General features: G+C 45.3%; 1 long non-coding RNA gene across 1 annotated transcript; it reads left to right on the top strand.

Moving 5' to 3' along the window:
• Nucleotides 1–1,726: 1,726 nt before the first annotated feature.
• Nucleotides 1,727–36,771, top strand: LOC120372421. The gene is made up of 3 exons (XR_005584958.1): nt 1,727–1,778; nt 28,140–28,221; nt 36,646–36,771. It is a non-coding gene; the product is annotated as an uncharacterized LOC120372421 (long non-coding RNA).
• The last annotated feature ends 35,318 nt before the right edge of the window (nt 36,772–72,089 follow it).

A 72,089-nucleotide genomic window follows, 5' to 3' on the forward strand; every position in this document is an offset into this window, starting at 1 on the left:
ATGTTCTCAGCATGCTGAAGAAAAAGATGTTTTCTACAAATCTTAACATTAAATGTGTCCTTAGAGAGAAAACTTAGTCCAGCCATAGACTGTGACCTTGGAACCTCCTTCTGTTTCGTACAGCACTACCAAGACCAAACCCCTGTAGGAGATATCACTTCACTTCCCATTCATTAAACCAGACCTTCCAATGGCTACTAGCTCCATTCTGATGAGTTTTTGAAATTGGGGGCTTTCTCTGATAGCATCCAATATTGTATGTTAATTCATGCAGGTAGTCCTCACAACAGTCCTAGAATTCATTCTCACAGTAAATTTGAGAACTGTGCTTCTTTCTGTTAAGCATCAAAGTCCAGTCCTTAGGAGCACTGACAACCTCAGGGCTGAGAAGTCCTTAGCCCATGTATTGAGGTCTTTTAGGTGGACACAGGTCCATCAATAGAGAAGTTCACCAAATCATACACATTGGTCATCTGGTCTTTAGCAAATACAATTTTTGTCAGAAGTCTTCTGTATGATTTAGTGTCCTGGGGAAGATGGAGGAGAGAGATAAAATATACTTTGCTTTGGATCTGCATATTTAAAGGATAATCTTGCTTCCAATGCTGGAGGCACACTACTGTGAAAATCCCTTTTCAATGGATTTGTGGGCTTTAGCACAATGGGAGAAGATGAACCTTTATTTATTTATTTATGTATTTAAGAACGAGATCTTGGAGTCATTGTGGATAGGTCTCTGAAAACATCCACTCAGTGTGCAGCAGCAGTCAAAAAAGCAAACAGAATGTTGGGAATCATTAGGAAAAGGATAGATAATAAGACAGAAAATATCATTTTGCCTCTATATAAATCCACGGTACACCCGCATTTTGAACATTGTGTGCAGATGTGGTTGCCCCATCTCAAAAATGATATATTGGAATTGAAAAAGGGCAACAAAATTATATAGGGGTATGGAATGGCTGTCCTATTAGGAGAGGTTAATAAGACTGGGACTTTTCAACTTGGAAAAGAGACGACTAAGGTGGGATATGGTAGAGGTCTATAAAATCATGACTGGTCTGGAGACAGAAACAAGTTAGTGTTTTTATTTCTTCTCATATCACAAGAGCTAATGGTTGCCAAATGAAATTTAGAGGCGGCTGGTTTAAAACAAAGAAAATGAAATACTTCTTCATACAATGCACAGTCAACCTGTGGAAGTCTTTGCCAGAGGATGTTTCTAGATAAGTTCCTGGAGGATAGGTCCATCAATGGCTATTAGCCTGTAGGAGCAGGGATGCAGAACCATGCTCCGAAGTGTCCCTAGCTTGCTTGCCAGCAGCTGGGAGTGGGAAACAGGGATGTATCAACTGATGATTACCTGTTCTCTTTATATTATTTGTTAAAATGCTTACCTGAAAATGCTTTTTCTCTGAGAAATGTAGTTCCGAGTGCTGCCCACCTTGGAGGCAAACAGATCATCTTAAAGGGAGAAGGAAATTGCCATCCAAACATTTGGGTTTGTTTCATTAGAGGTAATTCCCATGTTTTGCAATAAGGAGAAATTGTTGTGCTTTTTCCTCAAAGTATATTTAACACAATGTGGTGAAGCAGAATTGAATTATCCTGGGCGTGAAAGTTGTCACAAGTAGCGGGAACTTAGAGGATTAGGGAGAAAGGCATTCCCTGCTGCCAGTGACTGACAGGTCTGTTTCTGCCCCAAAGCTGCAAGCAGGCTGACCTACTCGTTTTGGGGGATCTATGGACCTTATTACTCCAAGAAAGGAAGTTTTCAGGTAAGCAGAGATACCTTTTCCTGTTAAGTGGGGATGGGGTCTATATAGTTTAAAAACTGTACCAGGTGTATCTGTGAATCTTCTAAATACCTGGAACCAGCTGTTTGGTGGAAATATCGTCTACTTCAGGGGAGATGGTGCAATGCAGTGCATAGACCACTGGCCTGGGACTAGGAAGACTTTTGTGCTTTATTCTCAGCTCTTTCATTGACCTCTTGTGTGACCTTGAACAAATAACTTCATCTCTCTGTGTCTGCGTCTCTCCTCCCATCTTTGCCTGTCTTGTCCATTTGGATTGCAGATTCTTTAAGGCAGGGGCTGCCTCTCACTCGGTCTATATACAGTGCCTAGCACAAGGCGGCCCTGATCTCAGTTACAACAGAGACTCTTGCAGAGATTGTGGTTTCTTTGAATGAAAGTCTGTTAGGTCCTTACTTATGCAAATGCCTGCTAATATCAGTGTTTCCTTTTGTTTAATAACCTGAATATCTTTCCCCTCTTGTGCTTTGGGACTTAGCACAAAACTACAGTTCAGCTCTCAGACAGTGCTTGTTTCAAGGCTGCGCAATGATGCACTCTCTTGATTCCAGCCCGCATGTTTAACTGGAGGCTCTGTTGACTAATGTGAGTCCATTGCAATCAATGGAACAGAGGTGAAAACAATTGATTTGAATCAAAGCACAACTGCAATCAATTTTGAGGGGATTGAACTGATGGATCATAAGGTGGCTTCTGAATGGATTTGATTGACTTGAACTGAAAGGTCTTGCATCTTCATTAGAGTTAACTGGAACTAGTATAAATGATGAATTTTCTAACAGCGTTTATTGTCTCTTTTTCTGTACTGATAACTGGTTTGTAATGTTTAAAATGAAGATGCCTGGGAATTAACCGATATGTATTGTGCGGGGAGAGGTATTGAAGAGGATTTGCTTTCCTTTGGTAGCTAATGCACCAGGTTCTCTGTTTGTTCTATGTGGGTCCAAATGACTTAATCCTGTGCCCATAGCTGCTACATATAATACCTATTATTTTGCCCTGCTTTATATTCATAAGTTTATCTTATCATATCTTGATGTAGTAAAATTTTAAGCTTAAGACAAGGATCCAGCCTGAATTCCTCATGAAGCAAAACTCTTGCTGAAGTACACCTCTTACCATTAACTAAACATTTCTTCCAGTTTTGATTGACAGAATTTCAAGCACCAGGGCTTTCTCCACAAAAAGTTTGAAGTCTCATTGCTGATTACATCAAACCTCCTATAACGTTTTGTGTACTACTGTGTGATGGGGGTTTATACCCCCTCCCATTTTAGAAAGGGTTAATGTGGGCCCGAAAGGCCAAGTAACCCCTCTGGCTGCACGTGGAGGATGAGCCACGTCTAATTAAGGAGGAAGCCTGGCTGGAGAAGGAATTCTGGAGCAGAAGCAGGCTGCAGGGAGGAAATCTGCAGTCACTTTCTGGGACTAGAGAGACCAGGGGGGTCAGGGATGAAACCCAGGGGGAGAGCTGGCCCTGGGATCCTCTCCTGATTAGAGAGGTCTGGCAGGAGGCCAGGAGAGAGACAGAGCTGCCATTGGGTGAGCAGCAAGCTCTGGTGGTGAGCTCTGATGCAGGGGCAGGATTTGGCCTTCCAGGGAGGTGTTCAATGGAGAAACAGAACAGGGAAACCTAAAAGGGATGACAGGTCAAACCGAAGGAGGGCAGGAGTTGGGTTAAACTGCATATTTTAGTGTGGAAATTCGTTGTGGGAATTCCTTAGGTGAGCCTTGTGTGTCCTGGCCCTGAAAGAAGGGTGGACTTAGAAAGGCTCTGGGAGAGGCCTGCTGACAGACTCAAGTCAGAAGACATCCAGGAGGCAGCAGCCAGGTGACCTTGGCTGCTGGTTACACGGTCCCTGGACTGGATTCTAGTTTAGTCGGAGGGCCTGCATTCCGGGGATAAGGACTACTGAGAGACCTGAGAGAAGGGTATGAGGACCTCAGAATGAAACCCCTTTGGAAGGACATTGGACTTCTATTTGTTGGACTCTCTATTGCCCCAGAAGGGGTGTGTCTGAATATGAACTGGCCGGAGGGCCGAGTCATGGGAAGAGGCAGACCAACGCAGGGCCAGAGCAGCTGTCACAGTGGGCATTAGTGGCAGAGAACCTGCTGTGCCACTACCAGCCACAAGGGACTCATCTCTTCATACTGAAACAAAATGTAATGAGAGCGTTTCATTAGGGTGTGCACTCAGGGAATATTATTTATTATTTATTATTTATTTATTTATTTATTATTTATTTATTTATTTTTATTTTTTTAATGGTGAACATCATAAAGGTTGGGGTGTGGGAGGGAGTGCGGGGTGTGGGAGGAGGTGCGGAGTGAAGGAGGGGGCTCAGGGCAGGTTGGGGTGCAGGAGGGGTGCAGGGTGCAGGCAGGGGGCTTAGGGCAGGGAGTTGCGGTACAGGAGGGGTGTGGCAGGGGGCTCAGGGCAGGGACTTGGGGTGCAGGAGGGGTGTGGCAGGGGGCTCAGGGCAGGAGGTTGGGGTGCAGGAGGGGTTTGGGGTGCGGCAGGGGGCTCAGGGCAAGGAGTTGGGGTGCAAGGTGTAGGCAGGGCTCAGGGCAGGGGGTTGGGATGCAGGAGGGGTGTGGGGTGCAGGCAGGGGGCTCAGGACAGGGAGTTGGGGGGCAGGATGCAGGAGGGGTTTGGGCTCCAGCCTGGCACCACTTACCTGCAGCAGCGTGCTCCCTGGCTGCCTGCTCTGGCCCCACGTCGCACCGCTCACCACGTCCCTGCACGGCCCCCGTTGCCATGCCTCCAGGTACCTCCCCCGAAGCTCCCATTGGCCGCAGTTCCCTGTTCCCGTCCAATGGGATCTGAAGGGGGCGGTGTCTGGAGCATCACACAGAGCCCTCTGCCCCACCCCCTCCGGGGCTGCAGGGACGTGGTGCCGTGCCGGCTGCTTCTGAGAGCATGCGGCACCATTGGAGGGCAAATCCTGCAGGCTGGAATCCAAAGCCCTGAGGGGCCAGATCTGGCCTGCAGGCATTAGGGTGTGCCTGGGCGCACCCAGAACACCCCGTGAGCATGCTGATGATCTGTTGGTATTAGGGGCTATTGGGCCATTTTGGTCATGCTGGACCTCTCAGAAGCTTTCCAGCTGACCAGCCATGACTTGTTACTTCAGCGATTAAGGGGCATTTTTGGTATTTCTGGAATTGCTCTTTCAGGGTTGGAGACCCCCTTGGAAGTTGAGAGTCAATAAACAGTTACAAATAATCCTAGCTCCCATGTTATTCAAGCTTCTTGAGAGATCAACCCTCATGTTTCACCAGTATGCTGATGATACACTTTTGTACACTCTTGCCCTGTTTACCCTGTAAATTTAGTTTTGGCACTAGAGGATTGGTTAGATGATATCACTGGTGAGATGCATGACAGCTATGTCTTTCCCAACTCTGGGAAGACAATAAGTTTTATAGGTGTCTAGAGGTCAACATGAAGAAGAAGCTCTGATCTGCATCACGTCTTCATGCATGGAGACAGTAAGTAAAACACTTGGGCGTTACTATGAACCATGCTGATTCCATGGAAAGTCATGTGTCAGGGTGCTCTCTCACTTGTACAACTTGCTGAGGCTGTACCTTTTTTTATCCCATGGCAGCCTCACAGCAGCAGCATCTGCTCTTGTGATGACAGGGTTGACTACTGTAATCACCTTCCAGCTGGGCTCCTAGCAGTGTATGGCTCTCAGAATTCAGGAATACATAAGCTCGCCAGTTTGCCCACCCATGATCATTTCACCCCCATCCTGTGTTTTGCACATTGTCAGTTTATTGTGTAGCAGATTGACTTTAAAATGGCACTGCTGGTTTTTCAGCTCCTCAACAATGCGGACCTTCTTCATAGCTGAGACCTGCTTTCTTTGCTCCAATGGATATTTGTACTCTGGTACCACTGACCTTTAGGGACTCCATTTGAGGTCAGCAGATGGACAGGTCTTTGCTGTTGTGACTTCTATGGCGTGGAACTCACTCTTTCTTTGATCTATCTCAGTTAATCCCTTCTCATATTTTAAAAGTACCTTACATTGGTTTCCTGAGGTGTTTTTAGTATCCAGGGTTGGCCCCTCAGATAGATCCTGCAGGCATCCCTTATTTTTTTGATGTTTTAGTGGTGGTGGTCGTGATTGTTAATTTGTATTACAGTGGCACCTAGAGGCTCCAACTGATGTCAGGGCCCCATTGTGCTAGGCACTGCACATATACATAGTTAGAAACTGTTCTTACCCCAAAGAGTTCACAGTCATATGCAGATGAAACTCTTTGGTTATGCCTGTCAGGAAGAAGTGGGTTGTGTTGGGTTTTTGTAGCTTGTTTATCAGACTTAATGGAAAATGAAGTCTCTTTGAGTTGATGAGCAATGAGAATCTCGCTCTCTGCCTACCAGCCTGCAAGATACACTTAATAACCATTGATTGTCTAGGAGGAGAAAGAGTGTGGCAGTAAATGTACCTTTCTGCCCTTACAAGGTGTCTGATTAAAGAGCAGAGGTAGCAGCAGATCGATGGGGATCATAGGCAAGGTAGTGATACAAAGGGCCCTGGTGGGTCTCATTAAGGGCTTGTGCTCTGCTCATGTACCTCAAATGCAAAGGTCTGCCTATGGAATCCAGTTAAAATGCTGCCAGCAGTGCAAAGCACAGAGGATTTTACAGAGTTTGCTGAGAAACTGGACTGCTGGGATTTGGGGCTCTCAGGAAAAGAGCAATTATAAAATGGCATAATCGAAATAAAAGATCTGATTGATGGGTCACTGAACACATGAGCCAAGGGAAATATCAGACTGACCCTTCAGGACTGTGGCTTTTAACACCAACAGAGAGCATTTGCTGCAATTAATTATTTCAGTGCAACACAGTGATAAGTATATGTCACTCCCTGTGCTTTTTAAAAGGTGCAGGGTTTTTTGGACAACACAACACTATCCTCTCTGGCTGAGGATTTTCCAAGATGCCAAAGTAACTTAGCACGAGTCCCCCTGACCACTGATGTGTATCTCCAATCTGTTGGCATGCTGGGACTGATCCAAAAACCATGCAAGTCAAAGGAAAGACTCCCACTGGCTTCATTGGGCTTCAGCTCAAGCCCTCTTGCCGACATATTGTACTTGAACTTTCAAAAAAGCCTTTGACAAAGCCTCTTTCTAGAGGCTATTAAGGAAAATAAATAGTCATGGGGTGAGAGGTCACAGATTAGAAATTGTCGGGGCCAGAAAACAAAGCATAGGAATAAATGGTCAGTTGTCAATATGACAGAAGGGTAAGAGTGGGGTGCCACAAGGTTTTGTATTAAGACCTGTATTTAATACATTTATTACTGAGCTTGAAAATAGGGTGAACCGAGAAGTGGCAAAATTTGCAGATAACACCATTATTTAGGGTAGTCAAGACCAGAGAAGATTGAAGGGGACGTTAGAGGACCTAAAAAGCAGGTGAATGGGTGTCAGAATAGTAGTAGATTGATCTTTCCAAGGTGCTATGTGTACGACACAGAGACCAAATTGCGTACTACATCGACTCTGACCACTGAGGAGCAAGACATGGCCATCACTGTGAATAGCCCCAAACCTCATTTCAGTGTCCAGTAACGAACATAAAAAGCAAACAATGTAAGCAAAGGGATAGAAAGAAACACTACAATTATTATAATGCTATTATAGAATTCAGTAGTACACTCTCCTCTTGGATAGGGTGACAAGAACCGAGTACACTATCTCAAAAAGAACAAGGCAGAAGTAAAGAAGGTCCATACAATTGACAGTAGAGAAAGCTTTCTGATGAAAAATTGAAAAAAATTGGGATTTTTAATTTAGAGAGGAAATGAATAACTGAGGACATGACAGAGGAACACAGAATAATGAATACTCAGCAGAGAGATCAGCCTCTCCTATTTAGCCTGGGTCACAACATTAGATTAATTGGATACACAATGAAATTAAAGGGTGTTCTGGTTCCAATTCTGTTCAATATCTTAATCGATGATTTAAATAATGACATACAGAGTACACTTATACATTTTGTGGATGATACCAAGCTGGGAGGGGTTGCAAGTGCTTTGGAGGTTAGGATTAAAATTCAAAATGATCTGAACAAACTGGAGAAATGGTCTGAAGTAAATAGGATGACATTCAATAAGGACAAATGCAAAGTACTCCACTTAGGAAGGAACAATCAGTTGCACACATGCAAAATGGGAAAAAACTGCCTAGGAAGGAGTACTGCAGAAAGGGATCTGGGAGTCATAGTGGACCACAAGCTAAATATGAGTCAACAGTGTAACGCTGTTACAAAAAAATGCAAACATCATTCTGGGAGGTATTAGCAGGAGTGTTGTAAGCAAGATACGAGAAGTAATTCTTCCGCTCTACTCTGCTCTGATCAGGCCTCAACTGGAATATTGTGTCCAGTTCTGGGCACCACATTTCAGAAAGGATGGAAAGAGTCCAAGGAAGAGTGACAAAAATGATTAAAGGTCTAGAAAACATGACCTATGAGGGAAAATTGAAAAAATTGGGCTTGGTTAGTCTGGAAAAGAGAAGACTGAGAAGGGACATAACTGTTTTCCAGTATGTAAAAGACTGTTACAAGGAGGAGGAAGAAAAATTGTTTTTCTTAACCTCTGATAATCGGACAAGAAACAATGGGCTTTAATTGCAGCAAGGGAGGTTTAGGTTGGACATAGGAAAAAAATCCTAATTGTCAGGGTGGCTAAGCACTGGAATAAATTGCCTAGGCAGGTTGTGGAATCTCCATCATTGGAGACTTTTAAGAGCAGGTTGGACAAACACCTGTCAGGGATGGTCTAGATAATTAGTCCTGACACAAGTGCAGGGGACTGGACTAGATGACCTCTGGAGGTCCCTTTGAGTTCTATTATTCTATGAACAAATATAAAACTAATAAAAGGAAATAACTCATTGCCGCAAGCTACCACTGAGGTCAAGAGTGTAGCAGGATTGGACATTTATGTGGAGAATGAGAATGTCAACAGCTACTGTCAGTAGCATTCAAGCATGTTCTGGAAGGCCTTTGGCTGATGGTTAGGAAGAAACTTATTCGTGCAAGATATTCTGTAATGTCCACTCTGGGGTTTCTTGCACCTTCCTCTACGGTATCTGGTACTGGTCACTTTCAGAGACAGGATACTGAAATAGCTGGACGAGAGCTCTGCACCACCTCTTACTATGGAGATAAGAAGGCTAAGTCATACACAAGCCCTGCACTCCCATTAGTTTTGAGAACATATACAGTCATTGCAGGCCACTCATTAAACTAGAGAGGTGAAATTATTCTCTGCTTCTGCATTTCTTCTGATTGCTTTTCTCCAAGCTCTGGCACAGGATGAAACTTTAGAAATTAATGTCTAGCACCTTGAGCTACATGTCATTTTGGTGTTACACCTTTCCCTTGGACCATGTCTATGAAAAACAGTTTTCACTTTGGAACTTGGGACTTAGGCTTTTAAATCACTTAGGTGCTTTTCAAAATGTTGCCCCTCCACAGATCGTGACCATCACAGGCAAAGCTATGCATGTGGCATGAAAGGGAAAAGTGACCTGGCCATCTCTGCCATCCAACACTATTCTCTGTGTACATCCCATCAGCTGTGTTGTTTGAGAACATCACCAGCCAGTCAAATGGCTCATCCCCCTCAAAAAAGAACTCCAGTTGTTTAAAAAACAAAAAAACAAAACACCCCCCCCCCCAAAACATGGCAAAACAACTTCAAAACCTGGCAAGTTGCCATTATTACAGGTTGAGAGTACATGCAGCAAAGACAGCAAGCTGCAATGTTTTTGTGTACCAAAGTACATCAGTAGCTACCGCCACCTGCCGTGGGTTATTGGCTGTTGGTAAATATGCCCATATTGTGACAGCTGATGCCATCTCTGAGTGAGAGCTGTATTAGCAATGACAGTTTGTCAATATGATCTCCGAGAGACTGCATCCATTAGAGAGTATCAGAAGAGTGGGAGCCTACATTTTCTGAGTCTCATTGCAAAACGGGGAGCTCTTTTTAGCTGCTAGTGATGCCGCTGGTGATACTGATGTGCTTGCTGTTTCTGAGCTCTTGTACCTCAGTGCTTGGTCATCTAACTTTTTGTCCTGTTATTTCCCCTCTTCCTTGCACACTTATATTTATGGTTTCTGAGAAGCCAATTACCCTTCTTTACAGAGCCTTGGGAGAAGTGCTTGAAGCTGGAAATCCAACAGCAAACCATGGGTGGGTTTGGTTTGGGTCTTGCCACACCACAATGAAGACCCAAAGTGATCCAGCTCAGCCCTTCTCTTGTAAATAGTGTGGCATGTAAGCTGATGTAATTGTTACTGGCATGACCACCTTGTTCCCAGGAGTCCTGCAGTGCACTGCAGCACACCTTTCCCAGTGGTTACAAGATCTCAGGTATAGGGCTCATGGCTGTTGCAAACATTACTGGGGTCACAGAGATCACAGGCTTATAAACCAGCAGGGCCTGTATATTCAGTGGCATTTGTAACCGTGGTAGACATGATTCTGGGCCCATAGCACCAATACTCATTTATTTCAGGGTTAATGGCGGTGTCAGGCTAGTGGACACTGGCAAGAGAGCTACCAGCAGAGTGAGCAAGCAGGCTGGAGAAGGGAACTCCTGCCAGCAAGCTGCTGAAAAGCCACTCAGGGATGGCACCCTAAAAGGGGATGACCAGACCAGCAGGCTGAAGAAACTACAGAAACCCCGGGGTAATAAATTGGAACCCAGGGTATAGCCGGAGTAATTTTACCCGAATTCAGCTTGTCTAGTTTGAGGGCCCTGAGCCCTGAAGCCCTGAAGCCAGTGGTGTGTGTCCCCCTACCAGCCTCCTGAGGGGCTTAAGAATAGAGGGAGTTTTCAGACACCTGGGCATCAGGAATTGAGTGACAACCCCATCAGGGTGAGTGAGTGCAGGTGCCACACCATGCCTGGCCAGAGGGGGTGCCGATGCACCAACTCACAATCATAAATTGCTCTAGTTTTGGAGCTTCCACTAGCTGATGGACCCAAAGGAAATGTGGGGAACCCTGACGCAGTGCTTCCCCCAGCTCCTGGGAGACGGAGGTCTTAGAACTCTGCTCAGCATCATTTTCCTCCTGCTAATGGCAACTGGAGAGAGCTCTGTTCTGCTGCTTTGATGAGAGTGGAGGAATAAAAGCAACCGCAGCTCAGGCTGCTGCTCTTCTGCTTCCTGAAGCAGATCAGCCGGTGAGGCGCTTCAAAGAGAGAGGTGAAATTAGGCTGCCACTTTACTTCCTCCAGCTGAGCAGAGTATGGTAGAGCTTAAAATGAAAGCACCTTCAATCCCCTTCTGTCACTCAGAGCTGGCCTTGGCAGAGTTTGACGGGCCTGCAAAACAATGTTGGATCCCTCTGTTTCATGAAACTGACTGCCTCCACTGTGATCACGCCCTTCTACACAGGGCTGGGTTTGGGGGCGGGGATTGCAAAACTATTTTTGATTGGCTGAATACGGAAGATGTTTATTCTGGGATAATTTACAGGGAAATTGCCAAAAATATGCTGTGAATTAATTACCAAATGTTATGCAACTGCCTGAGGAGCTGGTGGAAAAAATAATAAAATGTGCTCAGATCACAAATATTCTACTAAGCAGTGTCTGGAAGGTAGCAGGGAGTGGAGCAAGTGAAGATCAAGCTTGTAATGGGAACTATCTTGGTACCAAATGCAGGAAGATGCTTAAGCATGTGAGTAGTCCCAGACTACACATGTGTTTAATATTATGCATGTGTCTTGAATGGGGGCTTAGCTACAGAGATGCTTCAACTTTATGTAATATATTGTTGTCTTTTGTGTGTCTGAGTAAGTCCATGTTACGCCAAAAGCAAACCAGTACTATATTGCTTCATCTGGAGTTACTTCATCTGGAATTTTATTGCAAAATTACTAAATGGCTTGTTAGAAAGTCCACATCTGATTCACTTTAAGAGATGGTCAAAGATGTGGGTCAACTTTTTAATTTTTTTCATCTGCTTAGATTGGTTCACATTTCCCTAATACTGAGTACAATAAGTTACATTCTTGCTACACTGATAGCAGAATAGGGGTTGTGGCTAGATGTTGATAGATGTTTGCCAGTGTGTGTATGTGTTCCCTCTGTGTGCCACCTCAGCCCTCTTAAACGGCTGACATGGTAGATTTTGAGCGAGCCACCCAATGACCACAAGATCCATTAAGGGACGAAGGCACCCAGCCAGGTTTATTGTCAATGAAGCATGGTAATAGTATTCTGCAGACTCTACTGGACCACTAATACATGTATGCCTGTAATAATGGAATAGCTCAGTGAATGGCGAGACTTTCCCTTCCTCCCTAGGCCGGACAAAGATACTCCCTCTGAGATACATCTTTATACCCCGATATAAACAAGTTAATGTTGCCCCTCTGACATGGCTAATTATTATCCATCACCTTGTACATGTTGGTTTGATTAAAACATCTCTATTATGTACTGTCATCCTGACCTTATCTTTTAGGAGAGGTCAGTGTGTTCCTGTTATCCTTGGGGAATGTTTTTGTACCATCCTTGATACTGGGATGTTCAGGTACCACTTGATATCGGTGTGACGGGTTGGATGAGAGAAACCCCCTTGGGAGCTGCCACCCGATGTGCCAAAACTACTTCTACCCCTGCCAGCTCGAGACCCCAGCACCCTGTCTTGCTGAGCCAGACACTCCCATCTACTCCACCAAAGACCCAGGGTCTGAATTATTTGCCCCAAAGCTGCAGGCTTCACTGAAAGCAGCTCACAGAAGTGTTCCTGTCTTTAACACTCAGATGCCCAACTCCCAGTGGGGTCTAAAATAAATCCATTTTACCCTGTATAAAGCTTATGCAAGGTAAACTCATAATTTGTTCACCCTCTAAAACACTGATAGAGAGATATGCATGGCTGTTTGCTCCCCCAGGTATTAATACATAGTCTGAGTTAATTAATAAGTAAAAAGAGATTTTATTAAATACAGAAAGTAGGATTTAAGTGGTTCCAAGTAGTAACAGACAGAACAAAGTAAGTCACCAAGCAAAATGAAATAAAATGCGCAAATCTATGTCTAATCAAATTGAATACAGATAATCTCACCCTCAGAGATGCTTCAGTAAGTTTTTTCCTAAGACTGGACACCTTCCAGGCCTGGGCACAATTCCTTCCCCTAATACAGCTCTTATTCCAGCTCAGGTGGTAGCTAGGGGATTGTTCATGATGGCTCCTCTCCCCCTTTGTTCTGTTCCACCCCTTTATACAGGGGTAAAAGTAACTTACAGGACTTACTGGTACTGCCGGAGTCCTGAGGGGGGCGTGGCCTCATCTGGAAGAGGCGTGGCCTCAACCGGAAGAGGCGGTGCCTCTCAAGATTTAAAGGCCCTGGGGCACCGGCTGTGGCTGGGAGCCCCAGGGCCTTTAAAACAACCCAGAGCTCCCAGCTGCAGAGGTGGCTGGGAGCCCCCGGGGCTCAGTGGAAAATTAAAGGGCCCGGGGCTCCGGACGCCATGGAGCTCCGGGCCCTTTAAATCCCCACTGCAGCTCTGGGCTCCCCACAGCCGCAGGAGCTCTGAGCCCTTTAAATCCCGGCCTCAGCCCAGACGCTGGAGCCGTAGACAGGATTTAAAGGGCTCTGGGCTGCCCGCAGCCGCGGGAGCTCTGAGCCCTTTAAATCCGGCCCCAGTCCGGCCGCCGGAGCCGCGGGTGGGATTCAAAGGGCTCTGGACTGCCCGCAACCGCGGGAGCTCTGAGCCCTTTAAATCCCTGCCACAGAAGCCAGTGCGGTCCGGCATGGTGTGCTGGCTCTTCCCCATACGCCGTATCAGACCGTACCGGCTTACTTTCACCTCTGCCTTTATATATCTTTTGTATAAGGCAGGAATCCTTTGTCCCTCTCTGGGTTCCCACACCCTCCTTCTCAATGGAAAAGCTCCAGGTTAAAGATGGATTCCAGTTCAGGTGACATGATCACATGTCACTGCAAGACTTCATTGCCCACTTGCCAACACACAGGTATACAGGAAGACTTACAGATAAAACACAGCCATCTGCAGACAATGGTCCTGATTAATGGGAGTCATCAAGATTCCAAGCCACCATTAATAGCCCACACTTTGCATAATTACAATAGGCCTTGAGAGTTGTATTTCATATTTCTAGTTTCAGATACAAGAGTGGTACATTTATACAAATAGAGTGATGACACTCAGTAGATTATAATCTTTGTAATGATACTTTACAAGAGACCTTTTGCATGAAGCATATTCCAGTTATATTATATTCACTCATTAGCATATTTTTATAATACCATATAGACTGCAAAGTCATAATCGGGATGTGTTTGCATGAGTACTCTGTGCTTAGCACTTCTTAAGAATGTATATTTCTGCAATATTAGCCCTGGTCTTGCCAGATTCTGTGAGCAGGTTCTGCCTCATACCAGGCTGCTAATACAAGGGCTTATGCCTCATGCTCTCTTCCTACTACAGGGGTCACACCCCAGGACAGAGATCCACACTCCTAACTTCTCTTCTTACTGTAATGGAATCAACAAGTTTCTCAAGTTTGCTTGAACTCTTTGGCTCTTTGCAGAGATTTATGAGGACAGTTCTGTTGTTGTTGTAAAGCAGTGTAGCTCTATTGACTTAGGTGGAACTATGCAGATTTACACAAGTGGAGAATCTAGCTACCAGTGTTTAAATTTAAGCTCCCATCATCTATCTATAACAGCATCATTACCTAAGGAAGGAAGAAAGGAGGAGTGATATATTTTGACAGCTGTTAGCAGTACCTGAAACTTCCTTTCGTGTCTGTCCATTCCCCTCCCGGTAATTGCTTGGTTTTGGAATACTTCTGTACACTTCAAAAGTCACTGGGGAAATTTAGCACAGAATAAAACAGAGAATTTCAGGAGCCTGCTTCAATTACTAGGCCAAGCCAAAAGAATTTTTAATCCTGCCTTAACACTGATTTTTTTTCTTGTGATAATTTTTCATCTAAAGTCCACAATGAAGATAGATTGATTTCTTTAAAATGTCACATTAATTCCTCCATCCAGTACAAGTCCAGCTAATATCTTCCTCTTTGGCATCAAGTAAAAGGAGAGTTGAGATATTAAGTATTCAAGGGAACACTATTGTACACACAGTAAGGCTTGGAACACACAATTTTTTTGTGAAACAGAATTTGTGAGATTTTGAGATTTGTTTTTTGTTTCACAGCTGAACAAAAACTAGGACCTTTCAAAAATTGTTCATGTGCACAAGCCCAGCCACTGGTCAGCGCACTCACCTGAGATGTCAGAGACCCAGGTTCAAGTTTAGTGTGAAAAAACAAATTCCTGACCAGATCTAATATACAGTTCTTGGAAGGAATCTTTCCATAGATCCTGGTGAAACTTGAAGTTGGGGCTTCCTCCTTTACAAATTAATTACACTGAGTTTTATTATTGGGATGGAGAAAAATATCTGAGTCCATGAAAGTTTGATGTCATTCACTGCTGATACAAGATTAGACCATGCTTAACTTCAGAATCCAGAGCTAGCATTAAAAAAAATGGATATGTCATGGCCATGGACAGCCAGACCTAATAGTCAGATCCAGATTCCATAGTCATGAGACAGGAGTCAAGAGTCACCTGGTTGGGATTCCGGGAGGTCAGAAGCAGGGGACAAACAGGAGATCGGGAACCACAAGTCAGATGCCAGCAGTTAAGCAAGGTTGGAATGCCAGGAGATCAAGCTGGGGAAGGAGGAGGGAGTTGTAGGGAGCAGAAAGCATAAGGCATGCAGTCCAGAGCAGGATGGATCCCAATTGGCTTAAGTAGGGCCAGCAGACCAATCAGGTGCTCTGGGGCTCCACCAATTGGACATCAGGGGATGGAGCCTCCCACTGGGGCTGGGCTTCATGGTAAGTGATTGTCAGCAGGCTGCCAGTGGAGGGTTGGAGCCTGGCTGCTTCCAGAAGACCTTTACATCCAGATTTGAGATCCATAGGCTTCCACTAGGGTTTCCCTCCAGGCAACATAGGTCCAGGTTTCTTGGGGTGGTTCCTATGGAAGACCCAAACCAAGAATGTTTTCAGCTGGCTCCCAAGTTCGTTCCTCTGGGCTATACATTCCCAGTCAATCAGGTATCATAATTTGCCCCACCTGATTTTAGAATTGAGGACTTCATGAACAATGTATTCCTCCTGACCCTGCACAAGTGGGGGACAGCAATTGGGCTCTATGGGGAAATTTGTTCTTGATATATTGTTCTAGAAGTGAGACATGGAATATGGGATGAACACTAAAGGGATTGAGGGAGCTGGACTTCAAAAGTGACCAGGTTGATTTGTCTCCAAATCTGGTACCAGCCAAGGAACCAATAGTCTAGTTTCCGGGAGGGTCTGTCCATGCAGAGGTGTTCTGTTGAAAGTCATACCTTTTGTCCTATGCTGTAGGTAGGGCCCTGTTGTCTTTGCTTGTCTGCATGCCTTTTGTAGTCCTCCTTTTCAGTGTGTTCCTTCACTTCCTCTTGGATGTGATGGATATATTGTACTAGGTCTAAGGCAGATGGGTTGGGGGAGGATGTGGGTAGTTGTGGGTGAAATTGGGGGTGTTACCTTTCATTGAAAAAGCAGGGGCTGTTGCCTATGGCATAGTGTGCATTATTGTAAGAAAACTGTGCAAAGGATAACAGTTAAGGCCAGTCGTCCTGCTGATGGTTGATGCAGAACTGTAAGTAGTGTTTGAAGATCTGGTTGATTCTGTCTGGCCACTCAACTGAGGGTGGCAGGAAGAGAACAAGTTTGTGTGGACTTTTAATAAATGTAGGGTCTCTTCCAGAAGCGAGCAGTAAACTGTGGTCCCCAGTCAGAGGTGATGTGATCCAAAAGGCTATGAAGATGGACTATGTTGTTTATCCAACCTGGGCGGTTTCCTCCACAGAGGGTAAACTTGTGCAGGGAATGAAGTGAGCCATTTTAGAAAATGATCTACCACCATCAGGATGGATGTGAAACAGCAAAGTCTAAGGCAATGGCGTCTCAGGGCTGAGACGGGGTGTCCACACGGTGGAGGAGACTACAGGGGATTATGACATGGGATCTTGGTGCAGGCACACATCTTGCAGAAAGCTATAAAGGTTTCTATCATAAAGCCATTTGGGGCCACCAGAAGAAATTGGATGTTAATCATCAATTTTTATATTTGCCCTAAGTGTCCTGCCAGGGTGAAGTTGTGACAGTTGAAGACTGCCATTCTTGCATGTCCTGGGGGAAAATAGATGCAGTCCCTTACAAATGTGGTCTCCTCCTGGGTGTTGCGTGGTTCTCGGTTGATAATGGCCAACTTGTCAGGCAGATTTATGGAGACAGAAGCAGAGTGGATGAGTGTGTTCAGGTCCTGGTGGTGAGTCACATTAAGGAAATTACAGGACTTGAGAATGTGAGGTGGTTCTGGACTGGGACCTTGTGGGTCAGAGCCATATCTTCAGGACAAGGCATTGGCCTTGCCATTTCTGGTTCTAGGACAGTAGGTCAAGGTAGAGCTGAACCAGGAGAAGAATAGGGCCCACCAGAGGTGTCATGTGTTTAGGGTGTTGGCCCTACAGAGGTATTTTAGATTCTCATGGTTGGTAAACACTTGGACCACATGTGGGTCCTTTCTGAATAGTGTCACTACTCCTTGAAGACAGTCTTAATTGCCGTGAGCTCCTTGTCCACAATCTTGTAGTTTCAGTCAGCAGGAGTGAGCTTCCTTAAGTAGTGGGTGATGGGGTGCAATATTTGCTTCGCTGTACGCCTTCGGTAGAGTACTGCCCCGATCACTGAATTAGAGACATCTGCTTCCACAATGAAAGCTTGCACCACATCTGAGTGGGTCAATACTGGAGTGGTGGTGACAGCAAGCTTCAACTGCTTGAATGCATACCAGGTCCCAGGCAACCTATTGAAATGGGCAGTTTTTATAGAGTAGGGCAGTGAGGGGTTTGTTTTGAAAAATTCAAAATGAGCCTCCAATAGAAGTTTGCAAAGCCTAAAAAACATATTAGGTCATGCACATTACAGGGGTCTGCCCAGTCGCAAACAGCCTGGACCTTTTCGCAGATCCACCTTGATTCCTCCAGGAGGTAGGATGAAACCCAAGTACTCAGCTGAGATCTGATCAAACGTGCACTTCTCCAGTTTACCATAAGGATTGTGTTGTCGGAGTCTCTCCAGGACTGTATGGACATGAGTGGTGTGTTGGTTCAGATCATCTGAGAAGATCAGTGTATCAAATAGATACATTACCATGAGCTGGTCCAAGAGGTCTTGTAGCACATCGTTAATGAAGTGCTGGAACGCTTCTGAGGATTAGTCAGTCTGAATGGTGGAGCAAAGCACAGACTGTTTGGAGACAAGCTATAAATAGAAGGGTGGGACCCTACCAGAGGTTAGTTGGATGACCCTGTTTTGAGTTGGAGGGGGTTTGTTCTTAATTTTCTTTGAACATGAACACCCTGGAAGGGGTAGGGCTGAAGTGTGTCTTGGCCGGAGGGCAAAGCACTGTTACCTAGGACTTTACAGAGACAGTTTCTTATAGGGTGACCAGACAGCAAATGTGAAAAATCGGGACGGCGGTGGGGGGTAATAGGTTTCTATATAAGAAAAAGCCTCAAATATTGGGACTGTCCCTATAAAATCAGGACATCTGGTCACTCTAGTTTCTTACCAGCAGAAACCATAGCTGGGTGAGTTGTGACCTGGTAGGCCACAAGGGGGAGGTGCCTAGGCAACCCAGTTACACCTTCTTATAGACAAGGGGTCGGCAACCTTTCAGAAGTGGTGTGCTGAATCGTCACTTATTCACTATAATTTAAGGTTTCGTGTGCCAGTAATACATTTTAATGTGTTTAGAAAGTCTCTTTCTATAAGTCTATAATATATAACTAAACTATTGTTGTATGTAAAGTAAATAAGGTTTTAAAAATGTTTAAGAAGCTTCATTTAAAATTAAATTAAAATGCAGAGCCCCCTGGACCGGTGGCCAGGACCTGGGCAGTGTGAGTGCCACTGAAAATCAGCTCGCTTGCTGAAGATGGCACGCGTGCCATAGGTTGCCTACCCCGTTATAGACTTTAAATATTATGTAGTACACATTAATGACACGTATTAATCAGTTTAACATTACCATGAATTGATGTTAGACACATTGACTATTAAACTACATGTACAGCATTGTCCTCAAGAAATGCCAAAAAAGTATGCACATCAACTGAGTAATATATTAGCAATAATATTTCCCATTTAATAGCATCTTTTTAAAGGAAATATGTGAATACTGAAATCAAGAGAACAAACAAATGAAAACAGCAAACAAACCCGGGATCAATGTTAACGGTTGTTGTGCCATAATGAAAGAGGCATTCGTTTGAACTTTACCAGGTTAATATGATTGGTTTTTATATGTGGAGGGTAAGATTTATGATATCATCTACTCTTCATTCCCTTGCTTTTAAGTTCTTCGGTTTTGTAAAAGCTGTGAAAGATAACCATATTATTGTCACTTAGCAACCTTAATTGGGTTTTGAAATGATGGAGTTTGTTGCGTGGTTTGTGGCACTTTATATCGGATCAGAGCACATTCTTTGCAGCTAGCCTGTGCAGGCTTATAGAGTTGCTTTGAGGGAATGTGACAAGGCCAAGTTAAATTGAAACTCTGCTCCCAGTCAATACATCTGAAACTGCAGCCTAATATTGCCAGGAAAGAACTGTATGGTCCAGAAATGAAAGGGTTAACATTTTCTAAAATACTACAAGCCTGTTTGTCTATAAGCTTTCATAGGTCCCAGTTCAGCAAAGCACTTAAGCAGGTGCTTAACTTTAAGCATGTGAGTAGCTCCATTATTGAAGTCAGTGGGAGTACTTACTGTGAGATAGGGGCTCAAATGCCTTGCTGATTCAGGGCCTACATGTTTGGCTAAATCAGGACCACAGAGAGTTGGGGCTTTAGTGGTTTCCATTCAAGACCGCCTCCTGATTATAGCTCCATGCCAGCACAGCATTTAACCGTGTACTCCAAATTACGCATGTCCTTATGTGCTATGCTGGACTGGGGCTTCGAGGAGCTAGACCAGTGGTGGGCAAATTTTTTGGCCCGAGGGCCACATCTGGAAATTGGGGTTGGGGTATGGAAGGAGTGAGAGCTCTGGTTGGGGGTGCAGGCTCCAGGGTGGGGGCCAGAAATGAGGAGTTCTGGGTGTGGGAGTGAACCCGGGGTGGGACTGTGGATGAGGATGTTGAGGTGCAGGAGGATGCTGTGGGCTGGGATTGAGGGGTTTGGAGAGTAGGAGGGGGATCAGGGCTGGGGCACGGGGTTGGAGTGCGGGGAGAGGCTCAGGGATGCAGGCTTCTGGCAGCGCTTACCTCAAGCGGCTCCCAGAAGCAGCAGCATGTCCCTTCTCTGGCTGTTATGCAAAGGCATGGCCAGGCGGCTCTGCACCCTGCCCCATCCACAGGTGCCACCCCTGCAGCTCCCATTGGCTGTGGTTCCCGGCCACGGGGATCTGCGGGGGCGGCACTTGGGGCAGAGGCAGCATGCAGAGCAGAGCCCCTTAGCTGCATCTGCGCGTAGGAACCAGAGGGGGGCCATGCAGCTGCTTCTCGGAGCCACATGGAGCAGCCCCCGATCCTGCTTCCCAGCAGGAGCTCAGGGACCGGATTAAAACTGTTGGTGAGTCAGATCTGGCCCACGGCCGTTTTTTGCCCCCCCCCCCCCCCCGAGCTAGACTGTGCCAGGCTGGGAGGAGGAAAAAATACCATGTGACCTATATAGTGTCTCATTTCCTGGGCAGGCTACCATTCTGGGACTCTTTTCCAGCACCTCTGTCCAGTGACAGGCCCATGCCTTCTATTCCCTTTGGGGTGAGATCCCTCAATCCAATTCAACAGGTGTCCAGACTACACCTCCCTGAGCATCCATCTTTATTACTTAGCAGTGCCAACTGGGCTTGGACCCTGCCAGAGTTCTCCTCCGGGTCTGTGGTCAGTAACAGTATGCAGTGACACAGAAGCGGTTTCTCCAGTACAGAGTATGATCCAGCAAAGAGCATACGGAGTTTAGAGAAGTAGATTGAAAAAATAACAGAGACTTATACACAGAGTGTCTTATCTATGTTTGGCATTCCCCAGGTAGAATGACTAAGCCTCGCTGTGTGCCCTGCTCTCTCTGGGCATCACACGACAGCTTGCTCTTGGCAGACCCTGACTCTGCATTGTCAGCCTCCCTGCACCCTGACTGTATGTTTCTCTGGCAGCTTCCTGACCTCTTCCATCCACCCATCTGCCAGGGCACCTTTTTAACCCCCTGGAGGGGCTTTTGATCTCAGCCTGAACCTTGGGAAGAAGAAAACATCTTACTTTGGATAGTGCCAGCCAGGTAGGTTCTCCTCACAACTGATTGCCCAGCCGTTGTTGTATTAAGTCCTTTGAAATGGGGTGGGTACCTGAGAGGCTTTGAGCTGTATTATTGTTTTTTCATTCCTGAGTTCTTTAACAACCCCTCTTTTACAGCCTCAGTTGATTTGACTAGGTATTCAGGCAGGAAACTATCACAAATTGAACAGGGAAATTGGATCATACATAATAATAATTAGAAACTAGTAGCTGAAAGGCTGTGCAGTTGGATGGGTGTGGCAGTTGCGTTCTGTATCTGATTTATCTATTTCCCCTTAATGTCCTCTTTCTTTTAGCCTCTCTGTGGACAGTGTGGGTAGCTTGCTTTCTTGGCATTGTGAATAGTCAAAGCTTAGTGTGGTACTGGTAACAGTGCCACCATACACCAGTACCTGTGGAAGCTATTTTTGCATGCGCCCAATTCTGCATGGCTTGGAATCCCATTATCTCAGCATTTGTGGCAGGCCTTCACACCAGTTACCTGTGTACTATTTCATCCAATACCACCGTAGGAATCACATTCACAAAACACTGCCGTGGTAAACATGCCAGCGTGACACAGAGCTGTGTGGATTAGTGACCAGGAAATCCTACAGAGCGGCTCCTGTGACCCTACAGAGCTTTTACTCCCACCTCTTCAGATCAGTTGTCATATTCCAACAGACACAGACCCTTTGGCTCCAACGTCCCATCTGGTTCTCCTAGGGCCCAGGGATGATTGAACTTGTGATATTCTGAACACAAAGCGCCTACAACCAGGCTTGGGGTTGTTTCCATCACTTCACACTGACTCAACATACTTCCTAAGCTTCAGAGGGACAGACAGAGAGAGGGACAATCCTGGAACGTTTGTGTTGATTTGTGCAGGGAGTGAATGAGTTGTTGTGCTGCAATGAGGGGGTTATCTGTTTTGGGGGTTATTGTTTTGATGAGTGTGGGTTGTGTTGTGCTGGATAGGTTGTGTGGGTGGAGAAGGAGGGGTGTATGCTGCAGTGAGAGGCTATGTGTATTCAGAGTTATTGTGGATGCTGATTGTGTTGATTGTGCTATGCTGGAAGGTCTATTTGTGCAGGTGGCGAACAAAGGATGAGTGCACCAGTGAGGGTCTATGTGAATTTAGGGTTATTAAGTGTGATGGTTCTGTGGGTAGTTTTGAAGAACTGTGGCAGATGGACCAAGCAATCGATCGTCTGTGCCGTCTCTCTCATACAACCAATGGAATTGTTGCATGCAAATGAGCTATAGAGTAAGGGTGATGTTTGGTTGAGTTACCTCTGATATCACAATGGTTAGGACTCTTGGCATAGCATAGATACATGCCTTGCTTTAGCTGTACCCTATACGGGCCTAATTCGTAAAGTCAAAATGGCTGAGAACTTGAAAACTGGATGGTAACAGACCATGAATCCCACTGATGACTGGTGACATTCCAAACAAAAAGAGCTCTCAGCCAAGCTTGTAGCTGATTCTGTTGCTTCACACTGACTCTACAGGCATTTAAGGCTTCAGAGAGACATTCCTGGAATCGTATTAGATAGATAATAAAGCTATTTTCCCTATTTGTAACCAATTTTGAGTATCAAGTATTGATATTAATGTTCTGCTCACAATCAACCCACAGGTCAAAAATAAATACAATGAAATTGCAAACCAATTTGTTGAGCAGTTCTAAAGAAGTAAACTGGAGGAGACTACAGTTGGCTCATGCCCATTCTATGAGCAGAGGTAGAGGCTATATTTGTCAAGGAAATGGTGTGTTGTATATTATTCACTCAGCCCTACTCCAAACACTAGCTAGGCAATAAGTTTTCTCTGTGAGTCAATAACCAAACACAGGAACAGAAGAGCAATACACCCCTCCGGTACATCAAAAGTAAGATTGTTTATTTGGATTAATGGAAGTTCTGCAATAGGGGTAGAAAAAAATGAAGGTTACAACATACTCTGCAGAACATATAAGCTTTTACTTACCGAGTGTTTGTAATATATTTCCCCTAGTTAGTTGCAGCACTAGCTTTCCCTAGCACCCACATTGCTGTGTTAAAGAGAGATTTCCAGATGTGCATGTCCAGGCGCTACCAAGGCTGGGGAGGTTGTGTAATCTAGTGGACAGAGCCCCAGGCAGGGAGTCAGGAGCTCTGGGTTCTATTGCTAACTCTCCTGCTGACCTCTCATGATGGTGAGCAAGTTACTTCCCCTCTCTTTCTCTTTCCAACTCTTGTTTGTCTTGTCTAGTTAGATTGTCAACTCTTTGGGCTGGTTTTCACTATATCTTTGTACGAGGCCTATCACAATGAGGCCGGATCTAGGTTGGGGCCTGTAATAGAAGTAACTCACAGTAAATGAATGAGTGATGTGGTTAATAGACTGACAGTAACTAGAGGAATGCAGCTGGCACTTGTCCATCATCTCTGCCAGAGGAATGTGTATATAATGGATACAAATCTAACTGTGCAAATCCAACGGTAACAATCACGGGGTAAACTCTTGGCTGCAACTAGAGGGTCCTGCAGAGTCAGAAGAGTTAACCAAAGTAGATGGAATATGGACTCCTGAGTCATTCCCGCGAGTATCTAGTCACCTGTCCCTTCTGAGGAGGGTTCCCAGCAACCAAATCTCTACTCTAACTTGTTAGGTAGAGAATCATCCCAGCTGTTCCAGCATTTGAATTGTACTTTTAAAAGTGCTGGTACATGTGCCCCTTTTTCCAAACATCAGCCCAAAGATCCACCCCTGCCCCCAGACAACGATTGCTCCAGCGAATCTGTCCCTCTTCAGGGCTTAAGGTGGGCTTCCCCTAACGTTCTCCCCTGAGAACAGGATAGCTGCAAGCCAATACCGACACGTCTCTCCTGTGTGCCCGCTACCCCCTATCTGGTGCTGGGAGCAGCAAAGGCGAGTGGGAAAAGATGGAACCCTTTAGAAAAGAGTCTCTGCCCCATATCTTGCAAAGCTGTGGTCAAGAAAGGAACATTTTGGAGCACTAGCTTGTCCTTCACTGCCCAAGCCCGTACCCTGCTGGCGCTACAAATTTAGAACAGAGCTTGGGGAGTTTCTGCCCCTCCATTAAGGGTAGGAGGCACTTATCTATCACAGTTGCAGCTTTGGAGAGAGGATTTGATCCACACTGTCCCTTTATGTCTCTCACCCTTCCCTTTTTCTCTCCATTCACCTTTTGTCAGACCCTGCTCAGGAGTGAAGGAGGAGAGGGAATGAGACCATGTCCCCACAGGCTGCAGGAGCCATGGGACAAGCTCCTTTGGCAGGCTGTTGAATATTCTGCTCCTTTATAAACAGTGCCAGGTTAGCTTTCAGCCATGAAGCGTGTAAAGTAGGAATGACGTGCCACGGGCCCGAGTGTCAGTTATGCACTGGGGATGTCTACGCTGCCTAGGTCTGACTGCAACATGTGTAGACATACCTGAGCGAGCTTTGGTCAAGCTAGATCCAGTATCAATAGGAGAGAAGCCACAGCAGCATGGGCTAGCTGCTCAAGGGCATACCCAGGATCCCAAGCAAGTTGTACAGCCCATGCTTTCATGACTAATTTACCCAAAGTAGCTTTGATCTAGTTTGCAACAGGTGTAGACATACTGCTGTCACACCTCTGATTGCAGTTTAGACAAACCCTGAGACCTCTTTGGGCCACTCTGACCGTGAGTGTCCAAGTCTTAATAGGATTGAGACAGCTGCTTTAGAACACACCCTGCTGGCCCAGCTTGCACAGAGCTGGTGTCAGGGCCCTACACAAGCCCTATTAGGAGGGGTGGAGTGCTACTCTGTGCCTATTCTCCACTTCCCATGGTCCATATGGCGTAATACAGAGTAGCTCTGAGGTTGCTCTAATTTACAGCAGGAGCTGGACGGTCATGCTGGCTGTTCCATAACACCGGGAGGTGGGTTCCAGTCATTTTTCTTCTTCCCCTCCAGTCCTGCTGCAAGGGCAAGGGAGAAGAATCCAGGCCTATGTGTTTAAAAACAGCGAGACGGAGCATTCTGCTAAACCCTGTACAAGCTGCATGTATACGTGGTCATTTTCATGTCTGAATATTGTTAATGAAGCAAAATCTACAAGCAGTGAGAGTAACTTGTCAAACAGTTTGCAATGTACTTGCCTCCTCCGCTATCCAACTGGTTCTAGCCCAGTGCCTTTCATTCACACACAGAAGGAAGGGTCGGAGTTAATACCTCAGGCCCAGTCTTTCTCAAATGCTTCAGGATAGCTCCATCCCCTCCCACAGCTCTCTGGCTTAGCTTTATTTATTGTGCTTGTCAGACGTAACCTCTCAAACTGTGTATAAGAGGCCTGAAAAATAATTGGACCAAGTGGGAATGCAGCCTCCTCCTCCCTAAATCCCCCAAGTCTCCTGGGACCAAGGCACGGAAGCTAGCCATGGTCAGGAGCATTGCGAGTTGATAAATTGCTGGACGAGGCAATGCAGGGATCCTAGGCCCAGCCCCACTGTAGCATTTGCAATCAAAACCCAGGGCACTGTGAAAATGGCTGCCAGTGCACAACACCGCTCCGCTGACCTCAATTTTCTCAGTGGAGAAAAGAGCAGGTCAAGTGGAAAGCACTTAAGGAGGAAATTTGTTTCCTCGCAGATGGGGAGGCAGTGAAGACAGCCAGCGATCGCCCACTCTGAAATAAACCAAATTAATTTTACACTCTGCTGTGAATTGAGGAGGTGGGGGTGGGAGCCTTAATAATAATGGACTTGGATGTTTCACTAGAACTCAACAAAACAACTGGCAAGAGGCAGAGATGCACTACAACCACATCTCAGACTGCTCCTACCGGAGGTGCTGGCTTCCCTTTGTTTTCTTTCCTTACAGTCTAACCCAACGTATTAACTGGAGTGGTTTATAATTCCAGTGTGATAAATGAGGCATTCTGAAGAGGAGATGGGGACACTGCGCTTTAATAACTTCCTTTGCTTCCTCCTTAACGATTTCTGCCCTCCAGCTGTTGTGACTCATAACTCCAAATGCAAGAAGTTGGAGAGTAGGAAATGGTCCCTCAAGGCAAAATTGAGCATGCACATGGAGGACTGGTGTCACTATAGCATCATCTCTTCCTGGAGCTGCAGCAGTGCTGGGAGGCTGTCTAGCACTGGCGATCAGTAAAACCATTCTTGTTATGGAAAGATGTGGTATTATTAAGATATAAGGTATCATTGTATCTGCTGTTCATCCTTTAAAAGGGTACATTAAGGACAGAGCTTACACTAAAGGGATCTAAGCTTTATGTGTATAGTTTGGTATCTGTCCTATGCAGATGTGAGATATTAATACAGGCATGCACTAGAAATACAGGAGGGTTGGTCCTTTCACATATATACAGCAGATACGTTTTTAGCAGAATAGGGGACTGTACAGAATGGCTGGAACAATCCTACAATGCGATGTTACATGGGGAATTCAAAGAGACAGCGTGGCCATTCTGCAGACATAGGAGTCCAGAGGAGCATTTCCGAAGCAATAAAGCAAAAGGTATAAAATATGCAATCCAAAGGCCTACAAGGCTATGGGAGCTAAGATATTACAGTGAGCTGTTCAATCAGGAGGGGCTAGAAAGTGAAATTAATGGGCAAAGGCATCTATAATCTATCAAAAATGCTGCCACCAAACTCATCTTCCTTGATTGCTGTTCCAGTCATATCACCCCCCCTTCTGCCCCCCACATGCGCACCATTTTATAACCCCGTTCACTGGCTCTGCCTCCCATTCCACATCAGTATCAAACTCCTTAATGGGCACCTGTTACGCTTCTGTGCAGACCCTGCACTCCGCTACCTCTGCCTCCTTTCCTGGCCCCTTGGCTCCCAAATGAAAGGAAGAGCAAAATTTGCAACATTTCCTGTGAAATAACTTTTGGAGGTGGGGGTGAGGGGAACAGAACAAGACTTTGGGACAATTGCTTGTTCTATGTCAATAAAATTGATCTGCATCATTTCAATTTCAACTCCTCCTAAAATGTTATAACGATATGTTTTGAAACAAAAAGTAAAATTGTTTTGTTCCAATAAGGATCCAATATGAATTTATCTAAATGTTTTTTTTTTTTTCAAAACAAAATGTTATTGAAATCAACATGTTCCTGTGGAAAGTTTTGATTTTGATGCTGTGGCATTTTCTGATGGAAAAAACATTCAGTTAGAAAAAAATTGACCAGCTCTACCCACAAGCGCTTCTGTGCCCTCTCTGATGTTGGACTCTATGCCTGGAATGTCCTGCCTGATACACAACCTCCTATCCTCCTTTGAATCCCCTTTCAAAACCCACCTTTCCCTTGCAATTCTGCACACAATCCACTGACTAGTAAAGTGCTTTGTGGTGGGGCAGGCAGAAGTAGCCTGTGTGGATGTAATAATGAGTAAAATAAAATCAATAAATAAAGTAAAAGCTGCATGCTCTGACGGAGTGTAGCAGTGTGCACAGAATACTGCCCCCGGGAGGCCACTCCTGACCCTGGTCTATCCCTAAAGGCACAACAGCTCCCCAAACAAAGATGCAACTACAGGGGACTTTATTAATTAGAAGCCCATTTTCCATTATTTAGGGAGATTCTGTTCCCATCTGGACTTTACTGTCAGACTGCCATCAGTTTGCACTTACTTTACTTTCAGTCTGCCAGGAGTTTTGTATGTTTTTGATGAAAAATGGATTTGACTATGGATAACATTTTAATAATAGTCTCTCCACAAGGGATATGCTTTCCTTTTTGATTGTCAAACCTAAGAATTTTGATACATGTGTACAGATTTGAGGATATTTAACAGTGCTTTCAGGAGACCAACTTTTTTCCACAGGACTGCAAATGAATAAAACGTTATTAAAATAATGGCAATTTATTAACCGTAAGCTTTTCCTTCCAGATTCCATGAATCCCCTCACTCCAATGTACAGAAATATCCATTTTGTTGAAAACTGGAAGGTCGAGCATATTACCAGCAACATGTAAGTCATATTGGCATTTTATAACATATCACTAAGGTATCTGCTCCATACCATACAGGGACCTAGGTAATCTTTTGTGAATTTGTTTTTTTCTAAAATAACTCATTGCCCCATTTCTTCTTTATTTTATTTTTCCCCATATGTCCTTGTTCTGAAAGTAGGTGATCAAAACTCCAGCCCTTTATATAATTTGACATGCAGGCTCTTCGGGATAAGAAAGCTATTTCCTTTTGTCCAAAGATCAATGTACTCTTTGAAGCTTGATTTTAGTTTTGCTTGTTTACTTGGTTGGTAATGTCACATATATAGCATGGGAAGCTTATTCACAATCACAGCCTGCCCCTTTCATGCATAGTGAGTAGTCTCTGACATCACAAGTAGCCTTACTAAAAGCAGTGGGATTATGGGTGACAGAATTCGGCCCTAAAACAGAATGGGATCAATTCCTTTTTGCATTATAACCCCTTTCCAACTGTGCACAGGAGTGGAAAGTTGGCAGATCTGGCTATTGGGGAATGGTGCCTCCATGATACACTTGGTCTCTCACCGGCCAACAGTTCTCTTTTCCCCACCAACACATATCTCCATTCAGGAGGCTGCTGGAACCTACAGGCCATGGGTGGGATGTTCAAAATCACCAGTCACTGAGACTGCACTCCGAAGTAACACAGGCACTGCTGAACATTGATATGTTCAGATCAAATAGGCCAATGCAAATGCAGAGGACAAATACGTTTTTAAATCTTGCACTGCCACTACACAAGCAAGTCTGTTCCCATTTAACATCTTTCTTTAAACATGGTCTCAAAGTTGCTCTTAACTCTCCATTCTGTGACATAAATCCCAGGTACAAGGTCATGCTGCCTGACAAAGAAAATGATTGCTTCCCCTTACAGCGATCACTCACCATTTTGAACTGCATCTGCATTCGATAGAATGGTTTCAGCTCCTCTGCCAAAATCTCAAATTCCACAAAGTCAGCCCAATTTCTCCCAGTCAAATTCACAGTCAAATGGTGGTGAACAAATAAGGCTTTTTAGGTGACCATGATGTGCCAGCCCACTGTACTCAAATATTATCCAAATAAATAGCTACTCATCTGTTTTTTTGGCATTACAAATGGGATTTTTTTTAAAGCTTGGCCTTAACCCAAACAAGTTCTCTATAAAATGGAACACTCCTTCATACATAATGTATTTTGTTAACTCTTGTCTTTCATTGACCGTTAGCATTTATATGTTCCTCTGCTTCAAGTTCAGTTCCACAGAAAATAAACCATTTATTATCAACTTTGCATGTGTAAACACCAGCATGGGCATTTTCCAATAAATAATGTTTGTGCACACAGGTGTTTAGTGCTTCAAAAGGGAACATGTAGCTGCTTGAGTGTGCAAAGGTGAGCAAACACAAAAGGACACCTTCTGAAAAATCAGACTCTTAGCTTTATAATGGCAGCAGCTCCCTAACCTTTTGCTTCCAATACCTTTTCTTCATCTGGCTTCAATATATATTATCACTCCCAAAGTCCCCTTCCATGGTGAAGGCAAATTGTCAGTTTCCTTTTAACATGGGGCAAGTTAGCAGTTTGATGGGAGATTTCTGCTAATGTTTAGGAGGCCACATATGTATTTAATTTAAAAAAAGAGACTTAATGTCATTCACTGGTAGCAAGAACTAGAAAGCATGAACTGGAATAGCAACGCTCAGAGTCTAACAAAGAGGGAACGGTTTTGAAATTGACATATTAGCAGCTATAAAATATCCTGGTTACAATGCATAGTGAAGTCTGAATTTGTGGTCACAGTATATCTGAGCAGAAGTGGAATCAGGGATACAAGGGGTGGAGGGCTGTTGTTTTGTTGGTAGCTAGATCCATAATAAGTCAAACAAGTTCTACAGAGAGATGTGACTCCTGGGCCCTTTGCAACAGCAATAGATAAGGAAAGTGTATTGTAGTGCTTTGAAAGAGCAGAGTCTGACTTTGCTGTTTTACACTTGGTTAATGATGCATTTCTCTGCGGCTGGGTCTGACAAATAAATTGTAACCAGCCTTGTCACTTTCACGACGCTGAACGTATTAGCTCAAAATGATGGTTTAGACTGGGCAGGACCCTGATCCCAGACACAGGCCTTGACACTAATAACTTTACATTCAAATGAAGGGATTGTCTTCTGGCTCGCGTCAGTTGCTGTCTGAGTTGTGGCATGCTGGTGCTTTCATCACAGCAGTGTGTAACAGGCACAGCAGATATCTGACGGAGTGGAAGCCAAAGACGAGGGGGCCATCGGCTGACAAGCCACCCTGTAATGCAGAGGGCAGTGGGATGGAAAACTTCCCACACAAAGTTCATCCATGTGCTCCTGATTAAAAGCATTTAGCTTCCAATGGATTCATCCACATTGGACATTTTAATTCCTGTTGAAAGCTGATCAGCATCCCTCTGCTGCATGAGAGCACTTTATGTCGCCTACACATACGCCAAAATACTCCCTGGCCTTGACAACACCCACAACAGTCACTGGAGCTGGCCAGGTTATTAGCTTCAAATGGTGAAGGATCCGTGAACAGGTTTGGGTTTTACAAATGTCTCCATTATTTGTTAAAAGGGAATTTTAGGCAGAGATTTTTCAAAGAGGCCTGGGGGATCGAGATGCAGAATTCTCAGTGACATGAGTGGGAGCGCGCTGCCTAACTCCCCTAGGTGGCTTTGAAAGATCTCCGCCTTTGTATGTGTGTAAAAACCATGCCCTCTTCGTGAACAATGTGCACATGGGAAAGCTGATGACTAGATTGTTCATAGCTCACCAGCCCCGCCTGTCTTTTGCCCCCCATGTAGAGAGTATGGTACCCACTGCTGAGAAGGACATGGAGAGGCTTTCTGGTGGTGGGAAGTTAGAGCCCTTCCCCTTCCCTCCAATCTCTGTTTGTGGGCCCAGGTGCTCATGGGGAAGTATGTTTCCTACCTTCTGCTCTCAGGCTTGTCTCCAGGCTTGATGGGCCCATAAAAATGGATGTGACAGTCAGATCTATAAGCTGCTGGGATGCTGCATGCTCTCCCCTGCTGCCACTCCGGGCATGTCTACATTGTGGCTCGGAGCGAGCCTCACAGCCCATATAGACAGGCTTGTGCTAGCAGAGCTCATGTTAGAGCACTAGAGGTTGCTGTGTGGCTGTTGTGGCACAAGTTCCACATAGCTATCTTTAGCACACTAGTGCAAGCCCCACTAACACAAGTCTGTCTCCCTAGGCAGCTGCAATGTAGACATACACTTAGGCCTAGAGATGTCAGAGAGGGCACTGCCTCCTCTGATGTCACTCCCAAGAGCCCCACCATGCCCACGTGAAGCTGTGGGGAATGGGGCGAGAGTGGGGTGGTGCAGCACCTCTTCCTGAGAACTGATGAGCTTATCCCCTCAGGACTGATTAGCCACCTGTGGGTGTGGAATCAGGCTAGGCCATGGAAATCCTGCTGGCTACACTCCCACACCACATCATGGGCAGAGCATCGTCCAGGTTGCACCATATTCCTATGAGCCACTCAAAGTCAGGTTCATAGCCCTCTGTTGCCCACATCAGGGCTTTGATTCTGCAATTCCTTATATGGAGTGCAGTGAACCACACAAGGTGATTGTACGTCTGGGCAACTGTGAGTAGAGACTATGTGTTGGTACCAATAAGGCTACATACTAGGCATGCTCTGTCACAAGTCACAGGGCCCCTGTGTGCACGCTCCATCACTGTCAAGAAGGGATGGTCAGAAAGGGACGAGGTGTGGAGGAGAAAGAACATGTCAGAAGAGACATAGGTTTAAGCACCATCTTCAATGTCCAAATGAGGTGCTTCGCTACACCCTCCTCTCTTTGACCTCGCTCCTGCTGGCAGACATGGGTAACACGGCAGTCCTGCAGCCGCTCTCTCATTCAGGCAGGGTTGAATTCCCCTGGGCTCCTTCTTCTGGGCATCAGTTTTTCTTTGCTTTTCTATGTGAATAGTCTGCACCTGCACAGGGCAACATCAAACCCAGTATATGGGTTTTTTCATCATTTCTGATGGGATTGGAATTGTTTCAGCATTTTCATACACATCCAACCCTTACAACCTGTAGATGAATGGCTGTTCTCCAACTACCAGTGCATGAGCAAGCCACACGGTCTGACACAGTAGGCTGAATGCTCTTTTCCCATAGTGCTCTTGTCTATCTACCGTAGCTCACTGCACAATGCAGGCCATGTTCCGAGCACATTCATCTATCTGCATTAGCCACTTTCTCCTTCAATGTTTATGAAGATGAAGTGTTGGACCGAAATCTCACCCTGGGGCATCACTCAGCACTTTGTTGCTATTGACTCCCAGAGCTTTTGACAGGGCTGCCCAGAGGGGGGGCAAGTGGGGCAATTTGCCCCAGGGCCCGGGCTCTGCAGGGGCCCCCACGAGAATGGCTGCGGCTCCCTCCCTGGCCCCAGCCCGACCCGACCCCGTCTCCGCCCCTCTCCTGGAGCCTCAACGCATCCAGGAGTGTCTCTGGACACCTGCAGCGTGGGTCCGGCGGGGCCCCTGAGCTCCACCCCGCTCAGAGCCGTGAGGTAAGGGGGCGGGGCTGGGAGCTCCAGGCTGCGCTGAGGCTTCGGGTGAGGGGGGAGCCAGGGGTAAGGGGCCAGGGCCAGGGGGTTGGATAAGGGGCAGTGAGTCCCAGGGACAGTCAGGGCACAGAGAGGGGGTAGAGGTTGGGGGGGGGCGGTCAGGGGACAGGGAACTGGGGGGTTGGATCGTGGCCGTTCCGGGGGTCTGTCGGGACTCAGCGGGGGAGTGGATAAGGGTCGGGGCAGTCAGGGGACAGGGAGCAGGGGTGGGGTCCCAGGGTGGTGGTTGGGGGTGGGGTCTCGGGGGGACGGTGAGGGGACAAGGAGCAGGATGGGTCAGGGATTCTGACGGGGGCAGTCGGGGGGCAGAAAGTGGGTGGGGGTCAGATAGGGGGCAGGGCCAGGCTGTTTGGGAGGCCCAGCCTTCCCTACCCTAAAGCTCATTCAGCAGTTTGAGGCTTGCAGAAGAGCCAAGCTGTTAGCTTTTCCATTAGGGCTACCATCCCTTTCACTTCTCAAATGCCAAATTATAGTCTATATTTAATTTCAGTGCCATAGGGAGATTCATGTCAGGGGAGAGTAGCTTCATTTAAAATTAGTCACTGGGGGAGGGATCACATGAGAAGAGCAATATCCTTCCCAACCCTACCAAGGGAGGCCCCCCTCCCCTGCATTCCCTGAGGCTCCAGAGGGGTTAATTCAGTGGTTCTCAAACTTTTATACTGGTGACCCTTTCACATAGCAAACCTCTGAGTGCGACTCCCCCCCCCACCCTTATAAATTAAAAACACTTTTTAATATATTTAACACTATTAAAAATGCTGGAGGCAAAATGGGGTTTGAGGTGGAGGCTGACAGCTTGCGACCCCCAGTAATAACCTCGTGACCTCCTGAGGGGTCCTGACCCCCAGTTTGAGAACCCTGGATTAATTTAATTTTAGCACCCTGTGTCCATTCACATGCATGTGCTATTTTAAGCATTTCAGTTTTCACAACATAGGCTCATCCCAGATTCTGGAACAAGCTCAAATGCTCAGTTCGTGGAGTATGTACATAAGCTATATTAAAGACAAACCCACAGTAACCGTCTCCAGTTTGTGAGGGACCCCATGGAGCCAGTCTCTAGGAAACAGATAAATGCATGGAGGTTAAGTCCATTAATGGCTATTAGCCAGGATGGGTAAGGAACGGTGTCCCTAGCCTTGGTTTGTCCGAGGATGGAGATGGATGGGAGGAGAGAGATCATTTGATCATTACCTATTAGGTTTACTCCCTCTGGGGCACTTGGCATTGGCCATTGTCAGTAGACAGGATATTGGGCTTCCTTAAATCTTCCAAGCACTACTAAATATTAACAATGCATTTTCTCTTTTATGAGGCAGGGAAAAGAGTGTTGTAATGTTTATACAACACCTCAAGCTCCTTTCTGTGTTGGTTAAAATAAGGGTTCTTCATTTCCTGGATCTGTGTGCATAATTTTTCAGCAGAAGTGAAGGGGCAGAATTTGGGATCTGCACCAGTTCCATGAAGTGGAACTAATACTCAGTATTATGCTCCCATTAAAGTCATTAAGCATGCTCCCATTAAAGTCAATGAGTGAAATTCCCACTGACTTCAGTGGGAATGAAATTAAGCCATCACTGAGCATTTTTTAATTACCTGCCCTTGATTGTTTGTCCATATTGTAGTGCATGAGATGTCCATTATAATTCCAAAGGGAATGATCACCAGGGGTGGATCCTGAGAGGGGGAAAGAAACTGCTGCCCGAAATTCAGCTGTGTCTGTTATCCACTGCAAGGATTAAACCGTACGGCCTTGTCACTGTCACAGGGACTGACATTGAGAAAACCACTGTTAGACTTTGAAACTCTGGGCCTTTGAGTCCCCTTCTGCTCATTGTCTGTTTGGCTAGTTACACTGGGAGTTCTTTTGGGCAGGGGCTGTCTCTCATTCTGCGTCTGCACAGTGTGTAGCACAATCATAGAATCGTAGAAGTATAGGACTGGAAAGGACCTCAATAGGTCATCTAGTCCAGTCCCCTAAATGGAGCCCCAAAGTCATTTGCAGCCTCTAGGTGCTACCATAATACAAATAATAAATGATGCAGAGTTTCATAGGTTGCAGGGTTAGAAGGGACCATTGTGATCATCTAGTCTGGTCACCTGTATAATACAGGCCAGAGAACTACCCCAAAATAATTCCAGCTCCCCATTTCCCCAAAAGTGGGGCTGCCAAGGAGTCAGGAGCCTCAGCTCCTCACGGTCCACCATGCAGGCCAGCTGGCAGGAAGCCAGGCAGATTTCTCTTTGGACCCTGCTGGGTTCCATCAGGCTTTTGCCAAAATCAGACAATCACCGAGAAACATTTCCATTCTGAAAAATCATAGAAATGTAGGGCTGGAAGGGGCCTCAAGAGGTCATCTGGTCCAGTCCCTTGCTCAAGGCCAAGTACTCCTAGACCATCCCTGACAGATGTTTGTCCAACCTGCTCTTAAAAACCTCAAAGGATGGGGATTCCACAGAGTCCCTGGGAAGCCTGTTCCAGAGTTAATTACCCTTTATCATTATCAGAGAGGTAGCCGTGTTAGTCTGATTCTGTAAAAGCAGCAAAGAATCCTGTGGCACCTTATAGACTAACAGACGTTTTGCAGCATGAGCTTTCATCCGAGTCTTGCATCCGACGAAGTGGGCATTCACCCACGAAAGCTCATGCTGCAAAACGTCTGTTAGTCTATAAGGTGCCACAGGATTCTTTGCTCCTTTATCATTAGAATGTTTTCCCTAATACCTAACCTAAATCTTTCCTCTGCAAATTCAGATGACAAAAATGTTTTGCCAGAATTTTTCATCCCCATTCTAGCACATTTATTGAATTTGCTATTTTGTCCCCATTCTCAGCAATTGCTGTCAGTCACAAACAACAGTAGCTCTTTGACCTGACACAGGTGGTGCCTATCTGCCTGGAGGACAATGTATGTGGCTCTGTGCCATGCACAGAGCTGATTGCACTGAGTGGCAAAGTCTGGAGGCTGATCTTCACAGCTCAGTGTCTGTCCACAAGGCAGGACACCTTGCTCCATACTGTAGTCTGGATGTATGCATATATAATGTGAAGATATACAATTCCACTGTATGATATTCCCAAGATGTGGTCCAACAGATTCTGCAATCACAAACATGTTCCCCAGAGACAAAAGGCTTGCTAATGCTTCAGCCAGGTGTCAACAAGGTCAAATGGACCAAAGGGAGGGATAGCTCAGTGGTTTGCACATTAGCCTGCTAAACCCAGAGTTGTGAGTTCAATATTTGAGGGGGCCACTTAGGGAACTGGTGCAAAATCAGTACTTGTTCCTACTAGTGAAGGCAGCGGGCTGGACTCAATGACCTTCCAAGGTCCCTTCTGGTTCTAGGAGATAGGATATCTCTATTTTATTTATTTATCACCTGACTAAGTGGCCTCTCTTCAGCATGAAAGAGGATGTGGGAAAAAAATCTACATTTTGACAAAGCATCTTAAGGTTCCTGGCCATGCAGACTTTGTATCCTGAGCATCAGCTGGAGAAAATTCTTGTGCAAGAGAAAGGGCTATAAGAGGAGAGGGCAGATGCCCCAAATCATCTCTCCCTTGCTCTTCCTTGGCATCATCAACCCCTGAAGAGCAAAGGAAGCAGCACTGGGCTGGGGGGAGAGAATCCTGACTGAAAGAGGTTCAGCCAGTAAGATGCTGGAACTTGTGGTGAGAGACACCTTTGCTTTATATTCATTTAGCTTGTTAAGTTAGGTGGTAGCTGCATTTTACCTTTTTATTTTCTAGCAACCAATTTGACTTGTTTATATTACCAGTTCGCAAGTCATTTAGAAGTTGAAACTTTTTCGAGAGCTCCAATATGAGAATGGATGCTGACAGACACCCTCGTATTGCCCTACGATGGACACCACAAGGAAGAAGGAGGAGAGGTAGACCATTGGAGACGTGGCGAAGGACCATTGAAGAGGAAATGAAAGATTTGGGAATGAAGTGGGATGAAATCTGCTGTCTCGCTCAAGAACAAAATGAATGGAGGAGAGTGGTTGGCGCCTTATGCTCCACAGGGAGTGAATAAGGAGAAGAAGAAGAAGAAGAATTTGACTTGTATGCCTCATAACTTGTAGTCACTTAAAATCTATCTTTCTGTAGTTAATGCATTTATTTTGTTGCTTTATCTAAACCAGTGTGTTTGGACTGGAGTGTTTGGGGAACTCCATTTGGGATAACAAGATTTGTTCATATCATTTTCTATTAATAAATGACAGACTTTATATGAGGAGGGTTCTGAGCAGTACAAAATGCTAATTTATGGGGGAAAGTCTGGGACTGGGAATTTGCTGGTGTTGCTCTGCAATGTAATTCATGAGTGGCTGGCCATAGCACTCATACAGTATAGCTGGGAGTGGTTTACATGCTGGAGGCTGTGTATGAGCCGATCAGGAATTGTTACTCTCACAGCGAAGCAGGGTAAAGGCACCTCAAGTTGGAGAATTGAGGGGCCACAGCCGTCCATCAGTCCAGATTGTACCCTGAGTAATGTCACAATCCCCTCTCTGTCTTCATAGATTTCATGACCAGAAGGAACCATTAGATCATCTCTAGTCTGCCTTCCTGTATAACACAAACCAGGGGTCTTCAGTCAGGTACTGAGCCCAATAACATATGTTTGGGTAAAGCATGTTTTCCAGAAAGGCTTCCGGTCTTGATCTGAAGACTTCAAGAGAATCCACCACTTTCCTTGGTAGTGTGTTCCAGTAATTAATCACCCTTGCTGTTTGAAATGGGCCTTTTTTTCTACTTTGAATTTGTCTGGCTTCAGCTTCTAGCCATCGGTTTTTATTCTGCCTTTCGCATAAGATTAAAAAGCCCGTTAGTATTTTCTCCCTGTGAAGGTACTTGCACACTGTAATCAAGACCTCTGAGCTCTTTCTGTCTCTCACTATAGAGCATTTTCCAGACCTTTAATCATTTTTGTGGTTCTGTTCTGCACTCTCTCAAGTTTTTCAAAATCCTTTAAAAAAAGGGGGACATCAGAACAGTTCACAGTATTCCAGTATCCATTTCACCATTGCTGTGTACAGGGGAAAAATCACTTCCCTACTCCGATTCCCTACACCTTCCCCATCTGACTGCTGCTCCTGTTGATGGTGCGTTCCTTTATTTTGTTTAAGGAAGCCAATTATTTTAAAACACTCTCCCCAGCTCCTTGGCATCTCACACCCCAAAATACAAAACTAGCACCACTGGTATAAATACAAGGTATAAGTGTTGCCATTTTATTAGAAGTGTCACAATATTTGGTGTTTATCTTAAATCTCCAGTTCCTGAAGCCTTTGATTACATGAGATTCTTGCCTTTCACTTAAAGAGAGAAAAGTACATTTCTAGCCACTGTATTTTGATTGTGTAGAATAGCTGGAAAACATGAACCCTACTGACTCAAAAAGCAAAAGACAAAGCAATAGACCCCAACTTTTTTAATGGTGATTTTTTTAGCCAATCTAATTATTATTTTAGGGCTTGATTAAAAATTACCAAATATTTGCAGTTGGCTGTACTGCAGTATTTGAGAGTGAACATGTTTATTCACATGTGCAAACATGAGTGTGTGGGGATCGCATGATGTCACCAACACTTGCAACTTTCTCTTAAATCCTGTAATGTTTGTTGTCTTTCCTTGCAGACTGTGACTAGAAAAAAAGTCCGTAGCTCTCATGGTTGCAGAGAAAAGCTTGAAAACATGACTAAAGTGCACCCTACAGGCCCAGATACCAGCAGGCAAATCAAAAGCACCCAATGTATGCTATTTCTTTTAAAATCTCATGCTTTTGAAGCCAACTTCATGATATTCTGGCAACTGATGTGTGATTTTTGACCACTTCGTCTTGGTAATTCTAATTGCCCCCAGAGTTCCGGGGAACATGTGATGGTTGTGTGACTATTCTCAGCTGAGCACATGAGAGAGGCTATGAACATGGCCAGGTCCCAGTGCAATTTGGATTTCAGACACTTGTTTGCCAAGTAGTTTCCTGAGCTGTAGTGCAGAGAAAAAGGAGCCAAATTCATACCCAGCAGTCCCAGGTCCTTTTTATCAAGCTTCCCCACAGAGAGCTTCCAACATGCCTCAGCTGTGATGCTAAGGTAGAAGCAGGTCCCTATGCCCAATCATAAATCCCCGTGTCCTGCTCTGCGACTGTAATTTTTATTCTGTATTTTTCTATGAAGCACAAGATCCAAACTGGAACCACTTCCTTTGGCAGAGGCTGGTGAACCAAGTGTGACAGAGATTCTAAAGTGGGGCAGATTCGAATTGTAACACAGCTGTGAATCCCTCTGTATGCCAGGACAAACCCTCAGGACTAACCAGGCTCCTGACTGGTGATTAGCAAAAAGATGGAAGTTTTCTTTCCTGCAGACAGGTGGTACATTAGTGTAGAGATGAGGTGCCCAGGCAGGCTGGCATGCTTATGATTTGCAGCTCCGGTTTGAAACCTCTACACAGTGTAGTTCAGGCTTTAGAAAATAAAAACTAATAAGAATCATAACAATTTTGTTTTCTGGCTGTAGCCTGCAGCAAGCCAGACACAACATGGGAATTGAAGAATAAAGGCCATCAACTTCCCGTGGCTCCCCTCCTCCTCTTCCTTCCCCCAATCCTCCTCCCCTTGCTCCAAATTGTTCTGAAAACATTGCTTTTGCCTGGCCTATTTCAGTTTTGCAATGAAGTCATCAAACAAGATGACAGGGACTTTCCAAGAGTGAAATCAATCAGCAACTTTCCCTTTTGCTTTTTCTGCTCAGGCAGGAAATAGGTGAATAAATTCTAAAAGCGTCAAAGGGAAGGGAAATGGGTAATGGATGGATTGGATTCAGCACAGGGAGGAGCAGCTAGACGGACAGGGTGTCTGGACTCCAGCCAGCCCCTCTGAAATAAATGAAGCTATTAGGCTGTGTTTGTTCTGATGTGAGGAGTTTAGCCAAGTCGTCTCTGGTATGGGCTTCTCCGGCCTGACTTAAAAGAGGGATTATCTCTCCCCTGCTCTGATCTTCTTTATGTGAAACGGAGCCTTGGTGGTGACAGGGAAGTGCAGCCAACACCCAAAAGCCAGTCTGACATTTTCCCTACTGCAATTCTGATCAATGGGCCAGGCTGGAAACCTCTTGCTCACATTAGTGTGTAGTTACTCACATGTCCTATTGACTTTAATGAGACCAGGCCTGTGAATGTGTGAGTGACTGGGTCTCAGGCTGACCTGTTGTTTGAAGAGCCCCTCTACACACCTACCTTATGCCCTTATGTGGCCTCCCTAGACCTTGGAACCGGGCACACAGGAATAAGCAGGGTTCTCGCTTTGGTTCCTCCCTTTCTGGAGGCAGTTGGTGGGATGAGGCAGGGGGTGAACAGAGACTGTTCACTGGGCAGGGGGACTAAACCCACCCATATGGGTGTAGCAGTGGAGAGGGTGTGTGTGTGTGGGAGTGTAATCTGCTCCCTGTATAAGTCACATGGATGTTTCAGAGTGACAGTGCCACCTAGGGCTGTTCCTGGGGTAGTGTATGTTATGCACCACTCTTTTCTTAGGGCTGCAAATGAACGTCATAGCGTAGCCTGGTGTGAATGAACCAAGGCAATGACAGCAAGCGGCGCCTCACATCAAATCTTCCTTGCAGTGAGGGCACAGATGGTGCTGAGTGAAAGACGGTCTTTCAAATGTACAGATCCCAGCCTATTCGAGAGTATCGCCAATACCTTAACTTGCCTAAAAGTGAACACAAGTAGTGCAAAGACTTGAGCGCAGGCGCTTGGTACTCGTGATGGTTCAGCCCACTCAGAAGATGGGCAGGTGGGTTCTGCCCCAGCTAGTCCTTCTGGATGGATTTCAACGGTTACCCTGAGTAGAGCGCACTGAAGTAGTACAATGTGATGGCGATGATAAAGGTGTGGATGGCTTCTACAAGGTCCACATTAGACAAGGGTGCCTGCAGACACTACAGACCATGAAAGTCACAATAAGTCTCTACTGCTAGTTGAGAATCCAAAAGCGGGACCATGAGAGAGCAATTTCTTTTGCTAACAGGTAACATACTCCTCGGCTACTGGTTCAGACACTGTCTCAACTCATGGGCATAAAAGTCCATAGTTCCTATGTATGGAGGTGGGAATTACCTTCCAGGGCTCTTTAATAATATAGTTGCTGGCTTTTTCACTATTTTTTTCTATATTGTACAGTGTAGTATGTGTGTGTGCTGTGCAACTGATGATAAATAACTGAGTTTGGACTCAGTAGTCAGAATCCCCCCCACACACACATACACACACAAATATTAGATGAAAACAGAAAATTGTTTTTATTTATTTATTTATTTTTGCATAACATTTTAACCTTTATGTAAGCCAGGATCTGAATGAGCTCTCTTGTGCCCTCTGTTGATGAACTGGGGAGCAGAGCATATTTGCATAGACAAACCTACTTTGCCTACGTAATCAGCAGACAGACCTGATTTGCTAAAGTGACCAATTTGGGCTGTTGTGGGTTAAAATTAACTTTCATCTTGGATGCAGGGGTAATGAAATGTTGCCCTTGTCATATGACTCAAGGGCAGCAAAACTGTACTTAATATGTCCTAATTGAGGGGGGTTGTACTAACATGAACCTCATTCACTAAGTGAGGGTCGTGATGCTAAAGCCAATGGAAGATCAGAAGGCATGGGGATGGGTGTTTGTACTTGGTGGTGTGGACTTGTGTGGAGGTTCCTGGAAGCTGTTTGACTTTCCTGCACCAGTTTTTCATTACAGAGCTGACTAGATTCAATTGAGAGTCCTTGTTTCTGCTCAGTAATCACTGGAGCTGAAAACACTGATACGCTGGTATAGGGGCTGAGCCTCAGAAGAGGTGGGGGGATAACACTGTGGTGAGAGACACAGCAGAGGATGCGGTAATAGTGAGCTTCTCTGGTACCCCATGAAATCAGGAAGAACAGGGCTAGATGGAGGAACCTCAGAACATGGTATTGCAGTTCAAGGCAGAGGTGACAGCAACAGTGATGAGCAGTGACATTGATTCACCCCATGCCCGGGGAAGGAAGAGAACATACCTGAATGCATCCCTGGACTCTGGGACTTCACTGACCTCGGGCAAAAAACTCTGCATGGGCGGTGGCAGAGATAAAGGGGAGTGATGTGTTAAAGGGACATTCGTCCACTGGACTTTCACATCGTAAGGTAGGAAACTGAGGCAAAGGACTACAGCCCAAGATATTGTATGGCAGGTGTTTTAATTACTGTTGGCATATTTTTGAGTCATTGTTCCAATGTTTTCCCAAATGAATTCTGTGTTTCCTTCTCCTCTTAACAAAAGTATTCTTTTGTCATACACAGACTCAGTGTTTGCGAGGGGCAAGTATTGCCTCTTAAACTGCTTCGGTCCATTTGTTTGCATAGACAAGCCCTAAGAGGCTCCCTAAGAGGTGGTGTTTAGTTTTCCCAGATTTCTGAGTGAGGGCTAGAGCCCGTTCTGCTTTGTAATGCTAAGAGGAACCGCCTGGTATTGAATCTGGCCTTTGTTGCTACCACCATCACCTGGCTGAAGGATTACATTTATATTTGAAAACCAAAACCATAAAAAAATAACAACAAAAAAAAGCTTAGCCGAAAGTTTGGTTTTCAGCTAAAAAGTCTCAGTTTTCACGCTTTCATTTTTTTGATGAAAAGTTGAAATTCTCCACAGAAAGTGTCTGGTTTCCAGGAAAATTGTCGTTTAGTTGTGAACACAATAGCTGTCAATGCCCCCGTTCCCCCAGTTTTGTGAGGAAATTTTTGACCAGCCCTGTTTTTGACTGTGATGGGGAAATAAGCTCCACGCTGGCAAGGAGAGAGTTAATGAAAGCCTGAGGACCCAACTGGTCCTGTCCCAGTATACCTGCAGCAGATATCAGGTGTGGAGAGGGGAGTTAAAAGGAAGAGACCTAGCCCGATTCAAGGCTGGCAGGAAGCAGAGCAGAGCCGAGGGCATCCTATTGTGAGGGAAGCTGGGCTGTAGCCTAGAGAGTGACTTGCAGGTTGGATGAGCCTCCAGGTGGAAGGCATGACCAGACCCGGGAAGAGCAGCTGGAGTACTGGTTGTTGGAAGACAGGCTGTGGAGAGAAGGGTGGGGTTCTGCTAAGTGTTTGTCAGATGACCCTCTTCTGAGTGGTGTTTTGTCCTGGTTTCTTTTGGGTTCAAACACCCAGGAAGGGATAGGACTGAAGTGTGTCGGGGGGAGGAGGGGTTGAGTTGTGCCAAGAGGGACCCTAAGCAGAGGCAAACCTGAACACAGTAATTTACTATTGGCAATTTACTTCAGTGCAGAATTATTTAGTATTTAAAGTAACAAATAAAGCCAGATATGGCTGATTCCATTTCAGATGGCTTTCTTCAGAAATATATTTAAACCTTTGAAAATGCAGGACATTGCATCTGGCATTAGGGTATGTTTTGGGGGGCAGGGAAACCTCCTGCATCTCATCTGAGTTTTTTGTTTCTTACCTGTAACAATGCAGAACACTGTCTCAAGCATGTGGTATATCGCTTCTGGAGAAATGTTGCACTATGGACAGCCTGTGGAAATGCAATAGCCAAAATGAATAAAGCTGAAGACAATGAGGACTCTGTTCTATGCCACTGAGTGCTTTGCCCCAAGAAAAATACTAAATTTCCAAGGACAGATTAAGGCATAGTCTCTGTAGGCTTGTACCTATGCCGCCCAATTACTGAAGTCATGTGGCCACACCAGAATCTCAGCTTTAATTTTTAATAAATAGATAAATACGGACATTTCTAGCCCTAATGGTTCTAAAGAAAAGCTTGAAGACATGAGCCAAGTGTAACTGATGCTGTGACACCTGCCTGAATCTGCTGAGAGCCTGAAACAATAGCTCTGAGGTCATGAACTGCCCCATGCATCACAATGGCATATTCTGGGGGCCTGCAAAGTCATTCCATCAGGGGGTCATGTTTTACAAGAAGAGAAGAGTGCAGTGTGTGCAGCCCTCCATTCAATCACAGACATCACAGATGCTGGGGTAAGTACTGGGGAGAGGGGAGTGTGCTGTCATCCCTGCCTTTCTGGTGATCCCGGCTACCATACCTGAAGCTTCCAAGGAGTGAGGGCCCCCACTGCACTCGTGTTGTAGAAGGGAGGCTCATGCTGTTATTTGTGTCTCTCGGAGAGGGGAGGAGTTCCCTGGGCAACACCACTCCGAGTGAGGGACCATGGGAGGTCGAATGGCATTACCTTAGTCTAGCTCTGCAAACACTTTTGTTTGGCTGGCTACAGGCCTGGTGAAAGAGGGGAGGGGAAAACAGCTACAAAAGCTCTGCCCCCTAAATCCTACAAGAGGGGCTTGAAACCCCATGGATCACTCCATAGATCATTCTAATGTCCCTTCACCCTGGCTGCAGCTACCGTATAAAACGGAGCGTGCTAAGACACGTGGACACCCTTGAGTTAAACAGAGCTGAGCTAGATTGTCCAAGTTCTGACTTAATATGGAAATATGGATAAGTGCTTGTGCAGAGACAATGATTTACTGCTGTGGTAACTTCACCTGATAACACAAATTAATCTTGGCTGCCTCACTTCAATTATGTATTTTTTTTCTACTATGTGTTTTGAAATACTGATTCTCTTGGTCACCCGAATACACAGAAACCAGAGTGCGGCACAGAGAATTCAAATAAATAAAGAGGCAATTTTGCAATATATTTAGGTGTTTTCCTGACTCTAAAATAACTTGCAATGTAATATATTTTTGTATGCTCAATTTAAAAATCAAAAGAAGATGTCTTATGGGACTGGATCGCTCAGGGAGTTTTATGTGCCATGGGGTCACTTCTAGATTACTAGCGTGAATGCAGTTGCTGTTAGAAGTAGCCAGAAGTCTTTGGTCACTGGTGATGTGTGTGGAATGGGTCATTCACCCATTCCAAAGAACGGGTATAATACCGAATGAAGGACTGAGCACAGGCAGGGTCAAAGCAGCATTAGCTGCAGAATGTTAGCCTACATCTACACTTAAAACACTACAGCGACACAGATGCAGCGCTTCAGTGTAGACACTACAGTGATGGGAGAGTTCCTCCTCAACTTAGCACTGTCTACGCCGGGGGTTAGGTTGGCTTACCTAGATTGATCAGAGGATATGGATTTTTCACAGCCCTGAGACATAGGTATGCTGATGTCAGTTCCCCGTGGTGACCAGCCCCTAGTGTTAGAGGCAGGGAGATCCAGTAGCTGGGCACTGATCTAGAAGATAGAAGACAAGAGTTCTGTGTCTACTGCTGGGACTCAGCTGTAACATGGGGATAATGTTACTGACCTCCTTGGTTAAGCGCTGTGAGATCAATGGATGCAAAGTGCTATATCTGAGCTAGGTATTTCTAATGAGTCACATCATGTCCTCAGAAACCACGTACAGATCTCACAACTTCAAGGGTCTTCATCAGTGCTGGGGGAGCTGTGGAGTCAGTGCTCGGAAGTGGGTAGCCTTGCACAGTGCAAGGCCATTGTGATGCATGTTGTTTGTGTCCTTCCCCCACAGAAAAAATAACATAGCCAGAAGCTATCCCCTTTTTTCAGAATCTCTGTCAGAATGGAGGTCCCCTTTTAAGGTGTGTGCGGGTTGCTGAGTCAGCTGCAACCAAGAGGAGTCCTGCTAGCAGAGCTCCAGCTGGAGCAGTCGGGGAAGAGAGTATGTGCATGGTGAGAGAGCAACACTAGGCTGGCATAAGGACATAGGGTCTCCAAGGAGCTGTCTCTGGTTCCCTGCAGGATCCAAGCTTCTTGGGATGTCCTGTTCCCCAGGAGGCAAACATCTCTCTCCTCTGGAAGGATAGGGGAGGAACTCCACAAGGAGGCGCTCATTAATATTTCCTTGCCTGTGTAATACTACCACTGGCAAGGATTTTAACCTCCAACCTCCACATCTAAAAAGCATGATCCTCACCTGTCAGAGCTAAAGGAGCTGTCCCTCTTCAGTGAAGAAAGTTACAAACTCATAAAGCTCTTAATATGGAGGGGGACAGCCCACTCCTACTGAGTTGATGACCCCTTCCAGTGGGTGTTACTTCAGGACAAATCAGTCCTGTCCCCATGTTTATTACAAGGATATGGATAAGGGTGAATTTATAATGAATATGTTCCTAAGAGTCGTGCCATGAAGCTGCAGTCACCAAAGGGATGTTCCTACTGCACAATGGCTGAAATCTTCTTTCAGTTTATTTTAAAAAATAGTCTCTGCAGGTGTTTGAAATCTGAACATGAGGAGGCAGGACTGAGCCCAGAGACTGGAATATGCCAAAGCTGCATTTGGTCATTAGAACAGCATACTGGGTCACACCAACAGTCTTTCTAGGCCAGTACCCTGTTCTCCAGGAGCTTCAGGGGAGTGTACAGAACAGGCCACTTGAAGTGACCCACCCTGTGTTCCCTCCTGGCTTCTGGCAGTCTGTTGCCCTGAACATGGGGCTGCATCCCCTGACCATTTTGGCTAATAGTCATTGATGGACCTATCCTCCATGAACTTATCTAAGTCTTTTTTGAACCCAGTTATACTTTTGGCCTTCACAACATCCCCTGGCAACGAGTTCCACAGGTTAATTGTGCATTTTCTATAATAAAATACTTCCTCTTGTTTGTATTCAAACTGCTGCCTATTAATTTTATTGAGTGACACATGGTTTTTATATTGTGTGAAATGTTAAATAACGTTTTTCTGCACACCATTCATGATATTATAGACCTTTCCAATATCCCCCCTTACCTGTCACTTTTCTAAGATGAACATACCTAATCTCTCCTCATACCCTTGCTCATCTTTGTTTCCCTTCTCTGAATCTTTTCCACTATATCCCTTTCTGAGACAGGATGACCAGCACTGGACACAGTAGTCAAGATGTGGATGCACCATGGGTTTATATAGTGCCACTGTATTTTCTGTTTTACTTTTTATCCTTTTCCTAATAGTTCCTAACATTCTGTTAGCCTTTTTGACCACTGTTGTGAATTGAGCTGAGGTTTTCAGAGAACTATCCATGGTAACTCCAAGACCTCATTCTTGGGTGGTAACAACTAATTTAGAACCCATTATTATATAGATGTAGTTGGGATTAATCTTTCCAATGTGCATAACTTTACATTTATCAGTGTTGCATTTCACCTGCTATTTTGTTGTCTAGTCACCCACTTTTGTGAGATCCCTTTGTAACACTTTGCAGTCTGATTTGAACTTAAATTTCTTGAATAATTTTGTATCGTCTGCACTTTGCCACTTCACTTTTCTCCCCATTTTCCAGCTCATTAATGAATATGTTGAACAGCACAGATCCCAGGACAGATCCTTGGGGGACCCAGCTGCTTACCTCTCCATTGTGAAAACGGACCATTTATTCTTACCCTTGTTTCCTATTGTTTAACCAGTTACTGATCCATAAGAGGGCCTTCCCTGCTATTCCATGACTGCATAGTTTCCTTGAGAGCCTAAATAGGTGTTTGTTTTTTTTCAATGCCAAGCCATTACCTCACCTAGTTGTGTTTCTCAACTAGTATTGAGACATTACTGTCACCCAGGAGGAACCCTCTCCTTCAAGACTGCAGCAGAGGTAGATAGGTCCAGTGTTGTTTTTTTCAGGTAAAACAAGATTACTGTTGTTGCCACAGTAACTCCTGCTATGACTGGTCTTCCTACTCCTGCCCCTCCAATGGACCTTCTGTGGAATAGCAGACAACTTCCTGTTATATTAACGTTGATGCTGGTATCATACGGTCGAGACTGAGTCAGGAGGAGCCGAAGCAGATTATCTGGAACAATGACCAGGATGTGTAGCTATAAGTTGAATCTACAGTGGATGTGGCTTATCCTGGCATACAATTCCTCTTCCCTGCACTGCAGGTGGAAACCTACTCTCCTCCTTCTCCTCTTTTACCAAGTACAATTTTGCTGTCAGTGCTGGTAGATAGCCTTGGAGTGTGGTACAGGAGATTGTGCCAACGCGGTAGCTGGGTCTGGTGCTACAACAGTCCAATAATGTTAAATGGAGAAAATCTAAAACCTTAATGCCTTTTTCTTTCTGTAAGTCTGATATTTTCTTTATTTAGCTTTATTGGTCTGCTACATTTCCTCTTGAATATGGAAACAAGAAATGCTTCTGATCTCAGCAGCTTGCAAGGGACTCATGACTTATCACTCTTTGCTGGGAGAGGGAACAATTTTGACTTCAGATATTAGCTGTCCTTTCCACTTTGTGAAAAGGTGGAAAGCCTTGAAGTAGTCACAAGTCAGGGCATAAGTCAACGGAGTTATGATGGATGCCATAAAACTGGAATAGCCCAGTGGGAACCCAGGCAACCGGGCCTTCAAAAACAACATAAACAGTGAAAACATAGGGCCAGATTTAGCAGCATGCTCCATCTGCTTTTCACTGCTCCAGCAACACAAAGCTTTCATAAAAGCAGCTTATCTTCATGGTTGTTCCACATTTCTGGAGTGGTGCAAAGCAGCCAGAGTGCAGTGGTGAATCTAGCCCACAATTTAATACATCAGATGGCAAACACACTTCAAAATCATGTCATTCTGATTACTGTCTTGCTTTTTCATTGCACTTCAGTTCCAGCATCACTTTAGCAGTCAATATTCTCCCAAAGTCCAAGAGTCAAAAGACAGGACTGCAAGCTGTAAGTTGACATCCAGCACTGGTTTAGCTCCTGCGAGGCCACTAAAATCAGATGAGAACTGAAATGGGAAAAATGAAATAAGAAGGTGGTAATCCAAAAGATATGATTTTAAGATACAACTCATGATTCACCAGGTCTAAACAATTTATAGATTGTGGAAAAGCAGGCATGTCCTAGAGCCCTGATGCTCCATATCATTTGTGTTTACTCCTAGTGGTTTCCTTTTAAGAGGAGTGGCAGATCAATCAAAATTTGGAAAACTTTCATTTTGGAAGTGTTTATTATTTTTCAGTTTCACAGTAGAGAAAATGAGCAGGTCATAATCAATACTCATCTCTCTCCCAGCCCTACAAAATACTCACATCCCTTTGGGACTGTATGGAGGGTGGGTGCTGTCCCACATTTAAAAATGTTACCAAAATCTTGCTTAGAAGAGCTATTGAGGGGCAGTAGCAAAGCAAAGCAGAGTTGTCAGTCACTTCTCCTGTCAGAGCAACAATAAATGCACAGGTCTCCTTCTTTGTCAGCAAACAAGACTGGAAATCTATGAAAGATTATTTCAGAAAAAAATGGCCTTTATTTCATGCTAAGTGTCATTATTGAAAAATACTGTGTTTGTGAGCAAACTGTCTTTCCTTTATCTCAGCCATTAGAGTTATGAAAGATAAGTGTAATCTATATAATGGGGGAAGTGATTCCTGTATATAAAACATCTCTAAAGTGCTGTAGGAACTTCTGGATGACGAGTGCTATATAAATTGAAGTTGTTGTTGTTATATATATATCAGCAACATGCAAGCAATTCTGTAAAAATAACATTCCGAGTCTAAGCTCAAGACTCAAAAAGATGAAAACTCTGGATGTGCTGAGATGTGTCACTGCTCACTGAACCTTGATTACCCTTGGGTGAAGAGCGGACAAAAATGTATTCTCCAACATGTTTGCCATGTCTAACTCGAGACCCAATCCAACCATGACAGTGACCTTTCTGTTCACTTTCACACAAGTCTTTGTGTAACTGGTTTTTATCTTCAGAAATGTCTGTATGTGCAAGTATGGGGAGTCACGTGTGTATTTCTATGTGCATGAATGCATTTGCAGGCAAACAGGCATATCTGTGGCAAAAGTGCTCACCCATATAGGAACGCTATTAGTTTGTAGGTATGTGAAAGGAAGGATGGTCCAGTGTTTAAAACCCTCACCTGGTCCTCATAGGTTGAAATCCCTGCTCAGCCACAGACTTCCTAGTCACCATGGGTGAATTTTAATAACTATCAAGATGGTCATAAGTTTTCAAAATTAAAAAAGGGGAATTTTTTTTTCATGAAAACTTTCAACAACAACAAAAATCCAAATTTTCAATGTGCTTTACACAAGAATTATTGAAAACAGGACACAGAATCAAATTCTGAATAAATCCGGATTCAAATTTAGTAGGATTTTATTTTTAAGCATTTATTTGTCTGTTTCCTTTTAACTATTTCCCATTAGCTGAACTGGAGTTGAACCAAAAAACCCTTTAAAAAAATCAGATTTGGTTTGAATTGATGTTTTTCTTCAGAGTTTTCTCGATGAAATTAAAATATTTAGTTTCAAGACAAACTAAACGTTTTGTTCAAAATTTTCTTTTTTGTTTTGTTTCAGGTGTTTTTCACTTTTTTAAAAAGATAAATTTCTAAACAAAATGCCTGTAATAAAAGATAGATGTTAGTTTGTTATTTGGGTCTGTAATTATCTCATCCTAGAATCCGTAGTCAGGGTAAATAAATTTAAATAATGCAGCTTAGTTGGAATGATTCATCTAGCATCATGCATGCCTTGTTTTTAGAGCTAGTGGAAATATTTTTACCTTAACACATTTTGCAATGAAAAATGGCTTTTCAACCAAAATATTTTTGTTGTTGTTGCAAAAATCTCTCGTTTGGATTGAAGTTTTCCTGCTTTTCCACAAAAAATAAGAAACTGAAAACCCAAATTCTTTCAGTTTTTGCTCAGAACTTTTGGTTTTCCAAAACCAAATCTTTTTACTAAAACTGATTTTTTTTTTACCCAAAACCCAACATTGTTTGTTTGTTAGATATTAAAAAATAATACTGGAAAGTTTGATAAAGACAATTAAAAAAAAATCCCAGGAAAAAAACAAAACACCTCCCCCCATCATTTCCCTTCCAGCTCTGCTTGTATTCCCATTGTTATGCCACACTGCAGCCACATGTAAAAAAGTCAGGGGAACTAGGAGAAATAACCCATGAGTCTTGCAACTTGTATGAATGGGAATATCAGAAGGCTGGAAGTACATTGAAGAGTATATGTCCCTCTTAATTTCCTCAAGAGGCTGCATCAGGAGTAGGAGGCCATGAAGACATCAGCTGAAGCCCAGTCAAAATCTCCCTTTGACCTTGGAAGGTAAAAAGCATTAATCTACTGCACCCAACAATCTTTCCTACTCCTAATCCTTCTCTTGCTGATGAAGGACAATATTATCACATTGGCAAAGTCAATGGTAATGGCTTATGACAGCCTGCCTCCCTCAGGCAGCTCCTGCATTATATTCACTTTATCTACAGATTGCTGAACTGCTGGCAAATGAGAGAGGAAGAAAAGATTTCTACCTGACATGTTAGAGAATGACCTTTTTCTTAAGCGTCCATAGAGAATATTAAAGAGCTCTTGGAGCAAAAGGGGTCCTTCTCCAAGTGTACGTTTCCTCACTGCCCTCATCTGGAAATGCAGCATGACTTTGCCTGGAATTACATCTCTGCTTCTTGACCTGGGTATCCCCAGCTCAGCACCCCATCACCATGCCTACCAATGAGCCAACTAAGCTATGGCCATTGATCTTTCATTCTCTCCTGCACTTCAAAACACACTTCTCAAAACAGTAAATGGCTGGGTAGAAAGTTTCCTTTCTGTTGTGCAAGGCCACTCCGATTTCTCTGCAGCATATGCTCATCCCTAGAGGTTCTGGACAGAGTAAAATGCACAAGTAGGAAATACAGGAGAGTGCAAAGTCACAGAGCATAGGACACGGTGTGTCACTGCACAGCCAGAGAGAAGAACAATTCATCCTGCTTGAATCAGAACAGTCATGAACAACTGGAGATCTTGGGTGAGACTCTGTTCTCACTTCTAAGATTCACAGCACGGAACTCACAGCCTAGGGAGATCCCACAGTGTGTGCACCAGGGGATTCATCCCTCGGCTGTAACTGGGGATTTTAGGGTCCCTTTACTCCAGTTTTTCACCCCTCATTCCTGGGAGCTCGGAGCAACATTTCTCTTGCCCCAATCCTGTGTTGCCAACTCTCATGACTTTTCCGCAGTGATGGCATTTCAGAGGGCTGCATCTTATCCCGTGAGGACGCAAAGGCACCAGCCTTCTAGCAAAGTTCAGACCCCACTTGCCATTCTCAAAGCAGGAGGGGAAGAGATGCGCAAGGGCATTCGACAATCAAAAGACAGACCAAAAAACACAATATAACCTTTTTTCTGGAAAAAAAAACTCATGATCTTGGGAGATCTGACTCATGATTTTTGATCTCCTGAGGCTGGCAATACTGCTCATCTTCCAGTGGTGAGCAAGCAGGATATGTATGGGCCCCTATTCAGCATAGCACTTAACCACCTGTACACTTTAATCTCATGTGGAAATCCTGTTGAAGCTGATGGGATCTAAGCATGTGCTTAAAGTGAAGCACAAATCATCCTGCGCATTTGCAAGGTTTTCACTCTCTATGGATATTCTTGTGTTTGCCCCCCAAAAAATGGCTAATGTAGACATCCCTAAAGCCCCGAGCAGCTTATTTCCACAGCAGTTGACGTGTGCTTTCTTTGCAGCATGTGTCCCGCTCTGCTCCTGATACATCTCCCACAGTAAGGATGTCCATAGTTTTGCTTCTTCCAGTGAAGGAATAAAAAAGTAAGCGAGCCCACACTCTGTGCCCCCACAGTCTGGGAATTGTGATTGCTCAGTCCCTGTGCTATTAGGAAAAACTTTTTCACTAGGAGGGTGGTGAAGCACTGGAATGGGTTACCTAAAGAGGTGGTGGAATCTCCATCCTTAGAGGTTTTTAAGGTCAGGTTTGACAAAGCCCTGACTGGGATGATTTAGTTGAGGTTTGGTCCTGCTTGGAGCAGGGGGTTGGACTAGATGACCTCCTGAGGTACCTTCCAACCCTAATATTCTATGATTCTGGGCACTCAATTCTCCCTCCCTTCTGGAACCATGTAACCAGTCAACCACTGGGAGCTCTTGCTACCTTTGTGACATGAACATGTTTCCCAGATGTATCATGCAGGCATATTCATCTCTCTCCTCCTGCACCATTTCATTTTCCATCTTTTGAGTCTGATTCCCTAGAAAAGGTTGGCTCAGAAAATGAGATAAAAGGCAGGAAACCTCAGGAAAACATCAGCACCTCTTTCTAAGTGGCTTGGCCGAGACAGAGGGAGACTTCCCTGATGTTACACTGGCTCAGCTGAGATTAGAACCCAGTGCTAGCCTGGCTCCCAGTCCTTTGCTTTTACCACTCAACCTTAATAAACCCTTTGAAGGAGATTTTTTTTCAGTTTCACGCTGGGGAGCTTTCTTGCATGAGATGAATGAAGTAACTGCTACCCTGCAACAACCTATCCTTTTATCCTGCATAAAATTAATCACAGACAAAGGAAAACACAAAGGCTGACTGAGCTGAAGAACCAGGGCAAGGCTATATCCTCAGCTGGTGTAAACTGGTATAGTGCTATTGACTTCAGTGCAGCTGTGCGTATTTATACCACGCACTTCCTTCCTTTCTCTGTGTTTGCTGTTGCTGCAGTGTTCGGCCTCCTAAAGGATTCCATGGTCGTCCCCTCCATCACAGGGCTCTGCTAGGGCTGTCCTGATAGAGACGTGTAGTTCCCTGGTTCAAAAGAATGGAGAAGGTGGGGGAAGAACTGAAGCTTTCCTCTCTAATCAGCAGTCATGTAATATGCATGAGATGAGGCCTAGGAGATGAGGCCAAGCAGGATGTCTTGATAGCCTCAGCAGTTTTTGGAGCCCTGTCTTGTCAAGGCGCCGCAGCGTTTAGAGAATAAAAGGAATGAGAGGATTTTTTTTCTTCCCTTTTTTGCACTTTAAAATCAATCCTCACTCCTTTTCCTTTCTGCATCGGCTAAGTGACCCTGTGTTTCACTTTCCCAATGAGATGTAATCACTCTCCCTTTGATCCGGCCTCTCAGCCTTTAGGCCACTCCACATGGTTGTGTGACCTTCAGCCAGCCGAGCAAAGAGAATGTGTGTGTGTAGTTCAGGGGTTTCCTATTATAAGCTGCTGCATACCAATCTTGGCACAGGGCAGAGGGGGAGGATACATGGTGTGCAGACCCTGAGGGGAAGGCACTGAACATTATGGGGTCAGCTTGTCTCTGACCTTGTGTGGTACCAGCAAAATGGTAGGGGGAAAAGAGCAGCAAACTCCCCACCCATGAAAGGGCCAGAGATAATTGTGTGGGGGCAGCACAGGGATGGTCCTTTCCATGTACTCCTGGGGGATCATGTATGGGCACAGAGATGGAGAAGGGAGGGACAGATGCTGCTCTAGGCCGCGCTGGCCCCAGAGCAGGCCGATGCACTGAGAAGCAGGCTCAGTGTCCTGATGCTGCTCTGTAGCCTCACTTCCCCCAGGGCTGGGGCTCAGCTTCAGCCCTTGAAACATGTCATGGTTCCTGAAGACAGCGAAGCTCACATCGTCCTCCTGGGCAGCAGGGGCGTGGTGCTCGCTGCCGCACTGGGGTTGCCAAGTGGCAGCTCTATATACAGTGCTGGTTTTGCCTGGGCGCTGGGCATCTTGTTTGTTTTCTTTCCTTTCAGCTTTTATGTGGGGAGGCAGGGGGAACTCCTGTGTTGCAGGCAGCATGTGTGCAACTGAGAGCTGAGGACTGGTGAGCAGGTGAGATTCCCCCCTAGGGAGAAGTGGAGCCTAGTCAGGTCCCTATGGCAACCCCTCAAAGTGCAAGAGGGAGGGGATCCTGAAGTGAGGGGCAGGCGGAGCACAAGGAGATGGCAGCCTCATGAAACAAGAGAGGAAAAGCATCATAAAGGAGGGAGAGCTCTGGAGCATCAAAAGCAACGGTGGAGTTGAAGGTGCTGAGTGTAGGCCTGAGGTCTGGTGTGGAGAAGGTCACGTGTGATCTCAGTGGGCATGGTTTCAGAGGAGCAGAAAACCCAGAAGCCACACATATGTATATGTATAGCACCCAGCACAATGGGGCCCTGGGCTTCAGTGGGGTACCTGGGTACTGCTGGAGGGGGCTGCAAAGGACAAACCTCATGCAACAGTTGTGAACTACTCGCTGGAGGTGACGAGTGAAAGTCCTCTTTTTTGGGGCAGGAAGAAGGTAATTTGCTGCTCTTTTCCTGGGCCCATGCAAAGGGGGTTGGACTGCGAGCTCACTACATAGTGAAGGCTCCTGTCATGCGGGGCTGGACTGAGTTCCTCGCTCTCAGATTTGGAAGACCCTGCCATAGAGCCATGTGGTGCATGTATCCATGTGCAGGCGGGGCCATCCCCATGCAATGCCCCCACACCCCTTCCTGGCCCCAATACTGCTAGATGTGGGGCTTCGCCTGCCAAGCTGGGCACTGGTAGATCGACTGGGGAAAGATCTGAACCCCCTCTAGTCCTAGTCACCTGCTGCCTGACTTAGTCACTGTATACACTGGTAGGTAAAGGGAGATGTGTATTTGCAGATTGCTATAAGCAAGACATAGTAAGTAATTCTTCCGCTCTACTCTGCATTGATTAGGCTTCAACTGGAGTATTGTGTCCAGTTCTGGGTGCCACATTTCAAGAAAGATGTGGACAAATTGGAGAAAGTCCAAAGAAGAGCAACAAAAATGATTAAAGGTCAGAAAAACATGACCTATGAGGGAAGATTGAAAAAAATTGGGTTTGTTTAATCTGGAGAAGAGAAGATTGATAGGGGACATGATAATAGTTTTCAAGTACATAAAAGGTTGGAATAAATTACCTAGGGAGGTTGTGGAATCTCCATCATTGGAGATTTTTAAGAGCAGGTTAGACAAACACCTGTCAGGGATGATCTAGATAATACTTAGTCCTGCCATGAGTTCAGGGGACTGGACTATATGACCTCTCAAGGTCCCCTCCAGTGCTATCATTCTAGGATTCGGTGTGGCAGTTGTTGGAAACTAAAGATAGCAACAGTGGATTGATTGATTTTTTTGGATCGAGAGATCAGAGCATGTGTTTATTGAGAAGGGAAGGATCCAGAGGAGAGTGGAGGGAGGAAGAGGGGTAGTGGGAGCAAGGGAGGTCCGGAGGTGGAAAAAGATGGGGCTGGGGGACTGGTGGGAAGGCTCAGTGTTGGTGTCTGGAAGGAGGAGGAGCAGGTGTTTGGCGGGAGGAGAGAGCACTCCATATTTTGTCGTGTTCTCCCTGACAGAGTTGGCAAGGCCTCGGTTGGTGAGTGTGGGAAGGGGTTTGGAGGGAGGTTTAAGATAAATGACAGTGCTTATGGACATGCTGCTCAGTGCAGCTGGGAAAAGTAGTTGTGCTTGTCATGGAATGTTGCAGACAAGAAGGAGGCAGGAGAGGAGGGTATCAAATCCCATATTATAGGCCCACACTCTATATAACTATGGGACCAGCAATGCCAGCTCCAGACAGTATCTCTGCCTAGCTGCTCCTTCACCAGTCTAGTGCTTTTACTTCAAGGCCCAGGGTTTATTTTGTCACCTCCCTACTGGGCACAGTGCTCCTGTGCTGAATGATGCTGAAGCACCCAAGAGGATGGCTCTACTTTAGTTCCCATTGATTTGCATCTTGCCTTGCCCCATGTGCCAGGACACCACTGCAGCAATGCTTTCATGGCTTGTCCAAACCCACTCATGTCAGTGGGAGCCTTTCTACTGGCTGGGGTGGACTTTGCATCTTGCCTTCCATTCCTAGAATGACAGAGCCTATTCCAGAAGTCCTTACTTAGGCAAAACTCCTATAGCAGTCAATGGGAGTTATTTTCCCTGAATAGGGTCTTCAGGATTGACCTTCCCCTCCGCCCCCGCCCCCAGGAAGCACGGCATGTGACTCAGAAGACTCAGCAGTTGGCAGTAACACTATGAGCCAGGTGGCCCCCATCCTGGGGTAATGAACAAGTGACAGGAGTCATGCACCATGGGAAATTGATCCCTGGTGCTATTCCATACAGACCTCCCTGGGCTCCCAGGAGTACAATCTTTTCTGACGACCGTGAAGGGGTGTTTGCTGTTTGGCAGGGAAAGAGGAAGGGAAATGGGTAGGGAAAGGAGGGCTATTTGGTTTTTTGCTCCAGAAATAGAAGGACTTAGTTTTATTCTCCCTCCATAGGCTAGCTCTGCAGGACTGAAGCATGATCTTTGTAGGGCCTACATTAATAGAGAGAGTCCTGACCAAAACACTGGATTTAAACAGCCTTGAACCTTGTAGGGGTGCTTGAAAGAGTGGTTCAAACCACAGGACTGACTTCATTTCTAGGATGGGAATAGGGTGACCAGACAGCAAGTGTGAAAAATCGGGATGGGGTGGGGGGTAATAGGAGCCTATATAAGAAAAAGCCCCAAATATCAGGACTGTTCCTATAAAATCAGGACATCTGGTCACCCTAGATGGGAATGAGCCAAACCAACCCTGATGCCCCCGGCCCTGAACCCCTGTGATCTTTGCAGGTGTCCAGATCCAGACTTAATGGGTGGGGTTTTCTACAGGGCTCAGCACTGGCCTAACTCTTCTCCCATTGAGATCTGTCCCTGTAGCTTCAGTGGACTAGAGGTAGGCCAGTGCTAAATCCTCAAGCAAATCCCACATTATTACTGTGGTCTCTCTCCACATGCTGCAGATTATAAATATTGGGCTGGGTGTGGATTTTCTGTTGATGAAGTGGGGGCGTTTTGCAGCCACTGGAATTCAGAGGCTGATTCCCAGCAGATTTCAAGTTTGTGAGTTTTACTGCAGTATGCTTCGCAGAGACGCTTTCAATTTACAGGCATCCATTTGTTAATGAAAAAATAAAACCTAAGTAAATCATCTTAGATTTGTTGGAATGTAACTACTGCTTCTTCCATTTCCCATGGCAGCGTGAGACACAGCTGAATTCCCCAGGGGAACGGTTTGCTATTAATCACTTTCAAATGGATTGTTCCACCTCACCGTTTTTGCTGAGGCATAAGGTTAGGCTTGAAAACTGTGTTCGATCCCCCATGCCCCTCATCTGGGGAAAATCTTACATTGGGATGCAGCCAGCTCTCACTTATCTGCCTGCCTTCCAGCTGCTGGGAAAAAAAATGGTTTTCATTTGTTTCTCATGTTGTGTTTTCATTTTCCTTTAAAGCACCTAAGCTGGGATGAAAGAGAATCCACTTATCACTTGCTATGCAATGCTTCAGTTATAGGCCCCGGCAGGTAATGTGTGTACTGAGCAGCACCCCACGCTGGTCGTACCAGGACCATGCTGTGATTCTAAAATGGCCCTCTGCAATATGTCCTCATAGGAAAAGAGAGAGAAGGGGTTTGTTTTTAAATTCTCAAAGGACTATGGATCATTTTGCCACTTATCATCATGAGATGATATTTTCTTGCAGTGCATCTGTTTGTAATGCTTACATCCATGTGTGCATTTTGTGAAGGCCCTGCTCCAAAGGCCGTGAAGATCAGTAGGAGATTTTCATAGAGCTCCAGGCCAGAAGGAATCACCATATCATTTAGTTTGATTTCTTTTATATCAAAGGCTGCCACCGCCACCCAGCCACCCGCACACCAAGCACAACAAGAATCAGACCAAAGTGTCGCAGCCCTGAGGAGCCTAAACTATTCCGTGCCCCACAGGAGGCAGCAAGGTGCACCAGTGCCCAAGACCCCAGCAGTGGCAGGGAATGGACTGAGTGGGCTTCAATGTCAGGCCCTTCATGACTTGCAATCTCATTTCACTTTATTTTTAGAAGCATCTTGGTTAACCTGCTTTTGCTGAAGTCTGAGGATTTCCCCAAATGGCTGTTTCCCTTCCCATGTCTCTAAGCACCCCATCCCACCAGCAAAATGGCTGATGTTTTCCCGAACATTGGCAAGGATTTTTTTTTTTTGAATTATGATTCCTTTTTGTCAATGTGTTGTTAGCCTCCACCACTTTTCACAGCTCTCCAGTGAAATTGGGCAGCTTCCTGTAGCCTGGTGATTGACGAGACACTGGACCTAAGTATCACATCAGTCTGATAACTGTTTGGACTCCCCAGGTGATTTTAATAGTCACTATTTTGGGAGCAATTACAGCTAGAAACTTTGCTGGCTGAAAATATCCAGTCCCCACTCTTCAGTGGTATAAAGCAGTGTTTCCCAAACTTGGGACGCCGCTTGTGTAGGGAAAGCCCCTGGCGGGCCGAGCCTGTTTGTTTACCTGCCATGTCCGCAGGTCCGGCCGATCGCGGCTCCCACTGGCTGCAGTTCGCCGCTCCAGGCCAATGGGAGCTGCTGGAAGCAGTGGCCAGTATGTCCCTCGGCCTGCGCCGCTTCCAGCAGCTCCCATTGGCCTAGAGCACTGAACCACAGCCAGTGGGAGCTGCGATCGGCCGGACCTGCGGACGTGGCAGGTACACAAACCAGCCCGGCCTGCCAGGGGCTTTTCCTACACAAGCGGCGTCCCAAGTTTGGGAAACACTGGTATAAAGTGTTTGGGTCAGATTTAATTGGGACAAGATATTCATTAGTCCACCCCATCTCTCCACTCAGCTTGTGGATCACAGCACAAGAGGAAGGGCAGCCTTAATGGGGCCACTCTTCACCTTCCCAGGCAGGTGGGGTGATGAGGTGGGGAATGGGTCGAGCCTTGATACCACCCCCTCAATGCAGCAGCCAGTGCAGCTGTGCTGGTAAAGGGGCGCGGAACTATGTCAGCAAGGGGGCTGGCACAGCTGACTTCCCACCCAGAGTAGCAGGGTAACCAGGGCTCAGATACTCTGTGATTCCTGGAGTTTGGATCACACTTTAAGGCTAAATGGTTCATGACTTTCCAGGATAGAGAAATGCTTTGAGGACCAGTATACATTGCTAAGTGCTAGCACTGGGACCAGTGATCAGGGAGAAAAAATAGGTTTAGACATGGTCCCAGCCCCTACCTAGCAGCACCAGCATTTCTTATCTGAATCCAGCATGTAACATTTTGAGCATTACTGCTCACTTGCGCTCAGCATCACCCATCATACCCATCCACCAGCAGCTGCGAGCAGAACTTAAAGTGAGCATGTGTTTAAAGTCATGGTGGTTAAGGCCCTAAGGGACCACTAGATCATCCACTCTGACCTCCTGTACATCACAGGCCACCAGCCCCACCCAGCCCCACACACTAAACCCACCCATAGAAATGAGACCGAAGTATTCCAGCCGACAGGAGACTAGAGTATTACATACCAGAGGCAGAGAATCGGAGGGACCAAGGTGCACCAGAGCCCCAAGGCCCCCACAATGGCAGGGAAATGAGTCGGGTGACTAGAGAAGAAGGAAGGAGTATCCATGGAGGATACCCAGAACTACAAACTGGGGACCTAATGCAGTTCACTGGTAGTGGTGGGTTGTATTGAATGGCTGTGTTAGCCTTGGCTCTGAAACCACAGGGCTCTAGAGGGGAGGGAGCTCTGTCACCAGCTGTTGGTAAGCAAGGGCAAATGACTGAATGGGTCAGGCCTCATTTGCATATAAATTCTTTGACAGTTTGGGAGATATTAGTTAAAATACAGTTACATTGTGAGTTTGCAAGTAATAACATAGAATTATGGAATCATTGAACTGGAAGGGAACTCGAGATCTGTAATCATTTTTGTTGCTCTTCTCTGGACTCTTTCCAATTTGTCCACAGCCTTTCTGAAATGTGGCACCCAGAACTGGACACAATACTCCAATTGATGCCTAATCAGCACGGAGTAGAGTGGAAGAATTATTTCTCGTGTCTTGCTTACAACATTCCTACTAATACATCGCAGAATGATGTTAGCTTTTTTTGCAACAGCGTTACATGGTTGACTCATATTTAGCTTGTGGTCCAATATGACCCCCAGATCCCTTTCCACCGTACTCCTTCCTAGGCAGTCACTTCCCATTTTGTATGTGTGCAACTGATTGTTCCTTCCTAAATGGAGTACTTTGCATTTGTCCTTATTGAATTTCATCCTATTTACTTCAGACCATTTCTCCAGTTTGTCCAAATCATTTTGAATTTTAATTCTATCATCCAAAGCACTTGCAACTCCTCCCAGCTTAGTATCGTCCACAAACTTTATAAGTGTCCTCTCTATGTCATTATCTAAATCACTGCTGAAGATATCGAACAGAACCAGACCCAGGACTGATCACTGCGGGACTCCACCCATTATGCCCTTTCAGCATAACTGTGAACCACTGATAACTACTCCCTGGGAACATGCTATTGGATATTGGGAAATGAAAGGACAAGAGACCTACATAAAATGTACCTGGTGACTAAGACCACAGTCTGGCACAGTTGGTTAAAGGAGCCTGGATAGGACTAAAGAGAAAATGGGGAACTGGATTGGGGAACCCTACTGCCTGCTGGGAGTATTTCTCTAGTGGGGAGAATTCTGTCAATGATCTCTCTGAAGAGCTGAGCTGAGGCAGTTACAAGACAGCAAACAGTGCAAGAGACAGTAGAGGCACCAGGGCAGAAAAAAAAATTCCTAAAACCCTACCTGAAATAAGCATCCACGATTACAAAAACTATAAGTAATAGCATGGAAATGCGTTAGCTTATCTTTTGTTTTAGCTTGTGAATTTTCCTATGCTAAGAGGGAGGTTTATTCCTGTTTTTTGTAACTTTGAAGTTTTGCCTAGAGGGAAATCCTCTGTGTTTTAAATCTTATTACCCTGTAAAATTACCTTCCATCCTGATTTTACAGAGGTGCTTCTTTTACTTTTTTTCTTTATAATAAAGTTCTGCTTTTAAGAACCTGATTGGTTTTTAGTGTCCTAAAAACCCAAGGGTCTGGTCTGTGCTCACCTTAGTTACCTATTTGGTTGGTATATTATTTTGAAGGCTCCCCAGGAAAGGGGGTGAAGGGATTTGGGGGGATATTTTGGGGAAACAGGAACTCCAAGTGGTCCTTTTCCTGAATCTTTGTCTAACTCACTTGGTGGTGGCAGCGATACCATCCAAAGACAAGGAAAAAATTGTGACTTGGGGAAGTTTTTAACCTAAGCTGGTTGAAATAAGCTTAGGGGGTCTTTCACACGGGTCCCCACATCTGTACCCCAGAGTTCAAAGTGGGGAGGGAACCCTGACAAACCCTGACTTTAGTGCTTGCAGGTGGGGCAGTATTGCCTATCGGAGTGCTCTGGGTGGTGTATGTAATTTCCCAGATTTCTGGGTAGAGGCTTAAGTCAGTGCTATTTAAGTTTTCAGAAGGAACCCCTAGAAATTTGAACCCACCCCTTTTCGCTGATGACAACCCCGGGCAGAAAGATTACACAGGGATGATTGTAAATAGAGCATGAAACCTGGGGCTGTTTTTACAAGGGTTCTGTTTCTTCATTCTCTTACTCTTTCATATGCTGAATGTAACTTTATTGCTGTAAAATGCTATTTCAAATGCTGATCTGCAAGCCTTATGCCATGTCTCATGTTTAGGCTCAGGCATATTTGGAAATAAGGGACCCTCCAGAAGCAGGGATACATACAGAGAGCTGGATGGTTTGGCCAGAAGCTGTGCTGGAGATGGGTCCACCCTAAATGTAATGGAAGGGAATTGAGGCTGAGAAGAAATGATTGGACAGGGGGGAGCAATAAAGTGTCTTCTCCTGAACAACTGTGTAGTCTGAAATGCCAGAGGCCAGGTTCTCCGTTGGTGTAAATCAGTGTTAGTCCCTTGATTCCAATGAAGCTATGCTGATTTACATCAGCTAAGGACTTGGTCTAGCATTCATGATGCTCATAGCAAGGCACTGAGAGAAAGCCCTGAATTTGCAAAAGTGGCTAGTGATTTTTGGTTGCCCAATGTGAGACACCTTAGAGGACTTGACTATCAGAAGCTCTGAGCACCCCCAATCTGCAAAACATGCCTCTTTCAGGTGTCTCACATTGGGCTCCTGAAAAACAGAGCGGCCCCACCGCCCGCCCGGATTGCTAAACACTTGCTAGCCAAAATCCTTTCTACTGCAGTCTGCATCACTGGCAGAGAGGCTGGCTATTGAGGATAGTAATTGGCATTGCAAAGAAACAATTCATCACATAACCTCTGGATCCAGTGAGCTGGGCATCCCCAGAGCTCGCCGTGTCCTAGAAGAATGTCATTCTGTCTCATTAGCTGGAATGTTCCATTTTCAGTGCCCCTAAAGGTTACTACCCTGCGAGCATCTTATTGCTCTGCAGAGAGGAAACCTTCTCCCAATAAGGCGTAACTGATGAGATGTCTTTTTTTTCACCCACATCCTTAGCATTGCTTTCTCCTGATGCATTTGTTACACTGGCAGGTGGAAGCAGTCGGCTCTGCAAGCTGCTAATGAATGGGGTTGTTCAGTACCCACCCCCTTTTTTCACCATGGGTCTTAAGAGTTCTCCCTGTGGCCATTTAAAACACTGTTAATCTTTGCAAGGTAGATTTAATTAGTCCCTCTTAGCCACTGGGCTCAGAAAAGCAGGTGGAAGGCAGAAAGGTTGAAAGTTACACTTTTTAAATTTAAAAGACCTCGATTAATAAAATATTCCTCATTGTTCAAAGGCCAGGTCTGGCAACCTCACGATAAAATGACTGGCTTTCCCTAGGGATTGGCTGTGTGCTGGAATCTCGTTAATGGATGCTCATTTGGGTGGCGGGGTAGGAGCAAAACAGGACCAGAATGGAGCTGTTTCACCTACTTTATTGTACTTATAGATCTGGAACAAGAAGAATAAACCCTACTGTACTACTGCCTTTTACCTTGCCTGTCCCACTTGCTAGGTTAATTCTCTCTCGCTCAGTATACATCCTTCCCATTCTAGCAAAGCGTAGCTGATTTCAGCCAGATTGCGAGGGATGGAAAATGGCTTTTGACATTATCAGATAATGCTTTTATGCAGATGCATACTCCAGGAGTTTAAGTTCCCGTGCCTTTGTATGAATTAAAGCTAGTGGAGTTAGTTCAAATTTGCACCTATGTAACTGAGAGCAGAATCGGGCCCTGTGTTTATAAACTCCTTCATTGCAACCAAAGTGTTCATTTTACTAGAGAGCACAGGCTGCACTGGCTCTCAAAGGAAATTGCACTGCAAGAACCTACTTCTGTGTAACAGTTGGGCACATAGAAATTCCCAAAGCGAAAGCTACTTAGTGCAATTGTAGCTGACTCCTCTCTGAGGTCCACTTCTATGCTGAACTATTATATTTATTATTACTACAGTACCATAAATGTGCATGGTACTTAACAGACAAATGCAAGAGTTACAAGCAGAAATAAAAAGGCCTTTTCTCCTCTTCTTCCGAATGAGATACCTTGCAATGCCACAACCCCAAGCAACCTGTGCACATGGAAGAATTAGCAGAGGAAAAACATTTACGATAATGCAGCTCTCGATAGTATTAGGGAATCAGTCAGCAGTCAAAATCCTTGTGAAGGGGAAATGGTCTGAGAGAAAAGCATGGTAAAATAGTAAAATGATTTTCCCACCAGATCAGTGGTACAATCCCCTCCTACTCCTCCCCCTTACAATGCACAAGGCCTCTGTATGTCCAGGGCCTGGTTTTCAAATATTCCTGTGTAATTTATATTTTCAGTCACCTCAACTATTCATGATGACTGAGAATTTGCAAATGGTTAGTTATGCACCAAGAGGTTGGTGGGTGTATAGCTACCCAATATGGTACATGATTGTGGGATTTGCATGCAAAATTTAGGTGTGCAATTAGCTATGTATTTTTGCATGCGCATTTTTGGAAATCAGGCAGTAACAATCCTGGTGACTCAATTTAGAGTAGTGTCATTTATACTTCTTACCTGTCCCAGGAACTCACAGTGCACTGAGTCACAAACCGTCCTGAGGAAAAGGTCTGTGCATCCCAGTACAACTGCTAACTATCAGCTTGGTGAACACTACTTATAATCCACAATGGAAAAAATGGGTCAGACCCTAGCCCCCAGTAGAGCCCTTTTGAGGTGTTCTGGAGCCTAGTTCAATTTCTGCCAAATTTGTTTTGCACGAACATTCATGCAAGCAAAACTTTGTTCCTAAAAATAGTAATGAAAAGTGAATGCAAACAAGGTACAAACATTTTGAATCAACCTTTGATTTTTAATTAACTGAAACAGTGTGAATACATCTCCCCGTGATTTGCACAGTTCTGGCTATGAAACACTTTCTGTAGTGAATATCCCAGTGGCAGTTACTGGTACCCTTCCAGTAATGTAATTGTGTGAAAAGAACATGTACTGTACTGTGATGTGTGGGCTAAACTCCAGGCTCAGTTACACACAAGTGAAGCCCTATACAAATTAGTAATGTTGCATAACTATACCTGAGAGCAGAGTTTGTCCCTCTCTCTGTAATATGGTAACAGTGATGTTATTTTTCATGCACAGTGTAACTGCAACCTGGGGCTATATTTTACAGCCTGGGTGTCTGAAGTTATGATCCTAAGTCAACAGTGTGCCCTTGTTGCCAAGAAGGCTAATAGCATATTGGCCAGCAGATTGAGGGAAGTGATTATTCCCCTCTATTCGGCACTGGTGAGGCCACACCCGGAGTACTGCGTCCAGTTTTGGTCCCCCCAATACAGAAGGGATGTGGACAAGTTGGAGAGAGTCCAGCAGAGGGCAATGAAAATGATTAGGGGGCTGGAGCACATGACTTACAAGGAGAGGCTGAGAGAACTGTGGTTAGTTAGTCTGGAAAAGAGAAGAGTGAGGGGGGATTTGATAGCAGCCTTCAACTACCTGAAGGGGAGTTCCAAAGAGGATGGAGCTAGGCTGTTCTCAATGGTGGCAGTGATAGAACAAAGAGCAATGGTCTCAAGTTGCAGTGGGGGAGGTCTAGGTTGGATATTAGGAAAAACTATTTCACTAGGAGGGTGGTGAAGCCAGGGGCGGCTCTAGAAAGTAGGCTGCCCCAAGCAGCGCGGTGCGCTGCGCCGCACTTCCCCAGTCCCGCAGCGGGTCCCCTCTTCCCGCGGCTCCGGTTGAGCTCCCGCCGGCATGCCTGCGGCAGGTCCACCGGAGCCCGGGACGAGCGGACCTGCCGCAGGCATGACTGCAGCGGGTGCCGTGGTCCCGCAGCTCCGGTGGACCTGCCGCAGGCATGCCTGCGGGAGCTCAACTGGAGCCACGGGAAGAGGGGACCTGCCGCAGGCATGCCTGCGGCAGGTCCACCGGAGCCAAATGCCGCCCCCCCGGGAAAGGGCCGCCCCACGCGCCTGCTTGGCGCGCTGGGGTCTAGAGCCGCCCCTGGGTGAAGCACTGGAATGGGTTACCTAGGGAAGTGGTGGAATCAGGGCCAACGAGAGTGGGGGGAAGCTGGTACAAATTACTGGGGCCCGGTGGTCCAGGGCCCGGCTTCCCCAACTTTGTCGGCCCTGTTTAGCTGGTCCGCCCTTGCTGGAGGGCCCCAAAAAAATTTTCACCAGTGTCCGAACCCGCTCTCGGCAGTGGTTTTTAAGGCTTGGCTTGATAAAGCCCTGGCTGGGATGATTTAGTTGGTGTTGGTCCTGCTGTGAGCAGGGGGTTGGACTAGATGACCTCCTGAGGTTTCTTCCAACCCTAATCTTCTCTGATTCTATGTAAGTTTCTTAATAAAAGGGGCCTTATTTTTAGAAGTGTTCTTTTCACGGACATCAGTGAGAGCTGTGGGCTCTCAGAACATCAGAAAACAAGAGCCCTTCAATTTCAGAGTCTATATGGATTTAGGAGTTGGAATATTTTGTCCATAGTGCATTTAATGCTCTTACGTTGAAAGGAGCTAATGGCTGTTGTCAGGTGTGTCTTTGATCTAAAGACAATCATAGATATTGTTAAAGTTGATGGGGGAACTGAAGATCTATTTCAGACTCAATGGAAGGAGCAATGAAGCCTTTTTATGTAGTAGAGAGAGCTGCAGAGAATGGAGAGACTGCCCAAAGCACCTGACAGGTCAGAGGGAAGCCTTGTAAGGTGAGGGATTTTCCTGCTTGTAAACACAGGGGCTAGGAAATTGGTTTTGCAGAGTCTGTGTTTAAAAAGAAGAACGCCCAGAAAAACTTTAGTTAAACGACAGGCAGGTTTCTGACATCACAGGCAGGTTTCTGTTGGAATCTCTGGATTATGGGAATTGTTGTTCTGAATCAGACCAAATGTTGAAATTTCCTGTGAACTGGGAATTCTGAGTTCTAGCTAGTTCTAGTTGTGAGTGTGACCCTGAGAGGAAGCAAAGAAACAGAGCTCCTTGGGCACAGAGCTTGCTCAAAAGCCAGGCTTGGGGATTTTTGAGCAAGGAAACTTCTGGCTGTTGTTTGTTTCTACTGTGTTCAGAGAAACAGCACGGTGTGCACATTATTTGTAAATAAGTTGACACCAAAGAATAGACCTGATCCATATAATCAATTTTTTTCCTTGTACCAAAACAGCCCTACAAGGCCCCTAATACTGACTAACTGCTCGGGCTAAAAGGGCAACAATACATAAGTGATGTAAAAATGCTTGCATTAAGAATAATCCAGTGGCTAGAGCACTGGACTGGGAGTCATGACACTGGGACACTGAGGTCCTTTTTCCAGCTCCACCTGCTGTGTGATTGTTTTGGTGAGTCACTTCCCTATGTCTCTGTGATAGTTACACAAAGGCATAGCTAGTTAATAATACTTAGCTCTGTATATAATGCTGCTCATCCATAGATCCCCAAGGGTTCTAGATAGGGATGTAAGCCTGGTTATACCCCATTTTGTACACACAGAAACGAAGGCATAGAGACATCAAGAGGGTCATGGGCAAAGTGGGAATAGGAGCCAGGTCTCCTAGTACAATGATTACCCACTAGACCCCAGTGTCTCCCTGGGAAGCACACTTTGCCCTATATTTTCTGTTGTGTTTTGGCTGAGCAAAGCAAAGCCAGTTTAACAGGATCATTTTGCCATGGATTTCACACTTGACTGACTGCACTCACCTCCAAACAGGCAGCCTTTGCCAAGTGTGTTTTTCCCAGTCAGTGCACTTCCAACCCTGTCACCTGCAAATGCAATTATTCCTCAATTTCCATCAACTTCATTAGTGACAGGGACAAAAAGGGACTGAAATGGAATGAGCTGCTTGCAGGGGACAGGGAGAGGGGTGAGATTGTTAACAGCAAAAGAAAAAACCAATTTGCCAGATCACACATCGTGAGCTCAGTGCATTTCTTCTAGCTAAGACATTGGCTCTGTGATGTAAGATTTCTGGGTATGATGAAGGCTTTTAAAAGAGGGTGGGAGCTAATTAGTATCAGGATATAAAAACACAGGGGAGTTAATTGTAATATATATATGCTATACACATAGAATAAGACTTAACATCTTTCATACTCAACGGCATCAGAAGTAGAGCAGGAACTGGATTTTCTGTTTCATGGGAAATTCTGCAATTTTAAATTTTCTTTCTGTTCTGAAATGGAACAAAAACAAGACATTTTGAAATGTCCTGCAAAATAAAATTCTGGAAAAAATGCACATGGGGTTGATCTAAATGTTACATTTAGGTAAAATCAAAACACAGCATTCTGATTTTGACCCTTTAAATTTTTTTAACGTTTTACTAAACAATGAATTTTGGTTTAGAAAAGTCATTTTGAAAGGAAAAATCAAAACATTCCAGTCCAAAAATGTCAAAATGAGATGTTTTCATATTATCAAAATGCTTCCTTTTCATTTTTTTCTAAATGAAATTTCACCAGAATTGACACCTATTTCTAAACATTTTCATTTCCATGAAAACAGCGTGTTTTGTCAAAGCCATTTTGATTAAAAATGTCCAGATCAGAAAGCACTTTTACAAACCACTGAACTTGATAGTGGCTGTTCAGTGATTTTTATGCAAGAAAATTGTGACAGCCATTCTTCACAGCTTTTGACATTAGAACCTATTTTACTGAGGGTAGGAATGTTGGAAAAAATAGTATGTGATCATGTAAATAAAGACTGTATCATAATGTATGCACACAAGGGGGCCAAGTTCAGGTTGCATGAGCATTCTTCATTCCAGCATTTGCTAACTTAGCAAAGTTCTTTTAACATTGGTGATTTTTTAGAAATTATTTGCTAATTGTGGGGGGAGGGGTAAGGAAAAAGGGGACAAGATTAAAAATATTTTCTATCATGTGCAACTGAAATAAATGCATCATTCCTCTTCTGGGTTTGAGTTCACACCCTTGAGCGCTGTAGCACAGATAATTTGCTACCGCTTGAAATAAGACAAATTGGTAGCACCAACAGACTGGTATCCTCTGTGAACCAGCCACTTAACACACTCAAATGGTGGGTTCCGTATGGAGGAGTGGCCCCATTAAATAGACAGCATAGCACAATACCTAGATTTGGCAGTGAACCTAAGTGGTTGAAACTATAAACTGTCATATTAGAGATTTGGGTCATGCTTTCACCTCTGCTAGGAGTGAACTTGTGTATTTCAGTTTGTATTTCTGTACAAAGGGAAGGATGATGCTTACCTGCCTCCTATCATATGGATTTGAGCCCTTCCTGAATACTAAGTGTTGTGAACTGCACAGAATAATTAATACCAGTGAGTATAAGAGGTGAGAGAGTTAAATTCCTGTTCTCCTGGCTGCCAGCACAGTGCACTTTCCCTACGACAAAAGGGATTTTTTAGTTGGATAGAACCATTGTGTCCGTCTCATCCAGATGTTTTGGTCTGTGTGGCTGCTCCAGGACAATGCGGGAGGCTCCCTGAGGCTGATGAGCATGCTCATTGCAGATGGACTGTTTAAAAATCAAGGAGTCTCTAAAAAGCTCAACTGAGCATGTGCAAATGATAATTTCAAAAGGCCTATAACTTAGTCAAATCTGGGTGGATTTTCACGAAAAGAGCAAAATAATTCCTCTGACCTCAGGACTATCACCCTGCCAAGTTTCACATCCCTGCTCCAAACACCTAATGTGCTAGGATTCTTAACCACTTTTTCTGACTATTTCTTTTTTTAACGTTGGCAAGACTGCCTGTTTTCCCCAGCCTCAGTTTCAAATGTGGCTGAACTGTTTTTGCTGAAATTGAAAACAACAAATAAATCAGTCTGAGGCAGGTCCCAGAGTGGAAAATTTCAGCCCAAAGGGTTGAAGTTGGGCAAATTTATAAGCAAGTAACAGCAGTGTTGGATTGTGGGGATTGTTAGGCAACCTTAACGATGGGGGCTAAGCGCCCCATATAATAGATGACAGTTTATCCTAGCAATCTGTGCAAAGAGCAGATGTCTTGGAGCTGAAATTGTCTCCTTCAGTAGAACTCATAGCCAGTGTTTAATTTGTAATGAAAGAGGTGCTGGAGCTCAAGCGATTAGATGCTCACACTCAAACAGTTTTTTTACATTCATAATTGCAGCAAGCCCAGAGGTGCCGGGGCTGTGACCTGCCAGGCCCGGAGGTGTGGGTTCAGCCCTGGCGAGCCCTGGCACAAATTAAGCACTGCCCATAGCAAGGCACAAGGAAGGAAGACATATCCATGAGTGTGTCTCCTCAGGGCTCATTCCCAATCATTCCACTGGAATGACCCATGGCCATGGGGTCTGGTCACAAATCTACAGGCCCTCCAGGGTTCAGCACAAACCCCAGAGCATCTACTAGAGGCTGCAGCCTTCTTGGCAGAGGCCCTGGCCCCAGCACCACACCCGCTGTCCTAGGGTACTTGACAGCACAGTTCCAATAAAGCTGTGCTACCAGGGAATTCCTTCAATGTGGCTGCTCCAAGGCACCCTCCCTCCTTTTCCCACCTGTATCATGAATGGGGGTCTGTAGTTAAGGTAAGCTCCATGGAGCTAGAAGGGGCAGTGTCAGCTCCCCTGGTCCTGCCCCAACCCAGTGTTGGGCTAGCCACTCCATGCCCCTTGCCACCCTCTCGTGGCTACCTCTTGATCCCACTCCAAACTTCCTGCAGTGTCCCTGCCAGGATGGGTCCTTTCCTGCAGAGGTAGCTGCTTTCCTCTTCCAGGCAATGTGGGTGATAGCTGAGCCTGGACCCTGGGAGAATAATCTGGCTCTTGGTTCAGAGTTCACTTCCTGTGTAACTGGCCTAAGAAAGGGAATGTATAAACAGAGCAGGCTGGAGTGCTCAATGGGAGAGATTTACCGGTACCCACTGCATTTTGAAATGTCTCTTTCACATATACATTTGATTTCATTATTCAGACAGCTCTATGGATGAGACACACTGGTTTAAAGAATCATTTTTAGCCTTTGTCTTTTGTTAGCCCGTTGCTCTCCATGTACTCCTGCTTCATTAGCAGCCGGTGATGCACCAGGCAAGCAGAGTTCTAGGGAAGAGATCTTTGCTAAGCATGCTGAGAGGCCAGCATTACATGCTGAGGCTCTAGAATGTGTGAGGCAGCAGCCTTGGCCCAGATTGTATGGCTGAGCCCCTGGTTTAACACCCAAACAGGTCTCTCCTGAAACCCGATCCTGCTTCTTCAGATCCAGATCCACTCAGACTACACACCGACAGCCAGGTTCTCAACTCGGAGCAGTCAGCTGGGGGCTATCAGGGAACCCATGCACGAGACAGCAGCAAGCAAGAGAATGTAAGATAAGAGAAGAGAGAGAGAGATCAGGCAGAGTCTACCAACCAAGGACAGTGGGTGGAAGATAGATAGACATTTGCACATTCATGTATGTCAGTATGCCACACCACCACTTTGCACCACTCATGGGGAACAAAAGGACATGGCAAGCAGGAGACTCCATCCCTGAATCTTACTACAATCAGAATTGCTGGACATACACTTATCAGTCAGTTTTAATTTTTCCATTACATTCCTGATCCATCCCACCCAAGAGACAGATGCACGCACACAGCGCACCTCCACTCACTCAAAGCTGGCTCTGGATTGAGAGGACATTTCAGCAGACACTCCAAAAGAACAGCAGCTCCCGGGATTTAATGTCATTTGACACATACAGGATCAGCCTGTAAGCAGATTGCTCCCACAAACCTGAGAGGGCTCGTTCGGAAAGCCAAATTGCCAGCATCTCACTTGATACACTTACACTTCAGTCTTAATTCTCTGAGGATCTGATTAAAATGACAGAGAAATGGAAAGCTACAAAAGTGCTTATTATAAGAAGAGATGGGGTGGAATAAAATAAAAAAAAGGTTCACGGGGAGCAGTGGCTTCTAAAGGCTACTGAAATTTCTTTATCCAATAAGCAGGAGTGTCTAGCTAGAGACAAATGGGCAGAACCTCCTGTAAAACCAGCTGCTGACGTCTCATTAATTTTCATTCCAGAACATCAGCAATATTGGCACAGGCCAGATGGTTCCTAAAAAGCTCTTGAATGGGGGCTGCCTAACTGGTACAGGTAGAACAAAGATCCAAAGGAA

Source organism: Mauremys reevesii, linkage group 9 (genome assembly GCF_016161935.1).
Source record: "Mauremys reevesii isolate NIE-2019 linkage group 9, ASM1616193v1, whole genome shotgun sequence".
Classification (NCBI taxonomy): domain Eukaryota; kingdom Metazoa; phylum Chordata; order Testudines; family Geoemydidae; genus Mauremys; species Mauremys reevesii.